The 72,089-nt window shown below is 44.2% G+C and overlaps 1 pseudogene; it reads left to right on the top strand.

Moving 5' to 3' along the window:
- The first annotated feature begins 22,281 nt into the window (after positions 1 to 22,281).
- Positions 22,282 to 55,959, top strand: LOC103270423 (annotated as a pseudogene).
- Positions 55,960 to 72,089: the final 16,130 nt, after the last annotated feature.

The raw sequence follows: 72,089 nt of genomic DNA, 5'->3' as shown, positions 1-72,089 counted from the left end.
AGCATGCTGCGTACAACTCCCAAAGCAATCCTTACTCAGGTTGGAAAAGTTAAAACAGCATATATTTTCTGCCTATAGACTAATGACCTGATTCAAATGGATTCAAAGCAAAGCAAGGCCACTTCTAAGTGTTCTCTGAAAGCATGTGCATAATGACACTAAATGTGTTGAAGGGCCCTCATTATGAGCCTCAGAGCACTCTGTGTACACAGCCAAGTGTGGAGAAAAGGACGTTCATGTGACAGATCCCAGGGGCATTGGTGTGGCTGTCCACAACCAGTTGGATGTATTGTCCTCTTCCAGGCCTCTGCCTCCTCTTTGTTGTCCCAGTCATTGGAGAACAACCATCAGTGAATAGAAAGTGTCACATTGGCCCAAAGGCCACTAGTACTGAGTTCATCAGCCTGAACTGGTAAATGAGACTGAATTCTGCTTCTGGGAGGGTTTAGAAGGTGCAGATTATCAAAGAGGCATACTCTCCTTTCTGAAAATTTTCTGAAATTTAGCTGCCCAGTCCTGTGCCTCTCAAAGGAAATGTTCTTACCCTCAAAAAAAAAATTCTATAAAAATAAATGTACCAGCTGGACACGGTGTCACGAGCCTGTAATCCCAGCACTTTGGGAGTCCGAGGAGAAAGGATTGCCTGAGCTCAAGGATTCAAGACAACTGTGCAATTTGGCAAGACCTTGTCTCTACAATAAATGAAAAAATTAACTGGGCGTGGTAGTGTGTGCCTATAGTTCTGGCCGCTTGGAAGGCTGAGGCAGAAGGATCACCTGAGCCCAGCAGATCGACGCTGGGATGGCTGTGAGCCTGCCAAGGCACTCCAGGCTGGGCGACGGAGTGAGACTCTGACTCAAAAATAAAAATAAAATAAATGTAAAGTGCACCTGCATAGAGCTGCTAAATATTCCCGGCTCTTTTTTCCCCATGGTCAAGGTGGGAGACCTTAGAACAGCAAAGAAAGTTAGGTAACCCCCCTCACTCATCACCCCAGCTTTGGGGATGTACAAAATTGTTCTTTCCCTGCCTCTGAGCTCCTCATCATCAGGATATCAAGGGAAACTAGATCAAACCATCCCAATGACAAATATATCTTGATAAGCCCAAAATGAAGGAAGGATGAGTCTCATTTTCAAGGGGAAGGATAGAGAATAAACTAAGAAGATGAAAGAACTTCAGGAATAAATAAAAAGGGAGTAAGGGCTGGGCACAGCAGCTCATGCCTGTAATTCCAGGCCAAAGGATTGGGAAGCCAAGGCCGGAGGATTGCTTGGAGCCAGGACTTCAAGACAAGCCTGGACAACATAGTAAGAGTCTCATCTTTATAAAAAGTAAAAATATTAGCTAGGCATGGTGGCATGTACCTGTAGTCCCAGCTACTCGAGAGGCTGAAGCAGAAAGATAACTTGAGCTCTGGAGTTTGAGGCAGTAGTGAGCTATGATCATGCCACTGCGCTCCAGCCTGGGTGACAGAGCGAGACCCTGTCTCAAGGAGAGAGAAGGAGGGAGGTGGGAGGGAGGAACAGAGAGAGAAAGGAAGGGAGGGAGAAATGAAGATGCTAAAATCATGATGACCACAGTTTCCATACCAAATATATATGCCCCTAGCCTGAGACACAAAATAGTTTAAATCAAATCTATCCCCTAAATTCTGGAACTTGTCTTTGTCTCAGCCCAACAGCTGAGTCTGTGGTGTAACAATTGTTCACTCTTGTGAGATTGTCTACATTGAAGATGATGGGAGCCAATTATTTTCCATCAGTAAGAAAAGGTAGAGAAATGTCTCCAGCTGAAGCTGCAAGGATCCTTTGTTACAGTTCTGAGAGAGTGGAAAAAATGGCACCTCGTGGAGAATTTGAGTTTTTTCTGTTCTTGACATCCCTCTCCCATCCCAAATAGAGTCCATAAGGCAGCGGCAAACACAGCAGGCTTGAAAGTTTGTCCTTGCGCAATTCGAAGTTGACTCTGGCTCTTTCTTCTGAATTCCAAGGTATTAAACTAAAAAGACTCCCCAAAATCACACTTCTTTTAGAAAGCCCATCGTCTAGAAGAGCAGCGCCCCCCAGTGGAAAGTAGGATAACTTAGGATGCCCACGACCAAGGCTGTAAAGAGGCGGCCTGGAGTCTGATTCTCTTGAATGTTTAAGGATACACAAATGTCTCCTCAGTTTCAAATAGTGGCCATAAGGCTGCCATCAACTTGTAGAGATAAACACTTTAGTTTCAGAGAAAAGTGAAAGGGCCTAGCTCCCCAAACGTTAGGGTCCAATACGTCTTCTGACTTCCATGCTCCTCTCTGATTCAAAGATTCCTAAGCACTTCCAATTGTAGAAAGCCTAATAGTTTACAAAGTTTCAACACATACAGTGCTTGACTTCAACCTGCCAGCAGCCCTATGGGGTATACTAGCCCTGCTTCACATATGAATAAACAGGTTCACACATGTTGGAGCTGGGACTTGAGTTGGAGTTTCCCAGTCTTTACCCAGTGCGTGTTGCATGGCTTTGGCTTGGAAGTTTGGAGTTGGAAAAGAAGCCTACATATCATGCAAGTACACCATTTTAGAGATGAGGACACTAAGGTCCAAAGGTAATTCTGTTAGCTTAGCTACATGGCTTGCCCTGAGCTCAGCAGAGAGAGATGCCTTTCTCAGCACTCAGCAGGCCAGGGTCTCACCAGCTCAGGGATGGAGAAACTGCCATCCCACGGAAGGCCTTTGAGAGTTGACTGAGGGTGGGTCAGGTGGAGACAGGCAGGGAATGCTCCAACTTATTTCCTGTGCTTTTTTTTTTTTTTTTTTTGCCCCATCTGCTCTGCTTCCTACAGAGATAAGCCCTCCAGGCAGTGTGAGCCTCCAGCACAAGAAATTGCCCCAGAGTTAGACTCCTGGCTCTAAGCTTCGGGACATGGGAGAGCTGAGGGATGTCTTGGATATAACAGCAACTCACCTCTTTCATGTGCGTCTTCAATTCCATGCCAAAAGCTACCGCAGAAAACCACGTCCTTCGGGAATGTGATACCCTCTCATATTTCCCCCTCTCCAAACACCACTGAAGCTCAAAGGAGGGCTGATTTGCCAACTCATCCACATGTCTGCTCCATCAGAGATTGCCCTCCCCCAACCCAAGCTCCTTTCTAGCCGAAGGCTCTGGGCGGTGGGTACGGAGGTAGCTGTGTTAGGGACCCCTCAGAGGGCCCAGAAAGCCTACTAAGGTCCCCAAAAGGCCGAGGGGCACCTTCCTCTCTCAGCCCTGAGAAAATATTCCTCACTTGGGCCAATTTTAGGAAAATGTATTTTAAGGGAATTCTAGGCTAACTTACACGCTCTACAAGGAAACACATTTTGGAAAAGGACCCAATCCTGAACCTAATCCAAACTGATCCCCTTCCTCTCATGGTTTGCTCACAGGTCACCTTTCTATCACACAATCCCCATCTCTCCCAAAGATGGAAGGAGTGCTGGTGGATGCAATGAAAACCAGCATCATCCCAAAGTGAATGTACACACAGCAAGTCCAGGTGCCCAGTTCCTCAGGGAACATTTGGCCCAGGGTCCCAGAGGAGGAAGCTGCTGCAAAGTAGCAGGAAACCAGCACCGAAACTAGAGGAGGACCCCAGCCCAGTATTACCTCCTACCCTCCTGAGTGAAAGATCTTCCCACTAGGGAATTCGCATGGGCAGAAATCAGAGGCTGCAAACAAGGAAATTCTTGTATCTCTGTTTAGTTCCTTTGTTGCCAAGTTATACCAGGAAAACACTCCCTGTGGGAAGATAGCCCCTCGGAGGTTCAGTTTAACAAGCATCCATGGCACCTACTATTCCGGGATGCTCAGAGGAACAGAGTACTGCCTTCCCAGTCCCATGAGGATGCCTGTGACCTGGGTCTCATAGAGGGCCATGAGTACTCTAGGAAAGGCAATGGGTATCAGAGTCAAAGGAGGAGGGGCTTAAACCCCAGGCTGAGGACTTTCCAGTGATTTCTCTTGACCCACGAACACCATCCACACCTCAGTAGATATGTAGGCTGCACCTAGCGGCCTCTCTTCATTCCCATTAGCCAGCCTTCAGAAATATCCATTTCTTATTTAATCAACAATAATAAGGAATTTATTATTTAAGATTTGTAGGGCACACTTACTATGTCCCAGGCACTGCTGTAGGTACAAAGGACACAGGAGTGAGCAAAGCAAAGCCCACTGCCTTCAGGAGCTGGCATTCTAGTTAGGGGCTGGGGAGTGACAAGAAAAAATATTCATAAGTAAAATATATGGTGTGTTAGTGATGAGTGTTCTGAAGGAACATCTAGTGGGAAATGGGCATGTCAATTGATGAGGAGTTTAAAATAGGGTAGTCAGAAAGGGTAGCATTGAAACACAGACTCAGAAGAAGGTGGCTGGATGTGATGGCTCCTACATGTAATCCCAGCACTCTGGGAGGCTGAGGTAGGAGGGTTGCTTGAGCCCAGGAGTTCAAGACGAGCCTGGGTAACATAGCAAGACCCTTGTCTCAAGGAAAGGAAAGGAAGAGTGAGATGCAAATCCCTAGAAAAGGAGCTTACCAAGAGGAAGTGAGCCATGCAAAGGCCCTAAGTCTGGACAGCCCCACGTGATCAAGGAACTGCCGGGGCCCAGTGAGGCTGCTGTGGAACAGGCTCTGTCTTTAAGACCCAGCTGGCAAGGGGCTCATGTGAATGCCTTTCTGAGTTCCAGTCGGCACTGACCACAGGTTGTCATTAAAAGTGAGGCTAGCCGGGCTCGTTGGCTCAGCCTGTAATCCCGCGCCTTTGGGAGGCTGAGGTGAGTGGATTGCCTGAGCCCACGGCTTCGAGACCCGCCTGGGCAGCGAGACCTCATCTCTACAATAAATCAAAAAAAATCAGCCGGGCGTGGTAGCACACGCCTGTAATTCCGGCTACTTGGAAGGCTGAGGCGGAAGGATCGCCGGAGCCCAGCAGGTCGAGGCTGCAGTGGCTGGGAGTGGCCACTGCACTCCAGCCTGGGCGACAGAGTGAGCCTCCAACTCAAAAAAAAAAAAGGGTGTCAGGAAGCCGGGCTCAGTGGCTCAGCCTGTAATCCCGCGCCTTTGGGAGGCTGAGGTGAGTGGATTGCCTGAGTCCGCGGGTTCAAGACCCCCCTGGGCAACTTGGCGATACCTCATCTCTACAATAAATCAAAAATCAGCCGGGCGTGGTAGCATGCGCCTGTAGTTCCAGCAACTTGGAAGGCTGAGGCCGAAGGGTCGCCGGAGCCCAGTAGGTCGAGGCTGCGGTGGCCGGGAGCGGCCACTGCACTCCAGTCTGGGCGACAGAGTGAGACTCCAACTCAAAAAAAAAAAAAAAAATCAAAAAGTGAGGCTATTCTAGCCGGGTAGCCAATTTTCCCTTCAATCCAGTAGTTCCTCAGCCTTTGATGGAGGTGAGTTCAGAACTCTTACTGGAAAAAGAGATGAAGAAAGGGAAAAAATAAAAAGAAACAATTGTAGGACACTTCGAGTAGTGGAGAGACCATGGGTGTTTAGACAGAACTATGTGCTGTGACCTGTCCTGCTATTCCTTCCTCTATACAAGCTGTGTCCCGTACAGATGCCCCTTTCCACCTGTCCCGAGCTTAGACTGCAGAGCTCGGTGATTTCATCTGTTCACACACATAACTATTCTACAGTGCATTCCTTGAGGTCAGGTGCATACTATATCCCCAGGGCCTCAGAATAGATGTTCATTGAGTGAATGGAGATGAGATTCCAGCCTAGAACCTGACTGTCAAGGCAATTATTGTAGTCACGTGGGGGAAGCATCTACAGTGGAGCAGAACAGTTCCTTGCTGGAGTTCCTTTCCTGGCCCACTGTGAGCTGACAGACAAACCTGGCATCAAGCCCCCAAAACAGTCCGACTGTCTCGTTCCCCGCAGGCCTGAAGCTTGAGAAGAGTGGAGCAGGCCTTCCAGAGCTGGAATCAAGTGGACACAGCCCAGCTCCTTGTCTTCATGAGGACCTTGCAGGAATCATGGGCTGGGCCTCTCCTGGAGAGGGGGTGGGGGGATCCCATTGCTTGAACTAAGTGTCTGCCCGTAGGATGAACCCAAGCAGGAATCTACATCAATGCCATTTTTAGGGACCCATAGGAAATGTCCATTGGCTTTGGCTGCTTATCTTTTCCTAAGAGAGAATTCAGATGTGGCATTTGCTACTTCTAGAGTCCAGGGGTTTACTCTCAAATGCCCCTATCAGTAAATGCTGTTTTGCAGGAGCCAACTACCAGGGTAAGTCATACTTCCGTGAGAGGAAGGCAGCAGTGCCGGTGCAGGCACAGTCACCCCAAGTGCCCACAGAAGCTGCTCCAATGTGGTACCTGTGCTCCACATCTCATGGACTTGCAACGTTGGCTTCTGTCTCTCAGTATTACACAGAAACCACCCCACCAGCAACCACGCAGGGTGCCAGAAAGGCAGATGTATTTGTCTGGGGCATCAGGGGGTGGGAAAACAAATCTTTTGTAGAGCAAATGTGGAAAATGCTTCTTTATTTGTTAAACATTTCAAATCATGTTTTCTGTAAAATGCTCTCAGACAAGAGAAGCTTCATGCAAAATTTTGGAGGTTGAGATGATTCAAGCACAAGAATGAAATTAAGGAGTTTCTGTGGACACAGCCCTTCAACTAGGAGGGACAACCTTATCCTATGAGAGAGGGCACTCGGGAACTAGGATTATGGGTAAGAAGGGGACCTGTTTGTTACAGAATACTTTTTTCTGCATTTAAATTGTTTTTATGAATGTGTAATGTCTTTTCAAAAAGTTTTAAATTCATCATATGAATATATCTAGACTTTCCACTCTTTATATTCATATTATTTCCATGCATTTCCTCTTCAAGAAGCCAGAAATCTACACTTTCTGAGCTTACCAAGTGCCAGCTGCTTTAACCCTCAGTTCATCTTCATGACAACTCTACCAAGGGTTGGGATGACTGTCAGTTTTGCAGGTAAGGAAACTGAGGCTCACCGATATCACCTCACCCCAGAGTGTGCTGTCAGTAAGTGGCAGGATTATACCTGAAATCCAGGCCATCTGACTACAAAGCCTGTGTTGACCCATGCTCTTGACTCCTGTATAAATCCTGAATAAAAGGGATCTGGATGAGATTAGGAAGTTGGTAGCAGAGAAAGGATGCTGTGCTTAATACCTGCTGACAGGCATGAAGATGAAATCAAACCATCTCATCCCTTCTCTGGGTTGGAAATTACATTTCCCCCTTCCCATCTGCCACTTCACCTCTGAGATGTTTGCTTCCTCCAGAGCCTCAGTAATACCTAATTCTGCATCGTCTACCAAACTGTGTGGTCAATGCAGCAATGAGCTCTTCTTACCTCCTGGGAGATTCTAGTGTGGACATATATCATAATTCAAGCTTATATCTATAACCCCCCCCACACACACACACACACAAGTTTTGTGCACACTTTTAAATCTGTGAAATCAACACTCTTACACCAGATTATCAGCACTAAGACCTAGAGACCAGAATGAGCCCTTGGTCCGAGCATAGGTAGGAACAGAAGGAGTGAGCTGGATCCACATGAAGCCCTATGTACCCAAGACTGTATTCCTGTGTGTATGGACCTAATGACACACTCGTGACCTCCTTTTAGGAGCCCCAGACAACTTGACTGCCAGCTTTCCCACCCCCACCAAAAAAGTACCTCTCCCTACCCACAGTGAGTATTGCCATGCTTTCCTTTGGCTCAAGGCTTTGATCCTATTAGGCTGCACTTATCCTGGAAGTGGCGTCTTTCCCATCTCCTCTCGGGTTACTGTGTGTGGTTCTGTCATCTGTATACTACACAACTCTAAGGTGCCATTGACATCATCATCGCCAGTGTTTTGTATGTTTTGTGATGATTCTCTGGCAGATGGCAGTCAAAGGTCCACACCACTTTCTCCTGACTGCCCTGCTGCCTTGACTTAGAGAAGAAATGCAGGCACCATGAACTTTGCCCCCTTCTCTTCTCTCCTCCAGGGCTTCTGCTCCCCGAGATCTTCAATCTGCCTCCAACCCATGACCTCTTTCTTCATCTTGGCGAGCACCAGTGTTGACGCCTTTCTAGGAGACCGTGCCAGAGGGCTCTAGCCCAGGACTTCTCAATCAATCACAGTGAGGAAAAGAGATTAGGGGGTGTGGGAATGCATCAGTATCATGGGAGTAGAGAGAGGAGGAGTTTCTAAAATACTCAGAGCTGGAGTCCCTCACTTGAATTTCCTACTACCCCTTAGGAGGAGAGGAACCAGGCCCGTGTATTTTGAAAACCTCCCCTAGCCCCCAATCCCACTTCTATTGGAAAGCATCCCTCTGGCCTGTGTGGAAGCAGAGTAGACACAAGCCCAAAAAGCTTCAAGGCACCAAAGGTCTCATCTCACCTTACCACAAGACTCAGAATTCTCACATTGCTCACACCTTTGGGTTAAGGCATCAAATGTAAACATTATGCTGGAAATGGGGATAATATTAACTGGCTTTTGTTTATCTCATTGTTGGTAATATTTACCAGCTCTGTGAGCAGACCATTTTGACCAGTGACCTCATCCAGTGTTCATAGTGCGTGCTTTCCTTGTCCTCATCTTTCCCATACAAAAGGGAAGACGTACAATGATGCCTCCCATTGCTCCAGCTGTTCCTTCTGATTTGATAGCCCCAAATCCCAGCATGGTTCACTTCCTCACCTCCAAGTCTTTGGTCAAATGTCACCTTCTCCACGAAGCCCACTCTGATCATTCTCACTAAAAGCATAGCCTCCACTCTTGATCCTTGGTACTCAACTCTGCTTTCCCACCCTCTCCCACTTACAGACAATTTGTTTATTAATTGTCCTGTATCTCTGTCACCATCCCTGTCCCCCTCCCCATAGAATGGGAGCTTCATAATGAAGTCTTTTCTGTTTTATTCACTCAGTATTCCAAGTGCCTAGAACAGTGCCTGAGACCCACAGAGGGTACTCAATAGATGACAGGTGAATGAATGATGAAACGGCTAAGTGTTTACCCAAGAGGGTACAGCTGTAAGCACTTGACAGAGAACCAGGCCTGAGCTCTCATTCACGCTAGGCTACGATTTTGTTGAGACCTCCTCTCCTCCTCAGTTAAAACAGAAATTTGCTCCAGTAGCCTCAAATAAGAGGGAGTTGACAATAAGAAGTCGTATGAATGGGGACCAAAACTGGACCTGGGAATTTGTCAGGGACCAAGTTAGCCGTGGAGACCGCCTACTTCACCTCTCCCATAGGCCGCTTGGTTTTCTCTTTCATAGCATCTCTTTCTCCCATCAAGCATCTACTCTGCTCTCTCTCTGCCAGTTGTCTGCCCCTTTACCATTTCAGCCTGCCCATGGACTGTGCAGTCTTTCTGGTTCCTCTCCTTTGGTCTTCTCATGACCTTTCAGTATCAGCTCCTACTTATCACTGCTGCCCCGCTCTGTATATCCCCTTTGATTGGCTGGAAGAAGCCTGCCTGGTTGGTCAATGTTTGTCAGTGACAGAGGGCTAGCCAAGAGTGGCTGTCCTTGGGCCAGGCACACTCCCCACCACCTCAATCCCAGAGCAGTCAGGGCACTGGGGCCACAGAGCAGGAAGCTCAGGCAGGCAGACAGCAGCAGGGGCTGTTGGTGGGACTCAAACAATAATTTTTACAGTTTATTGAATTAGCTCTTCCAGAGATGACGATCAGGAGGCAAGAGGATGCAAATGTTTTGATAGAGAAGGAGGGTTGGTCAAAGGTCTGGACACTGCCTGAGAAGTCTGCAGAACTGTGGGCAGCTTGGGGCATTGGGTACCCAGTAGTTCTAAGGCATGGCCAGGAAATGGGCAAAGCTGGTTCTAAAGAAGACTGGAGAAGTAAGAAATTCTTAACCCCTTTGCAGTTTTACCTTAAGCCAGGCTTGTTCTAACACTTATCCTTTGACTTTCTTTGGCTTCCTGGATTCTGGTGACTTTTCTTTTCTTTTCTTTTCTTTTTTTTATCTTACAGCAGCCAGTGTCCCCAGGTGACGTCTCACTCAAGTCCTAACAATGCCTAACCCTGTTTGGCTTCTGAGATCAGGGCCATTGTGAGAGGCAGGGCTGAAGAGGCATGGCCAAAGACTGCAGGCCCTGGTGATATCTTGTTTAAAAAAAAAAATCCGGGAGCAAAGATTCCAGGTAGACTAATAGAATTCAGACACTAAAGGGGAAAATAGATGTAAAACAGTCTGTGTCTCTTGGTGTCCCCACCTCCTCTCCAGAGTCACTCTTCCTTCCCAGGGACTGTCTAATTTTTGAAAGACTCTGGATCAACCTCTGGAACAACCCAAGACTTCTATTTAACCCCTGCTAATGCCAGGACTCTCTTCTTGCCTTGAACTGCCACCCATTAAGGAAACCTGGCCCAGAGACATTGCCTACAAACCTGCAGATAAAAGGGTCTTTTCACTTGATGGTGACCTGGGGCATTGGGATTAAGGCATTAAATGGACAATGTCCCCTGCTTCTCCCTGAATGCCCCTGAGTGGACAGAGAGCTTAACCTGAGGGAATGGAGATAACTGTGCATGTCCAGGGACAGCAAGCACTGTATCCTCCGTTCACCAGGCTAGACAAGCCTTCCCAGAAATAACCAAGCTGTGATTGATCCTCCCCTCGCCACACAAATGTACTGGCTCCAAGTCCTACCAGGTGAATCTCAGTAATGCAAGACTCCTAAGCCTCAACCCTTTGCATCAGAGTCCAAGAGCCTCACACAGTCTCCTTTCAACAACCACAGTCCTCTGGTTGTCGAGGCAATCCTATCCTCCCAGACTGAATGCCTTTAATTGCTTCTGCCATGCCTCTAGTGTCCCTTGGCTGTTCTCGTCACCACTAGATGTGGCGTAGTCCTCTTCAGATGATGGCCAGCGTTATCAACACTGACATGGCCAAGACTCTGAAGGGCTATTTCTTCACCAGCTACAACTCCCGCTGTAGGGTTCCCAAAATGCTTTGTGTGCTCCCTCCCTGCCCATCCCACCTCCCTCCTCTTCTTCTTTTCTCTTCCCTCCTCCTTCCCTTCCCTTCCTTTCCCTTTCCTTGCCTTCTCTCCCCCCTTTTCCCTTCCCCCCTCCATCCCCTCTCCTCCTCTCCTCTCCTCTCTCCTCTTCTCTCTCTCTTTCTGTTCTTACCTTTTACAACATGACCCAAGACCTAAGTCAAAGACATTTGTAGCGTCCCCACATGTGCCACCCCAAAATGATCCTACCCTCCAACAATCACCCAGAGTCCCCGGACAGACCAAGGACACCTCAACTCCCTGCTGCCTCAGGCGAATTCCCAGCCCACTGAGGTCATCCTATGGAAAGCCGAAGTCACCTCTTAGTCAAGACACATACATCCAGAGTCTTGGAATCTTCTGTTCCCAATGTCCTTTTTTATCCATGTGCCATTTTCTTAGGTTTATTTAAAAATTGATTTTTAATAAAGAAAGGCATGAGGTTACTCCTCCTCCCCCCACTCATTCCTATATCAGTGCAGACAGCATAAACCCCAGCAACCCTTTGGGTTCTAACCATGCACAAGGGCTTCAGCAGTTGCCCAGGCCTACAGCCTCCCTAGGTAGATACAAAGCCTCCCTCTGCTACCTCCTTCACTAGGGACCCTCTGTAACATCTCTTTCTTGAGGCTTCTGCCTTTGTTTCACCCAGGAGCCCCTCAGGGCAGCGGAAGCTTCTGTTTTGATAGGGCACATGCTTCCTGGTCACTGCTCTGCTACAGGCTTTGAAAGATAATTATTTACAGCTCCTGCTTTCTATTCCTGACATCTCAAAAGCAATAAAATGGAGGGCACACTTGCAGCTGTTCCAGATACTCTCCTGGCTGCAAACAATGGCTTCTGGTGACTGGTCCCACCCTCTCAGTGACCCTGCCCCATCTCTGTAATTCCACTTCCTGTTCCAAAGGGATCTGAGGCCACCCCTTGGAACATCTGGACCAGTGTGATGTATTTCTGTGCCAGCAAGCTGGCAAGGGCAAGCCCTGTGACCCTCCAGGTGGAGGGCCCATGTGCGTGGATTAAACCAGGAACCCGCTAGCACTCAGGACAGGGAATCCATCAATAAAACATCAAAGGCTGGTGCCATTAGAGGAGGCAAAGCAGGATATTTTATTCATGACTGTATTTTGAAGGGGCTTGCTCATGACTCACAAATTATTCATGAGCTTCTTCTATTTTTAAATGTAAATTACAAGGGTGTTTAAAGGGGCGGAAGTCCTACTCCCTCCCTTTGGTACCACTCTGCTATATTGGGGAAAGTCTGCCCATTTCAGGTAAAGTCCTGGCCACAGCACAGTCCCACTGCTGTGACTGATGGCCTCTACAGACCAATTGGAAGGCAAGCTGAGCACCCACCCCCAGGCTTGTCTTTCTGCGGCCAGCAGTGCCTGGTCCAGCAGAACCAGCGGCTGTCCCTACAACAGGGACCTCCGAAGTCATCTTCTGCAGCATCGATGAAAGGACAATCTGTAGTGCTGCTTCTAAATCTCCTAGGGTACCTGTTCAAGGTGCAGGTTCCTGAGTTTCTTTCTGATTTTCTAAACTAGAACTTCTGGGGTGAAGTCCAGGAATCTTCATTTTATTCTATTTATTGTTTGTTTGTTTGTTTATTGAGTCAAAGTCTCACTCTGTCGCCCAGACTGGAGTGCAATGGCACGCTCATGGCTACCACAGCCTCAAACTCCTAGACTCAGGTGAATCCTTCTACCTTAGCCTTCCAAGTAGCTAGAATTATTGTTGTGCATCACCACGCCCAATTTATTTTTTGATTTATTATAGAATCGAGGTCTTGCCAAGTTGCCCAGGCTGGTCTCAAACCCCTGGGCAATTCTCTCACCTCTGCCTCCTAAAATACTGGGATTACAGGTGTGAGCCACCGTGCTCAGGTGAAATCTTCATTTTAAGTAATTCCTCAGAATGATTCTTACTTAGAGTGCTATACATATATGACTTTACATATTTACTTATATGTAAAAAATATAAGTAAATGAACCTATTATTATATATATTTTAGAGATGAGGTCTCTCTGTGTTGCCCAGCCTGTTCTCAAACTCAGGCTCAAGTGATTCTCCCAACGTGGCCTCCCAAAGTGCAGAGATTACAGGTGTGAGGCACCGTGCCCAGCCCCAGAGTGCAGTTTAAAGAGCTAGAGCTAGTCCAGTGGTTTTCAGGCTTCGTTGTATAGCAGCATTACCTAGATGACTTGCTAAAACACAGATTACTGAACCCCACCCCAGAGTTTCTGATCCAATAGGTCTAGGACGGGGTCTGAGGATCTGCGTTTCCAGCAAGTTCCCAGGTGATGCCAATGTCGCTGGACTAGGAACCACATTTGGAGAACCACTGACTTAGTTCATCGCCCTCCTGAAGATTCTTACAGCCTGGGTTTGACGAAAGCCACACATCTGAGTAAGGGTAGAGTCCAGTGAGAGTTCAGGTCTCCCAGCCCCAGGTCTATAGGCCCCTAGTGACCATTGCTCTCATTATATTCTAGAAGTCTTTCCCACTTTGCAACCTGTTCCCAGGGCTCTCTGGCCTGACAGAATATGATCAGAGCAGTGACATCAGTTAAATATCATGACAGCTTGAAGACCAATTTGCAAATCCCTTCTCTTCTAATCCTCATCTCAGAATTTTCCACATATATTTCAGAGGCACCTGCTTTATAGAGTATCCTGCCCACATTTCTTCATCTCTCCAACAAACACCAATTAAACACCTACCATGTACCCCTCAGGAATGTGAATATACAGAGCTCCTGCCTTCAAACAGCTGTCAGTTCAGAGGGACAAGCACAAGCAGATAATCTGAACATATCGCGGTGGCAGTTCTGGGCAATAATGGTGTCTGTGGGAGCCCTGAGGGCCCAGATTCTGGCCTAGGTGAGGGGATGGGAAGAGCCCCTAAGAGAGGCCACCCTAGAGCTGCGTCTTGAAGGATGTAAGGAGCCAGCCTGTGGAGAGGAACAAGGGGGAGGGAAGATAAGCCTAAGCAAAGGAGCAAAGACAGAAAAAGCACTGGGACGTGACAGGCCCAGGAGCAGGGGTGGTGGGTTTCTGCAGGTCTTTGGTCTGTGGCGGCAGCATCTCTGAAATGTTAGAGTGACCCATCTCACCCTTGGGGAAGATGTGGTATGAAGTGAGGAGGTGGGAATTGGAAGCGAGGCACTTCTTCAGCTTTTGTGAAAAGGGCGAGAAAAGAGAAGAGATTGGAGCTGTAAGCCTATGATACATCATGAACTTGACTTTGAACAACAGTTTCCAGAAGAGCAGAACGCCTGTGGGGAGTGAGTGAGGACTGCAGTGGCAGATGGGGGACATTAGCGGATGCCATGGAGATACCCTGCAGCTGGCCTTGAGGAAGCCAGGACCCACTGACTGGCCTGCAGGAGAGTCCTAAAGACTTATTTGCACAATGGGCTTCTTCTACCCTCATCTTCCTATGTCCAAATTAAAACCACTCCTTAGACATAGCTTAAACATGCCCTGTCTCAAGAAGAGATTGCTCTCCCATTTAAAAGCAAATTTTCCCTCCTATTCAAGGAAATTCTATAGTATTTGATCAGTGTCTCTCTTATACCACATACAACTATCTTTTTTTTTTTTTTTAATCGGAGTCTCACACTTGTTGCCCAGACTGGAGTGCCGTGGCATACTCATGGCCACTGCAGCCGCGACCTGCTGGGCTCAGGTGATCCTTCCGCCTCAGCCTTCCAAGTTGCTGGAACTACAGATGCACGCCACCATGCCTGGCTAGTTTTTGTGATTTATTGTAGAGATGAGGTCTCACCAGGTTGCCCAGGCTGGTCTCAAACGCCCAGGCTCAGGCAATCTTCTTGCCTTGGCCTCCCAAAGTGCTGGGATTGCAGGTTAAGCCACCGTGTTCAGTCCACATACAACTTTCCTATGTGCTTGTCCTTTTCTCAACTAGACCAGGGCTCCTGCAGGCAGAGGCTGTGTCTCATTCATAGCATAGCCTATGGCACATAGCATATGGCACATAGCATGTGGCATCATGCTTAGCACACAGTAGAGCATCAAGAGATATTGAATAGATGAAGGAATTAATTGAGTAAATAATTGAATGAAATTATTTCCCACAGTGGCCTCATTCCCAGGGAGCAGACTAGCTGCCATGTGGCTGGAATGACTCCCCAAGAGCTTACTCTTGATGACTGGGTGTTCCTCGCAGACAACCAGCCCTGGTAAGGGACAGGGCCCTCAATGAATCTCCCACATGCTGAAAGCCTGCATGAGTGATTCAGAGCTAACAAGCCTGAGCCCCTGGTGCCCAACCAACAGAGAAGGGTCTACGGAACTCCAGATCTATCAGCAGCTGACAGATCACTCTGCACATGTTCTACAGATAATTAGTTTGTGTGCACTGGGGACTGCAGGCACTTTGGGAAAATAATTATAACAGGTTAAAAGCTCAACCAAAGCAAAATCAAAATGAAATCATCTGGACTGCTAAGGTCAGGAAAGAGATGCCCTGGCCTTTGAAATCCCGTCTAAGTAATTAGGAAAGATAGGTTGGGGTGCGAAGAGAGAGGGATGAGAGAAGGGGAGCAAGAGTCAGATTCCTGCCCTTGATTAAGAACCAGGAATTGTGGGTAGGTGTGGGCCCAGTCTGCCAGATGACAGCCCATCTGTCTCCTCCCACAGTCAGGGTGGTGGATGTTGACGTTCTTCCTTGACTACGCACGCACACGCACACATACTCACTCCAACACTCTCCTCTTCACAGCTGACCTGGACGGATGATTTCAGAAAAAAAGATTGCAATTACAACACACTGCTGTGAAACTCTTGGGAATGGAGGACCACTCCAATTATCCACTCACAAAATCAGGCAGTTCTCAGTTCAGCAGCCATCGTGTGCCCAGGTCTGTGCCAGGATCCGAAGGAGTGGATAAAGCCAATAAGGCACATCCCAGCCATCAATGGTTTGTCCCTTGGTCAGGAAAGAAAATGGAAGAACATGAAACAGTTACAGAAACTGTGTGGCAAGCTGTGAGTCACCATGAGCAGGGGCTGCCCATGGGATGAGGGCACCAGAGCATTCATCCAACCCAGTGCAAGCAACAAGGGTGTGCAGTGTGCACAGAAGGCTTGGAAACATCCATAGGCTGACTGAAGGAAAATCTGCTTTTTATTATCACTGTTGTCACAGCTGTAAACAAGTTCTACGACTCAAGATTCCTCCCCACGGGAACACAGGCCCAACCATACCTCCCACCTACGCCACTGCTGTTGAGATTAATATTGCCAAAAAGGAGAAGGTTGCCTAGATTAGGGTAGGGAAAATGTCCCAAATAAGGGTCTGAGGTTAAGCGTTGGCATATGGGGAGGATTTGAAAAGCAAGAAGTAAGTGAAGGGATTCCAGTCAAGATTCCACGCGCCAGCAACTCCTGGTTGACTATTCAGCAATGAGTCTGGGAGAAGAAGCCTCCTGACTGTGGTTCTGGAGCCCCTGTGGGATTCCAACAGAGAAGGGAGAAACGTACCCCTTCCAGCAGACCCTGGGAGTGCCTGAGGCACAGGACAGGAAACTTGCAAGATACTGGGAAGAGAAGCAGGGAGCAGTGGAGTGGAGCGCTTAGCTGGGATTTCAGGGCACTGAAATGAAAAGAGAAAGCACTTTCAAGAAATAGAAAATGGAAGAGTATGTTTCCTGGAATCCATAGAGCAAGCAGGGACAGTTCTTTCTCTCGAGGCTCGGAAACTGAGTCACATCTCAGCAGGGGGACCTGAGAGGCAGCTCCAAGCCACTGGAGGACCGTCAGAGGGAGAGGCATGAGTCTTGCTGTGTAGCCTCAGAGGTAGCATTAGGCTCTGTGGGTGTAAATCGTAGGATGGCAGATTCCAGTAGCCTGCCGTTTTCTCGCCATTAGACATGTCCTGCAGTAGCGAGCAGAGTGTACGGTCTGAGAGATGATGAGTGCCCAGTCACTGCACCTGGTCAAAAAGTCGCTGAACAGCCACTTATTGGAGCATGGGAGGGTGCTTTCGGGGCCTTCTAGCACTGGATGTGAGTCTCAGGAGACACCTGCCAAGTCCTCTTTACATCTGGATCTGTGATTCCAAGTCCCATCCTTGACCGTGGGACTTGAATCATACTATCCGCTACCCAGACTCACCCAAGCCAAGTGTGGAAATGTAAATGACAACTCTCAGGGGACACATCCGCCCCATTAGCCTACCAGATCCCAGCCAGCTGTCACTAACAGGAGGCCAGAGAGCCAAGTGCTTTCTGTTTATCTGTCGTCGGGGTTAGTAAAAAGAACACAGTCATGGAAAGAGGAGACCTAGGTTGTGCCCGTCAGCCTGTCGTCAGCTAGCCTTGGCACCTTGGGCGGATCTCTTCACTGGTCTTTGCTTTCCTTATCTACCAAAGGTTGTGCAGAGCAGCCCTCAGACTCTCCCCGGCTCAAATCAATCCTTTCACTCTCATCATACTTTATTGAGAAAATAAAAGCGATCAGATAAGAATCGTCTTCATCTTCCCATCAGTTGCCTCCAATCCACGCACCCTACCTCCTCCTTTGTTAAGATGGAGAAGTATCTGCACCCCTCTCTAGAATCAGCTTCGCTCCTTGTGCCCTGGACCCCATGCTTACTAGAGCACTTTGGTCCTGAAATATCCTCTCACTTTCTGCATCAATGGCTTCGTCCTTCCTGCCAGGTCCTTCCCGTCAGCAAATGCACATGCCAAAGTATCCACAAAATACATTGTGTGAACCTTATTCATGTTCTGATTTTAAGAAATCTACTCCATACAAACATTTATGAGACAGGAAAAAAAACACTCTAAATATTTGATAATATTTTTAAATTTAATTTTTATCTGCAATAAAGCTATTGTAACAATGTTTTGTAAGTGCTTCCTTTAAAATAATCTAGGAGGCAGGAGCAGTGAGTGGAGTTACAGATGAAGCAAGATTATATATGCATTGATAATTGTTGGCATTTAGGGGATGGGTACATGGGAGTTCATTATACTATTTTTTCTACCTTTGTAAATGTTTGAAATTTTCCAGAATAAATGTTATAGACAACAAATAAGAGATAGGTTTCACACTACATCATGGTAGGACTCTTTCATGGTACCAGATGCCTTGGCAGGGAGGAGAAGTAGATGTGCTCTGTGGAAAAGAAGCTGGTCCAACAGGCGGAGAAACAGAGGTGATGTGCCCTGGGATCCCACCCTGTAGCCTTGAGATGGCAGGATCCCCAGATTCCAGCAGAGGGAGCTGTCAGGTCTTACACAGAGAGATGTCCCCTCCAGGAGGCCTCCAGTAGCCTGTCCACCTCTCAACCCACCTGGTGCCCTGGATAACTCCCATCTAGCCCGTGCTTTGCTGCTTCCTTACAGAACCTCACACACACCTTAACTCACTGCACCCTCTCCATCCTTTTAAGATTATTTATTATTCTCCTACATTTTGCCGAAGAGGAAATGGAAACTCAAAGTGGAAAAGGGACTTTTCCAAGGTTGTTCAGTTGCTAAGAGGCAGAACTGGGACTTGAACCCAAGTCTTTCTCGACAAAAGCCATACTCTTTCCCTGTCTCCTCACTAACTGTAAACTCCAGGAAAGTAGAGACTACATTTTTTTAAATCTTTGAATCCCAGGTACACAAGTAATTCTGGGAACATAATACAAGCTCAGTGAAAGTCTGCAGGACAAATGAATGGGTGTAGGCTGTGCCTGTGTTCATTGTAGATCCAAACATTTACTACAGCCTGTGTTATAGGCATAGTGAGCACGCTTGCTATCTCCCCTAGAGGACTGCAAACCCCCCAGTGGCCAGGAGGAGCTTCCATGATTCTGTGGTCTTCAGAAGACCTGGGCCAAAAGACCTGGGTAAAAAGGCTGGGAAAAGGGATAAATTTCTTGGGCATAGTAGTGGTAGTGTTCCTATGGGAAGATGACTAGTTCATTTCTTATTTTCTCTCTCAATGGAAGACTATAGTTTTATCGTCATAGACTAAGCAGAACCATGATTTATTACTCCCACGTTGATCTCTTAAACTATTGACATATGCCACTTTTCTGATTTTTATAAATTATTTCCTGTCACTGAAAAATCAAGTTGGGATGCTGACAACCTCACCCCTTTTCCATTTCTCCATATGTCCCTCTCCCTTCAGGTCAGACTCTGGGAAGGTTAGGATCATTCTCCATGGAATAAGAATCCTCCAAGCCCATCAATGAGTTGGCAGAGCCTCAATGGGCTTCCAAATCCACTGAGAACTCCAAGCACCACAGTCCCGGCAAATTGGAAGACTTAGCACTCGCAGGCGCACGCTGAACAGAATCGATTGGTTAGCAGGAGGTGGGGAGGGATGGGGGAATGCAGTTTAATTTCCTTCTGGCTCCCTGCCAGCTGGATATGACAGCAGCTGCTAATATATTTCGAACAGCCAGTTTCATGCAACACTTGTAGTGTAAAAGCTGGGTTTTTGTCAAACCCTAGGAAGCTGAAATGGTGAATTGTGGAAGCCTAGGGCTGGCATGGTCTGGATGGGCATGTTCACAGGCCTTGACCCTGGCGGTTCCAGCTGGGAGTGGCTCCTTGCCAGCCCTGGCCTGAGGTCCTCCCACCTGCAGTGAGGTGTCAGAGTGTCTGCCAGGAGCAGCATGTCACCGAAGCCGCCATGCATTCTGAGTCAGACCGGAAAATTCCTAGGGATTTCAGGGACAGAAGACATCAGGAGGGCTCAGACGCAAATCAGGCACAGAGCAATCAGGGTTTTTCACAAACGATGGCAAGCCTGCGTGCCTCTGACCCATTCCTGGCACATCCGTGGTATCTGTCCATGATGAAGAGTGGGCCAGTCAGGGTTTGTTTGATTTGACTGAGACAATGACAAAACCAGGTGGGCTGTCATCTAACCACAGCAATCTAAGACTGTCTTCCTCCTTGGAAGGGAGGAGAGGTAGATGTGCTCTATGGAAAAGAAGTCTTATCCCCCAAAAAGCTGGTCCAACAGTCAGAGAAATAGAGGTGGTGTGCCCCGGGATCCCACCCTGTAGCCTTGAGATGGCAGAATCCCCAGATTCCAGCAGAGGGAGCTGTCAGGTCTTATACAGAGAGATGTCCCCTCCAGGAGGCCTCCAGTAGCCTGTCCACCTCTCAACCCACCTGGTGCCCTGGATAACTCCCATCTAGCCCGTGCTTTGCTGCTTCCTTACAGAACCTCACACACACCTTAGCTCACTGCACCCTCTCCATCCTTCCATCCCTGCATTCTCCCTCCGCTAAGGAACTAGGAGAATGCACCCCTGGGCTCTCACAACACCACTATGGAAGGAATCTCTGGGAAAATGGAGTCAGGGTAAACGGAAAATCCCTCGAATTAGCTTCCAGCTCAGCCCCTTGGGGAAACTGTGCCAGAGAGAATGGATTAAAAGTGATGCAAGTGGAGATTTCCAGCTCTTGAGGCACCGAGAGCCTACATTCTTCTGGGGAGAGGGTTCACTGCATTCAGCAGATTCTCCTAAGGAAATATGTCCCATAAAACACTAAAAATGACTGGCCCAGAGGTGGAAAGTGGTTGTTTTACAAACAGGCCCAGTAGTCTGTCTGGCGGGCCTACCCAAGTACAGATTGATGCCGTTGACCTTAGATATGGAAGATAAACAAATTAGGAGTTCCCAGATTTTCACTGCCTTTGTAATTCATCAAAATTATTAAGCCTGATCTTCTCCCAAGCTTCCAGGTATTTTTTTCCTCAGTCTGTGTATTACAGAGACTGGTGGCTTTGTATTTGCATTGCAAATAGCTCTTTTGTGTTGACATTTCATTTGGTCTTGAAGGACCTATAATATTTTTCCACAGTTTGGGTGGGGTTAATGGCTCCCATCCAGAAACTAGTAGATATTCATGTACTCAAAATATAACAGATACCCAATAACTATAATCTGAATGAATGAATGAATTTGAAGATAAATTTCCAACTGCACAATAGCAACACACATTTAGTCACCTCTAAACAATTATAAAGTTTAAAAGGTTTGCTTTTTTTTAAGATGAAGTACTTTTATTCATCATTTATTCATTCATTCAACAGTTGTTTGCTCAATACCTCATTTAATTCCTGACTGAAAACTCTGTGACAATAGGAATCCTGGCACTATGTCATATTCAACTTTGCATCTCCAATACCTCCTGGTACATAAGAAATTCTCAATAAATGTTTGTTGGGTGAAGACAGGAATTCTGGATGTCATTTTTTTTTCAGAGACGTGCCAAGAATTTGATGTATGTACCCACTTCTGAAATAAGAGTAAAACACTAGCAAAGAGGTAGCTTTGGTGGTCCTTTGGATAGTCAAAGCAAGTAGATTTGAAAAGTTGTAGCAACCCACTTACATATTAATTCAACACCTATTTGTTAAACACCAGTCACTAAATAGAGAAGATATAGAGGTGAGCCTGATGATGAGTTATTTCAAGAAAGCCTTATTGATTGCTGGAGGAGGTGAGGGGAGAATAACCAGACTAACTGAGGGAAGAGGTGAGGGGATGAAAGGAGAATGGAGTTTCTCTGATCTCCTTGAGCTCATACACGACAATAATCATTTCCTGAAAACCTGGGTGAGTCACAAGACATTAAGATTAACATCTTTGTCCTAAAAGTCTGTCTTTCAGCTACTGGCCCTGCCCTTCTCGGTTAGGTGGCTGACTCATCTGTCAAGCTACTGGCCCATCTTTGTCTATGTGCTTGTGACTGAACCACCCATTCATCCAATCACCAGAGATACAAGAAAAAGACCCCATCACCATGAGGTCAGCTCCTGTGAATGCTTGCCTGCCTCCTGCCCCCCCCCCCCACCCCAAAGAAGCTTTAAAAGCCTTCAACCTCAAGCATTCACTGCCACACATTCATTAAGCCTCTGGTCCCCTCTCCAGTCTTGAAGAGGTGGTTCCACCCTCTCTCTCTCTCTCTAATCTGCTTTCTGAGTAAACTTTCTTTTCTAATCTAATTTCTGTGCAATGCTTTGTATCTTACCCATGGCACTGGCCCACTGACCTATCAGGGACGATCCTGACTGAGGGAGGCGGTGAGGGGAGATTAACCAGCCTGACAGAGAGAGGAGGTAAGGGGAGATTTACCAGCCTGACTGAGGGAGGAAGTAAAGGGAGATTAACCAGTCTGACTGAGGAAGGAAGTGAAGGGAGATTAACTAGCCTGACTAAGAGAGGAGATAAGGAGAGACTAACCAGCATGACTGAGGTAGGAGATGAGGAGAGATTAACCAACCTGAATGTGGGAGAAGGTGAGGAGAGATTGATCAGCCAGACTGAGGGAGGAGTTGAAGGGAGATTAACCAACCTGACTGAGGGAGGAAATGAGGGGAATTTAACCAGCCTGACTAAGGGAGGAAGCGAGGGGAGATTAACCAACCTGACTGAGAGAGGAGGTAAAGGGAGATTAACCAGCCTGACGGAGAGAGGAGGTGACAGGAGATTAACCAGCCTGACTAAGAGAAGAAGGCGGTAAGCGGAGCCTGGCCAAGTCCAACTGATCTGAACTAGTTTCCCAAAGGGGTGATATTCAATTTAGATTAAAGGATGAGATGACTGAGAGCCAGGCAAATGGGGCAGGGCCAGAGGTGTCATAGAATACATCCAGGAAAACCCAAGATCAGACCTGAGATATGCTTTGTCCATAGCTGTTCAGATAACTAAGAAACCTGGGAGTCAAATATCAACTCCCATCCTTGGGTCCTTGAAGGCCTAGGAGTGATTTGAAAGGAGAAGATAAGCATCTTAATCTGTCTTCACCTCTATCTGCCTTTCATTATCAAAAAATGTATACACATTTTAAGAAAGGAAAAATATGTATCAGAATTGTACTCAATATATACCAGTAACAAAAAATGAATACAAGTCACATTTGACTTCTGCAATTACAAGAGGTACTCAAAGTGGTTACAGTAGCATCCAGATACTTCTGATTATGGCAAACTACTCCAAGATTTGTTGCTGTACGAGCTCTCCCAAATCTTCCCTGGTGCACATTACACACACTACCATGCATCTCAAACTTATCACCAATATGTGCAGTTGTTAGACGTGTTGAAGGCTCTGTTGCATACTCATGCCTCCATTGTCATGGTAGTTCCACAACATTCTCGAATTTCAAACGCCGCTTCAAATGGTCTTGTGGTCCTTGAATGACAACCATGCTTCCACCATTTTCACTGCCCTGCCTGTTGCATGGTGATGCTACTAGCATTCACTTGATTAATTTCATTTTTTGAGCCACCATCCTACTACACATTGCTACCGTAATTCAACTTCAAAAAGTAATACTTAGATAACATCTCTTAAAATGTGTATACATTTTTTGGCTGCGAGGAAGTCTGGGCTGTAAGTGTACCCACCATCCCCACCTGTGCACATTATACCCATCCCTTCCTTTCTCAACACTAAAATATATAGTGGACCCTGAGCCGGAGCTTGGCGGGAGTATTTTTCTTTGAACAGGAAAAAGCAAGTGTGAGGCCTCAAGGTAAGGGCCTGTGTGCTCTGTCAGAGAAACTGAAAGAAGTTCAGTAAGAGGAGGGGGGAGGCGGGGCGGAGAAGAGGCAGGTCAAACCCGCAAAGTCCTCTGGTCGTGTAAGCAATTTGTTTCAAATCCTAAGAACAAGTGGATATGGAGGGCAAAGATGAAGAAGTAGATGAATTCAGGAAATATTTAGATGGACTCCAAAGATTCTCACGATTCTTAGAGCATTTACTTTCTTATTTAATTCACCTAGCCTACTTCTTAGACTGTTTTCATTATTATCTCTACTTTCACCAAAGAAGAAACAGAGACATTGATTGGAGCAAATTTCCCAAGACCACCAACTTGCCGACAGCAGTGCTGAGATTCAGCCTCGAGCACTGAGGCTTCAATCCTTCTGTCCTTCCCTCTTAATCATCATGTCATACCTCTTGGAATTCTGTCTGGGGCAACAGGGAGAATGGTGGTGCCATTTACTGAGGTGGAAAATGTAGGAGGATTTGGGAATTTGGGTGAAAAGAACATTCCAAGTTCAGTTTTCAGCATGCTTGTGGGACGCCCAAAAGAAAATGAGCAGCGAGCCGTCTGGAGCCCGGGAGGTAGATGTGGTGGGGAGCAGAGAAGACACACAGATTTGAAAGTCATCAGCAAATAAGCAGCAATCACACTTCACAGGCCTCCTCCTTGGGAATGATGCAGTGTGTTCCAAGTGAAGAGGAAGTGGGAAGATGGCAGCAGTAATGAGCCCAGCTGGGCCAGGGCCCTGAGCTTCAGCTCTGCTCCTAGGTCACGCCCAACAGACACTCCAAGGCCGTGACGTCAGGCCCGGCGTTCTGCAGCACCAGCCTGCCGGGGCAGCCTTTGGCACGGCTGCATGGCTGTGCCACGGGAGCTGCCTTAACACTGATGAACTCCTCCTTTAAAAAGTCATGTTTCTACGTTGCCTGCCAAAATGGTAACAGACAGATAATGTACTGTGTCATTAACACATCCCCGTCTATTTAAAAACCTCCAGAGAAGCAAGCAGATGAGCCTTGGAGTTAGCTCAGTGGTGGGAATTATTGCTTGGCTAATTATAAACAGTGTTCTCAGAACTCCAAAAGACACTAAGAGGGGTACAGGCCCTGTCTTCCTTGCAGATCTAAGGGTGACTGTTGAAAAATACCAACACAACACTCAAGACACAGGAAGTTAAGAGGGGACATGACACCCTGGCACAATTGTGAAAGCAGGCACAGAGCCCCCATCAATGGGGCAGTGTGTCAGGCAGTCTCCCAGTGATTCTCATCTCCTGTGGGGTCCCCTCCCCCTGTGAATCAGCATCAGCCCCATATGGCCAATAGACCATGGCAAAAGTGTGTGGATTTCCAGGACAGGTCACAAATGGCATTGCCCCATCCCCTCTCTCGGATCACTCACTCTAGGGAAATTCAGACACCACCATTGTGAGGCCACTCAAGCAGCTCTGTGGAATGGCCCATATGGCAGAAATTGAGATCCCTGGCCAACAGCCAGCACCAACTTGCCAGTCATGAGAGTGAGACACCTTAATGCTAAATGTCCCAACCTCAGTCAAGCCACGGCTGACATCTGAATTCAACTAAGACACCCCCAAACCAGAGCCACCCAGCCAAGCTGCGCCCAAATTCCTGACCAATGGCAACTGCTAGAGCTAATAAATGATTAGTGGACCAGGTGCAGTGACTGACACCTATAATCCCAGCATTCTGGGAGGCCAAGGTGAGAGGATTGCTTGAACACAGAACCAGCCTGGGCAACATAGCGAGACCTTCTCTCTACCAAAAATTTTTAAAAATTAACATGGCACGTGCCTGTAGTCCCAGCTACTTGGGAGGCTGAAGTGGAAGGATTGCCTGAATGGAGGAAGTCAAGGCTGCGGTGAGTCAGGATTGTGCCACTGCACTCCAGCCTGGACAACAGAGTGAGACGTCAACTCAAAAAAATAAAACAAGCCAGGCTCAGTGACTCAGCCTGTAATCCCACGTTTTGGGAGGCTGAGGTGAGTAAATTGCCTGAGCCCGTGGGTTCGAGACCCGCCTGGGCAACTTGGCGAGACCTCATCTCTACAATAAATCAAAAAAATTAGCCGGGCGTGGTAGCGCGTGCCTGTAATTCCAGTTACTTGGAAGGCTGAGGCGGAAGGATCGCTGGAGCCCAGCAGGTCGAGGCTGCGGTGGCCGGGAGCGGCCACTGCACTCCACTCTGGGTGACAGAGTGAGACTCCAACTCAAAATAAAAATAAAAATAAAAATAAAACAGTCTTTAAACAATAAATAAATAGAGCATAAACTATTATTGTTTTTTCTAGCTATAAGGTTTTGTGATTTGTTACATTAATATAGTTAATTAAAAGACCAGGTCCTGAGTATGAAAAGAAATAATATTAACTGAGCCCCTGTGACACCCTGGGGACTTGCATACATTATCTCATTTATTGGGCCCACTTTACAGATGAGTAAACCAAGGCACTAAATATATAAGATTGAAATGAGGTGTGTGGCAGCCATTCCAAAGCTAGGAAATGCAGGCGCAGGGTTTGATCCACACGTGCCTACCTTCAAAGCCCCAGCTGTTTCCACCCCAGTCCTCTGTCTTCCTGGAAATAAGAAGCCTAAGACTCTGGTCTTAGATCTGCTATGAAATGGCTCAATGACCTGGAGGAACAATTCAGTCTCCCTTGGCTCATTTTCTCTCATATTCCTTGATCCTGTGGTTCCATCTCACTGCCAACAACATCTACATTCCTAGCCCTAACCCTAACTCTAACCTTTACCTAATTCTAACCCTAACCCTAACCCTAACCCTAACCCCAACCCTAACCCCAACCCCTCCTTCAACTTCTTCCTTTGAGGACAGACTGTCCTCAAAGACTTCCCTCTGGCTCTGGCTGTTCTCTACCTATCATGAGGAGTTGGCTTCGAATGTAGCAAAAGTGTCTTAGGTTAGCCTTAAGAAATCCCTGAAAGTTCTGGAAAACTTAAGTTACCAAGAAAACCTAAAAAAACTTTTCTCCCTGGAGACTTTTCAAAATAACATTACTAACAATCTGTCTAGGAACTTTTAGCCCAGCTGAGGAAATTGGAAAGAAGTGAAACTACGTCTCAAAGCAACAGGATGGTGAACTTCTAGTAATTTCTATCTTGTGGTCAGGCGCAATGGCTTATGCCTATAACCCCAGCACTTCGGGAGGCCAAGGAGAGAGCATTGCTTGAGCCCAGGAGTTCAAGACCAGTCTGGACAACACAGCAAGACCTCATCTCTGCAAAAATCAAAAAATATACTGAGCGTGGTGGCATGCACTTGTAGTTCCAGCTACTTGGGAAGCTGAAACAAAATTATCTTCTGAGCCCAGGAGGTCAAAGCTGCAGTGTGCTTTAAGTGTGCCACTGTACTCCAGCCTGGGCAAAATCGAGTGAGACTCTGAATAAAAAAAAAAAAAAAATTCTATCTCATACATAGTAAATGTCTCAAGGAGAATTTGTGGAAAAAAATACATGAATGATAGACTTTTTTATGTCAAGTGCAAATGGGAAGTGTGGCAGCAAGAAAATTACTCAACCATTCTGAGCCTCAGTTTCCTTATCTGTAAATAGTAAATTAACTCAAAAGATTGTAATAAATATAAAATACAATAATGCATTTAAAACCTTTACAGAATGTCTGGAAGATAGAATGTGCTTAATAAAAATGTCATTATTCAGCCTGTAATCCCAGCACTTTGGGAGGTCGAGGCGAGTAGAGCCTGCAGGTTCAAGGCCAGACTGGGCAACTTGGCGAGACTTCATCTCTACAATAAATAAAAAATTAGCCAGGCGTGGTAGCACGCACCTGTAGTTCCAGCTCCTTGGAAGGCTGAGGTGGAAGGATCACTGGAGTCCAGCAGGTCAATGCTGGGGTAGCCATGAGCATGCCACTGCACTCTAACTTGGGCACAGAGTGAGTCTCGAACTAAAAAAAAAAGTCATTATTCTGTTAAAGAAAAATGACCATAATTGTTCAATAGAGATGAAGGAATTTCATTATCATCAACAGTTGGAGTGCAGCTTCTTTTGGGTTCTAAGAACCCTTGAAAAGCATTGGCATCTGTGGAAAGGGAGTGAATTTTGGAAGGAGAAAGCCAGATGGGAGAATCAACAATCCCTCCTGCCACCCTCCAGCATGTGGGCAGCACCTCTCTGCTGAGGCTGTCCAGGTACAACCCCCACTTTTGCCATGTCCACTCCCAAAATCAATTCTGTGACCTCATCACCCAGCTCATGTAAGTGCCACCCACCCCAATTTGCCGTCTCCTGGCCCAAGATTGGTAAATTTATCAGCTTTACCAGACAGATTAGGAACCTGACGCTGATCAGTGGCCACTTCAGCCAGAGACTACAGTAGGTGACCAAAATCAGGACTGTTACATAGGGACTTTCATTCCCACCCACTGCATAGCATAGCAGCCACCTGCATCTATCTCCCAAGGGAACTCCAAGAAACGGCTACTCGGCTGCTCAACCTCCTCCCTCCTGCCCATCTCCAGATTAGACCCTCTCAGAAGCCTAGTCCCTGTGATCCAGTACACACAAAGAAATTTCCAGAGGTGTTGGACCCAGTATTGATCTCTAGGAGGTGGACCCATAGGCAGCACTGATTCCATTCTGCCTCTGAGGATATCATAAATGTTTTCTTATCACTCACCCAGCTCAGGAGTGAGTGTGGAGAAAGAGTGCAGCCCTAGTGTGACTGTCATCAAGTCCATGGAGTCCAAAGAGCATCTGTCAGGCTTCATCAGGGACTGTTGATGGGTTAACTCAGTTAAAGCCTCTCATTTCATTAGGGTCAGGAGACCATAATAATATCTGGAAGCCCATAAGTAAAGGATCATAATAGTTAAATAAGTGAGGAGGGCCCCAGAGCACTCAATGGTACAATTAGGTTAGGCTCAGGGAGAAAATATGATCATTGACAAAAAGATGGCCCATGTTTTTCATTAGTACTCACTAACATTGCCAGTGGAGATGGTTTGTTTTCCATTCCTCTCATTTGACTCTAAAGAATATCCTATTTCCTTCATTATCCTGCCATCAAAAACACCATGAACCTCACCGAGGTTAACCCTCAAAAAACAACAGCAAAGAAGCAGTCTCACTTTAACCATAAATCTCATACCCAATTGAGAGATAAAGAAGTCACCTCAGAGCTGACATGACCAGCTATGTAGTCAAGTCAGTCCTTTCCGACCCATTTTTTCCTTTACTATGAGCGCCCACATTCGCTCATTTCATTTGTCCTCCCAACAGCACTTATCCACATTTTTTCAGGTGTAGAAATGAGACTTAGAGATGCTCGGTTTAACAGGTATTGAACATCTACTACCTGCTGGACAATGTGCAGGTGGGGAGGAGGTGTCACCAGATGACTTGCCCAAGGTCACAGATTCAGTATGTCAGGGCTGGGACTTGAAATTCTCTCTTCTACCTGTTAATCTGGGTCTGACTGTGGCCTTGAAGTTGGGTCAACAGTCAGCCCCTCTGACTGTGGGAAAGACACAGGGTGTTTCGTCCCATACCTAGGTTCGCATCTGCTATCCTATGACTCAGATTATATATTTTGAAAAGATCCATCTTAAACCATTTAAATGAAATCAGTTTTAAAATAAGAGATTTATTCTTTTTTTTCTCACAAGACAGATGAGGATCCTGTAAAGATAAATGAGAATGTTCTGAAAGAAGTTGAAAAAAGTCCCATCATGTGAGCATCAGGACTTTGCTGTGTTCTGCTTAACTATCTTTCTGTTGTAAATGGTTTTCAGTGCCTGTACTTCTCTGATCCAGGAACCAATATTTCTTTATAAAGAATAATTTAATACAAAAAAAAACTATGTCTTGTCACCAATCATTCTGTTATATACATGGAATTATCTTCTGTGGGTTTGTCTTGCTTATCAGACCATAAGTTCCTCAGGGCAGTGTTTGTGCCTAGCACAGTGCCTAACAAACACTTGAAGTTCAATCAATGTTTGTTAAATGGAAATGATCTCTATAAAGCATCTGTGTACTTTAGATGTGCTTTGATTATAGAACAGTATTCGGAAATCAGGTTTTCTACACGTGAGAAAATGTTCCAGTTAACTTGCAGCTACTTTATGCATCAAATCATCTCAAACAAAACTTTCCCTGATGGCCTTAGGTGGTATGCCCTCCCCTCCTCTCTGCTCCTACTCATTTTATTTTTACCCTTTTTATAACACTGGATTACAATGATTGGTTTACACTGGAGACCCCCATACATAGACTTAACTTATGTGCTGACAGATTTGACTGTGTAAATGTCTCTCCCACTAAACTGTGGATCTCCTGTGTCTTTCGTGTCAACTCCTCTATCAGGAAACCTGGCACAGGGAAGGAAGAAAGAAAGGGAGGGAGGGAGAGAGGGATGGAGGAAGGTGAATGGGAAGAGGGAGGGAGGGAGAGAGGGAGGAGAGAGAGGAAGAAAGTGAGGGAAGACGTCATCTGGAAATACTAGAGAACTAACAGGATAGCGAAGACTCACCAAGCCAACCTCTAGGGGAAGATTGAAAATATAGAGAAGTGAGACTAACATCTTTCCTTTGGGGATATTTGCTAATTTCGGAAGTTTTGAAAGCCTCCAGGCAGTAGAGGACAAAATGTATAGGGAGGGCATGATCATCTCCTTGTATTTTGGTCTGGAGCCCTGAAGTGCTGTGCGGGTGAACCAGGGTGACCAGTCCTTGCGATGATCAGCTCAGCTCCAATCTTCTCAACCTCTGAAACTGGATTAGCGTGTCCCTGATTGTTCAGGCCCCCAGTTCCTCAAAGAAGCAAATGAAAATTCTCACTGGAGGCAGAAACAAAACTGAAGTCAAAATAAAGGCATTTTAGACAAAACTGAGAGCATTTGTTCACAAGCAGACCCACATTAAAGGAAACCTGGCTGGGCAGGGTAGCTCATGTTTGTAATCTCAGCACTTTGGGAAGTTGAGGCAGAAGGATCACTTGAGGCCAAGAGTTCGAGACCAGCTTTGGCAATGCAGTGAGACTTCATTCCTAAGGAAAAAAAATTGAAATTAGTTGGGCGTGGTGGCGCTCATCTGTAGTCCCAGCTACTCAGGAAGCTGAGGCAAGAAGTTCGCTTGAGCCCAGGAGTTTGCGGCTGCAGTGAGCAATGATCATGCCACTGTACTTTAACCTGGGTGACAGAGCAAGACACTATCTCAAAAATAAACAAACAAAAAACTAAAAGTGAGTGTTTCAAGTAGAAGAAAAACTATGCCAGATGAAATGTCATAGATGTAGAAAGAAATGAAGATAAATGAAAGGGAGAAGTATGTGTGTAACATTGGTTATATAAACCAGTAAAAAATATGTGTTTTGGAGTTTAAAATACATGACAACAGTGGCATGTAAGTCAGAAGGGGACAGAGGAATTTAAGTGTCTTAGATCTCTGCATTTTCTGGGAAGTGGATAAAAGCACCAATGAATGATGAACCATAGCAAATCCAAGCTGTTATCTCTTAGGTAATCAGTAACAGAATAACAAAACTGTATAACTTCAAAGCTAATAAAGAAAGGAGGGAAATAAATTGTAAAAATAAGTTTAAAAGAGAGAAAAGAAGGAAAAAAGGCACAGAGTAAAATGAGAGATTTAAACCCAGATGAATCGACAAGTATTCAATGTAAGTAGGCGCAATGCTCCAATTAAAAGAAAAATCATCCACCTAGATATAAAAACAAAACACAGCCATGTGCTCCTTATGAAAGATACATGTGGAACAGGAAACAAATGTTGACAGTAAAATAATAGATGAAATACGCCATATAAATGCTAACTCGAAGAAAGTTGATACGTTCTATCACAGAGCTGAAGGCGAAAGCATTACTAGAGATTAAGCAGATACTTCATTATGATGAAAGGCTTAATTTACCAGGAAGACGTAACACTTTAAAATTTTTATAGACTTAATAATTTAGACTCAAAATAAATAAAGCAAAATCTGACTGAACTACCTAAAGGATAAACAAATCTATAAAAACAGTGGGATATTTAAGCACACCTTTCTCAGAAATTGATAAAAAAAAAATCAAGCAAGCAAAAATCAGTAAAAGATAAGAGAAAAATCAAATAACATGTAACAAACCCATCCTAATTGACATATTTAGAGCACCATACCTGGCAACTGCAAATTACACATTCTTTGCAAGAACACTCAAAACACTCTTAAAAAATTAACCATATGCTGCACCGTAAAGCAAGCCTCAACAAATTTCAAAGGGTAGAAATCAAACTGAGGAGCTTTAACCACAATGCAATTAAGACAGAAATCAGTAACAAAAGGATTGCTAGAAGCCCCATCTGTTTAGAAATTAGGAAATACACCATCTAAATACCTAATGAAGAAATCACACTGTAAATTAGAATATGGTTTAAATAATAGAAAAAAATGATGCATATCAAAACTAACTTCTGGGATCCAGCTAAACCACTTGTGTGGTAGAAAAGAAGCTAAAAAGCAATACATTCTCCATCCTACTATATGACTGGAACTTTTTCCCTTAGCAGGCCTGTCCCAATTCAATCACCTGAGCTGGACTCCAGGCCTGTGGAATAGGCTTGGCCACTCTCCTGGGATGAATCTGCCATATCCTGGATTCCCTTTTTTTCTTCTTTCTTAGTTGAGTTCTTCGCCTTGATGTGGTACCTTCTCAAGCAACTTCCTGAGAAAAAGTTCATGGGAGATAAAATTCCCTAGTCTTTACATGTCTAAAATCAACTCACTCTTACATTGGACAATTCATCTGTCTAGGTATAGAACTTTAGCTTACAATTCTTTTCCCCTGAAAATCTTGAAGACATTCTTAACAGGCTACCAACATCCATCCAATGCTACTCCCGCTAAGTCTGCTGCTAGGATCTGGACAGTTTCTCTGTGGACCTTCTACTTTGGTTTGTTTTCTTTTTGGGAAGACTTCAGGAATTTTTTTTATTGTTGTTATTGTTTGTTTCGATTTGATTTTGAGTCAGGGTCTCACTCTGTTTCCCAGGTTGAAGTGCAGTGGCACGATCGTGGCTCACCACAGCCTCAGTCTTCTGGGCCCAGGTGAATCTTCCACCTCTCCTGGGACTACAGGCACACACCACCAACACCCAGCTAATATTTTGATTTTCTATAGAGATGAGGTCTCACTATGTTGCCCAGGCTAGTCTCTAACTCTTGGGCTCAGGCAATTCTCCTGACTCGGCCCCCCAAGGTGCTGGTATTACCGATGTGACTCCATGCCTGGCCAGGAGTTTCATCTTTGGATGATGAGCTTCACGATGATGTGTTAATATTAGAGTCATTTTGGGTTCATTACGTTAGGAATATGGTGAGCTCTTTTAATATGGAAACTCTACCTTTTGACTTTGGGAATTTTCTTTCATTTTTTTACTTTTGGATAATTTCCTCTCCTCAATTGTATTTGTTCTTTGTAGAATTTTTATTATTCAGATGCTGAACTTCCTGTATTCATCTGTCACGAAGTTAATTTAATTTTCTTGTTTTTTGTCTTTGTTTGTCTGTTTGCACACATTGAGGGAAAAACAATGCCTTAATCCCAGTGTTTCATGTGGGGATCAAGGGAGAGGTTGACTGTTCCAGGCAGAGTCCAACTAATGCCTCTGCTTATTGCCCCACATACCACTCCACCCCCCACAAAGCCTGATGTCTTCGGTTCCTAGGTCTCCTTTCAAATTGAAGTTCAACTTGACATAACATTTAAGTTTACTCTTTAGTTGTAGACCCCTCCTTTCCTCTACTTCACCAGGTACCACCATTCCACTTGTTTTCCAGCTTTAAGAAATGTGTTGAAATTTCTCATTCACTTCATTGTGGAAAGAGTATAATCTTTTGTGATTTTTAGCATTATTTTAAAGGATCTCTCAGAGAGAGGAGACACATCTATGTACACGGTCTTCCATCTTTACTTGGAACTCAGTTTGTATTTCTTCACCCATTTGCCCACTACAGGGCAGTAAGCAAGAGCAGCAATGTGGGTTTTTCCTCCCTAACTTTAGTGCATCGCCCACACATAGCTAATCGCCCTTCCCCAGATGTTTGCTGAGTGGAAGATAATTGCCTGGTGCATATTATGCATGCTCAGCCAAGTCCTTGAGAAGATCTGCAAGGATATGACTGTAATAACCAGAGTCTCCAAACCGAAGTCCGGAAAACATTTCCAACAAATTTTAGTGCATCTGTGAGGACCACATAAGTCAACATTTTAAATGTGGATGATCCCAAGAAATCTGGAATTAACACACTATTTTGTGGAATCTCCAGCACCTAGTACAGCATGCTTTACATACAAGAAGCACTTTGGTGTTACTTTTTTAAAAAATAATAAATCAAGTTAAAAGGAATGTCATTTATCTTAAACCTGAGAACATCAGGCATTTTCTAAGTGGTAAGCAAGAGCTGCTTTTTCTGTCACAGTGAATAACTGCTGAGTATTGTCCCAGGTGTTGCTGCTTGCAGTTGTTAGTTAGTTTGTTTTTTTGTTTGCTTGAGTTGATAAACTCTCAAGATGTTAGTCAATGAATTGGGGGTTTTCCCAACTCATCTCATCAATGATTTAGGATTCAGCTAATAGGTAATGAAAAGGTTGAATTCACAGAAGATTGATTGTCTAGGTATTTATAAGGAAGCAGCCATTCAACTCCCAGAAAGAATGACCGCTTATTCTTCTCCCTTTGTCTGATCTGGCTGGCAACCTGGCGGGCACAGAGAGCAGCCCAGATTGAAAGGTCAGGCTGGCAGTGTGTACTTCCCTCTGGAGGAAGGGAGTGCTCACATCTTTGAACAGCCTGAGATAGCAAAACGCAGTATAAATACAAATAAAGTCATATGGGTGAGACTCTGAGTCTGCTGCTTGCCTGCCGTGTTACTTTGGTCCAGTGCTCCATGGTACAGTGAGCAAAGCAAGTCATCCAGCCCTGCTACCTTCCAACTATGTGATTTTCAGGAAGTTTCTTGATGTCTCTGAGCTTCACTTTCCTTATGCATAAGATTATTAAAGGAAATTAAATTGCAGAATGAGTGTTAAAGAGCATATCCACTGATCAGCACATCATGACTCAACAAATGCTAGTTCTAGCTTTCATTTTATGTCTCAGGAAAGACAACCACGGTGCCTCACTGTGAAGCTACTCCCATGATAGATCGTATTCTCATGGGTCATCGTATTCACATGGTGTCCCCATTTCAGGGCACCCCTCCCAATATTCTGTCTTATATTCTTCTTTTTTTCCTCCTCTCTTTTCTTCTAGCCCTCTCCTTTCCCATCAAGTCTCGTGGAACAAAACATGCTCTCAAGAAGGGGACAAAGCAGACAAAGTGTAGAGTCCAGAGTGGGGGAGAAAAGGGGAAAGGAGAGAAGAAGGTAATCACACTGCCACTTTGTCCCTACAGTTGGGGGCTAGTTTTTTTCTCAGTCTCTTCTACGTCCATTATTTCAAGGGCAACGTAGGTTGATGGTTTCTAATTCTCTATCTCCAGCTTTCTGCTCTGAACTCCAGAGCGATATATCCAACAGTCAGTCAATGCCCCCACCTCCATGTCCATAAACTTTTCAAGCTCAACCCTTCCAAACTGAGCTCTGCTCTCCCCACCTGCCCTTTTTGTCTAACAACCCACTTGTCCCCCAGGGTGGCCCATTTCAGGTAGTGACACTACTTTTCACCCAACTTCCCAAACCAGAAGCCTTGGAGACATCCTTGGCATTTCCCCTCCATCAGCTCCCACCTACATCCATCATCAGACCCTCCCAAGTCTACCTTTTCTAGACTCCTCCTATTCATGTGTCAGAGTTTCAGAATCTGTTCTCCAAATCTCGTTTTTTCTCTCTGATCTCTGTCACCATATATTTCTGATCTGTGCTCTAAGTTACTTATTTCACTTGAACTTCTAGGTCAACATGATTATTCTTTGCTGAATTTTTATATTTAAAATCGTGGCTATTGTTTGCTTTGTTTTTGTTCAATTTTCTGCTTCCAGGAGGTCTTCCTCAATGCTGCACGACTCTCCATAACTACTTATATAATTTTTTAAAATAAGACCAGTGTCTATCTCCTCCAGCAGTTGTATTCAGAGGAGTTTCCCCTCTGGGTATTCTTGTCATTACCCTCTGTGGCTGTTGGGAAGCCCTAGGTACATGAATTTTCCTTTGTGAGCTCTTGATTCTGTTCTTTCTTGGAACACAGGTCAGGCTATCAAGAATGGCAATGAACTTGCCAGCACTGGAAAGCACAGCATCTTCCAACTCTAGGCACCAGCCCATATGTCAGGTTCCCTGTCCCTGATGAAACCCCTGAAAGAAGTCTCTCCCCTATCCATCTCCTCAGCAACAAAGAGGGACAGAGGAACCCAATCCATGCTGTAGTCCTACCCCAGCTCCTTGGGAGTAGGGTAGTCAGTAAGTGTTTCTAGGAGCATGTTGGGCTGGCATTGACCTTTTTTGTTTGTTTGTTTTGTTTTGTTTTGTTTTGAGTTGGAGTCTCTGTCACCCAGACTGGAATGCAGTGGCCGCTCCCGGCCACCGTAGCCTCTACTTGCTGGGCTCTGGCGATCCTTCCGCCTCAGCCTTCCAAATAGCTGGAACTACAGGCGCGCGCTACCACCCCCGGCTAGTTTTTGACTTATTGTAGAGATGAGGTCTCGCCAAGTTGCCCAGGCGGGTCTCAAACCCGCAGGCTCAGGCGGTCCACTCACCTCAGCCTCCCAAAGTGCTGGGATTACAGGCTGAGCCACCGACCTTCTATGGGTAGATCGCCACAGCTCAGTCTCCTTAGAATCAATAATTTTTTTCCTCAGGATTTTCCACTGTATCCAGGTTCCTATCTTGCCCAGAAGGCTACACACTACTCACAGAACCCTACAGAGCACAGACCTTCAGCTGGTAATTGGATTGGAACTAGGGCAGAAAGGCCATTGGACATGTACTCCAGCCTACCTATCATCCCAGATTTCCGTCTTCCTTTCTTCCATCTAGGGTCATCTACCTGGATAGGCATCACCATCTCTTGTGTAAACTACTGCAATATCCTCCTAAACGTTTCTAGTTCTGTCTTCAGAGTGTTTTGTGAGGTTCTACTAAGAAAATATTTCCCATATATGTTCTCTAAACTACAAAGGAGTATAAAAATTGAACTATCCTACTAAGTGATATGATTTTCAGGAAGTGATAAACTTCACACATGACTTCTGCCTGCATGTGACTGATACCTATAATTGCCATCATGACAGTTTCTGCCTTGACTGAAGCATTATAACTCCAGGAAGCCACTGTTAATATGCACATGACACAGGAGAAGGAAGGGAAGAGAACAAAGCAAGAAGTCATTGCAATTCACTGCCATGGAGGTATCTCACAGAGTTATTGCTTGGATTAGCTAATTCTGAGGGCCTAGGAGACAGGAGTGGTCACATTCTATAACTGAGAAATTAGAGGGAAGGGTCCAAGGTGATCTACACCAGAGGGATACCCAGGCAAGCACAGTGTTAGCATTCCTTGGCATGGAGAGGCAGCAGGAAGGCTGTACCCTATGTCCTTGAGTAGTGCTGGTCTTCCTCCTAATTGTATGTTGGGAGGTGTTTCTTCCCTTCAGCCAATTCTCTTCATCCACATGGGGCAAAATATTTCATGTATAAGGGAGAAAAATTGGAAAAAAGCATTCTAGCTCCCTGCTTTGCCCAACCAAGAATGCAGTCTAATATTTTACTCTTAGATTTCATCTAGGATGACATTAATTAGAAGACATTATTATTTTATTTTATTTTATTTTTTGTGTTGGAGTCTTACTCTGTCGCCCAGACTGGAGTGCAGTGGCCGCTCCCGGCCACCGCTGCCTCGACCTGCTGGGCTCCAGCGATCCTTTCGCCTCAGCCTTCCGAGTAGCCGGAATTACAGGCATGCGCTACCATGCCAGGCTGACTTTTGATTTATTGTAGAGATGAGGTCTCGCTGCCCAGGCAGGTCTCGAACCCGCGGGCTCAGGCAATCCACTCACCTCAGCCTCCCAAAGGCGTGGGATTACAGGCTGAGCCACCGAGCCTGGCTGACATTATAATTTTATTTAATACTAAGAAAAAAAGTTTTTTCCCATTAAGACCATGACCTGCCATAGGTGATAAGATGAATCTCAATATCAGAGATGATAAGTGTGAAAAAAATGTGCATCTTAAAACCTGTTAAATACAACATCTATACATTGATTGGGTGAGTACGCCCAGTCTGCTGCCACTGTCTGACACAATACTGTTCATCTGCTAGGGTGGGGATTTCAATATGGAATTCTCCATATACTCAGAGTAGAAAACAGTTACTTGCTTCCAAGGACTTTTTGATAATGATCATGGTGATAGTAATCCAGACCTTCAGTTTCTCTTAGAGCAAAATGGGGGAGGGAAATACAATACATAACAGATATACAAGATTTGTTTTAAGGATCCAAAAGGCTTTATTCCAAGTCAGAAGAACCAAATTTGGTTCTGACCACTGTTTCTCAAATTGTGGCTCAGAGCCCATCTGTAGTCCTGAAGAGCCCTCTGAGAGTCCCTGAGTGCAGTAAGCATCCAAGACCCCCTGTGAAATCCTGCAGTGGATCCACTGCAGTCCACAGGCCCTAGAAATCTCCTCATCCATCACCCCAAGGGAGGAGCTTCCTTGTCCCCAGGGTTCCCATGTACCACAGAGACATTTCGTTCAACTGCTCTTCATTGAACAATGAATATGTATCCAGCAACAGGTAATATCAGAGGTGAAAAGGAAGTTGGCTACTCAGTCCCAGCCCTACTGCTCACAGAAACCCCAAAGCAGAGACTGAGTTCTCAGCACATTGTGAGGTCTGGATGCTCCCTGGACAAATCCACAGGATTCTGGGTCAACAGGTGGAGGAGGTGAGGTTGCATCATGACTTCGGTGAGTTCACCTACAACTCAGGGTCTAGCCCCGGGTCTCATAGGGTCAGAAACATGACTTGCCGCACACTGAGAACAGATCCATCCCTCGGGGTCAGGCTCATGCTAAACAGGATCCATGTGCAAAATCAGAATGTAAGTTAATTCACTTACAAGAGGAAATTATAACCATTCCATGGACTTCAATACCCCAGGCCTTTCACCTCTCCACAAGTCTGGATGAGAAACTAAACCCCAGCTGGTGTTATTTGTGGAGACTGGAGGCAGGAAAAGAAGAGGATGGTGGAGGGAGCAAATGTGCAAGGACAGCAGGCTAAGGGCGCCCGGGGGCACCTGGCTCCATGGCAGCGTCTTACCCATGTGACTGTAAATGCTAGACATCTAGTGGTTACACCTCTTCCTCACCTTTCCACTTTTTGACATGGCCTTGATAATGGGATCAAAATAATCAAAATTCCATGACTAAGTCACCTCTCTCCTGAATACTACTTGAGGGACACCATTCTAAGATTTGCTTTTTATTGTGATTCTACAGCTGGCCAGCCCCCTTCTTTCTTTAGATGTGGTCCTCATTTCCACCAGGTCTTACTCCGGCCTGAGAGCTCTTCCATCTCTATAAGCCACATCCATCCACCATTCAGTCAACAATTACTAGTTGAGAAACTACTGTGTGCCAGGGTTCAAGGCACTATGCGATAGGATGGGGGCAGGATTGTGAGCAAGTGTGGTGATATGTGTTACAATAGACGAAACACGGAATGAGCCAGGAGCACTGTTAGTCTGCTGCAGGTTTCCTAACAAAACACTACACACTTCTCACAGTTTTGGAGGCTAGAAGTCTAAGGTCGAGACACCAGCAGGGTTGGTTTCTGGCGGGACTGCTTTTTCTGGGTTGCAGATGATACCTTCTCTTTATGTCCTCATATGACCCTTTCTCTGCATGCGTGGAAAGAGAAAGGGCTCTGGGGTTTCTTCTTCTTCTAAGGACACAAGAGTCCTACAGGATTAGGGCCTCACCCTTGTGGCCTCATCTAACCTTACTGACCTCTGCAAAGGCCCTGACTCCAACTTCTGTCACACTGGAGGTTAGGGATTCAACACGTGAATTGAGGAAGACACAATTCAGTTCATAACAGGCACACAGGAGAGGATCTGGAACAGACTTCAGGGAAGAGGCACATTAGCAAGCTGTTCTGAAAGTTGCCAGTAGAGGATTGGAGGTCCCAGAAGGAAGTGAAATAAGCAGATTGGGCTGGTCATGCACTTGTCACTAGGCCTCAGTTGATCCCAAGGGAGCTGTGAAGCTGAGTTAGCTCTTCAGAGTGCTCTCCTATCTAAACAAGCAGTCTCTGATCCCACATGCTCCCCGGCAACATGATCTCTCTCTCCCCTTAGCAGGCCCTGTTTATCCCACCTAGTTGTGCTGGATGTAGCTCTTGTGATTAGCTAGGAGAGCAGACAAAGATAGATTAAACTCTTTTTTAAAAAAAAAAGAAAAAGGAAAAAAGAAACAAATTCTCATTCTATTGCTAAAGCTGGAATGCAGTGGCACAATCATTGCTCACTGCAGCTTTGAACTCCTGAGCTCAAGCAAGCCTCCAGTCTCAGCCTCCCTAGTAGCTGGAACTACAGGCACACTGTCCAATGCCTGGCTAATTTTTTTTAAGACATGAGGTATTACTATGTTGCCTGGGCCAATCCTAACCTCCTGGACTCAAGCAATTCTCCCACTTTGGCCTCCCAAAATGCTGAGACTATAGACATGAGCCACTGTACCTGGCCCAGAAGTAGATTCTGAGGGAATAACCTCCAACCTGTGAGACACCTACCCCAATAGAGGCCTCCGTGTGATCTTCAGAATCTGTTAGCAAATGGGAGTGGCCACATCTGCAGGCCTGGCAGCTTTAGGGAAATCTGTGTCTATTCAGATATCCCCATCCCAAGTCTCAGGGTCTCACTCCTTCTCTATTAGGACCCTGATTTCAGCATGGAACACCTGCCAGGACCAGAACCCACCCTTCTCTGAAGGAGTTCTTTCTATGGTGTTGTCCTGGGCCTGATGCTTCATTCTTCCTGGTTATGCCGCCAGAGAGTAAGGTTTCCCTGAGTGCTGCCAATGAAGCCCTCCAGCTTTCAACTTGTGCCTGGTCTTGGTGATTAATCCCATTCTGATTCTATCATCATCTCTCTCCAGTGAATCAGTGGCATTCAGAGGCTGCCACCCAATTCCATAGTCCTCTTAGCTACCACTTCCCTCAAATCTCACCAGTGGCCAAGATCCTGCATGGGCCAGTGCTCTTCCTCCACAGGCATCCTGTCTCCATCTTAACAATCATGGTATTGATAGAAATAATAGACTGTAGGGACATCAATAAAGGGGGAGAGAGACCAGAAATTGCCTATGAGGTACAATGTTCACTATCTGGGGAAAGGGATCCTGACGCCCGATTCCCACCACTGCATAATGTGTCCATGGAACAAACATACACTTGTATTCCCTTATTCTAAAATAAAAACAAATAATAATAGTAATGATTGCACTGCTACACACACCAGAGGATCTTCCTCCACCCACCACCAGCTTGAGGCTCTCATTGACAGGTGACTGCTAAGTAGGATCTCCAAGTTTCCATCTTAGAGGCCCCCTCCCAGGTCACTCTTGGTACCAAGCACCTTAGCTTGGGTCTCTGGGAAGCAGATTGATGGACCGTTGTGTACAGAAAATGGAATGAAGAGCTTTCCAGAAGATACGCCAATAAGGAGGTGAGAGAGGCAGGACAAGGCTGGGAGAAGTGAGTCCCCAAGGAGACAGCAACCAAGGCTCCCGCCAATCCTATAGGGAGCTATGGAGCCAATGGCCCTTCAGAGACCCCAACTGAGGCAAGGAGACAGCCTTTGTATCCCCAAGTCAGCCAGTCATTGGTTCTGGGCCACCTCTGGGAAGGGACAGGACCTTAGGGAGGCAGTTCCCTTTAGCCCAGAGCAGATCTCAGTGAGAACTTTAGCAGGTGTCCACATTTTTCAGCAGCTGGGAATGAATGCACTGACCCTAGAGAGGGGATCGGGCAGAGCCCCACAGCATCCACTGCACAGAGGCATGGGACTCTGTCAAGAGAAGGGGTCAGGGAGTCAAAAGGGAAGTGGGAGTATCTCAACAGAGGAGGGACCATGCCCAGATAGGACCAGCAAATGGAAAGATTTCTAGTGAGACTGGAAGGAAGCAGCTGCAAGATCCAGGGCTTGGTCCGCGAGTGGGGAGCCTGGTGTGCATGGTGGTCTGGCATATGGTTTCCAACGATTAGCCTTTCAGAGGGCATTCTCGTGTGTCTCATTTCTAGGTTTTGGTGGCAGTGAGTCCCTATGTCCCCCACATATTGACAAGGGTCCCTTTTGAGAAATTAGGCTTATGGACAAAAGAAGAAGTTAAATCTGGGCCAAGAAGAAGGAAGAGGAGGAGGAGGAAAAGAAGGAAGAAGGAGAAAGAGAAGTAGAAGAAGAAGAGGAGGAGGGAAGGAGAAAGAGGAGGGGAGGAGGAGGAAGAGGAAGAGAGGGGAAGAGGAAGAGAAGAAGAGGAGGAGGGGAGGAAGAAAGAGAAGGGAAAGAAGGAAAAGGAGAAGAGGAGGAGGAGGAGGAAGAAGATGAAGAGGGCTCATCTTCTGGCAGCATAGGAATGAAATGCCCCAAGATCATGCCAGATAACGCACTCCATCCGCCTTGTGCTATTTTCTGTGGAAGAGATTGCACCTATTTCTCTGTCCCAGTGCATCGAGTTACAGCCAGAACCAAGAAGGGAACTTACCCTGACTCCCCAGGAGTCATGTGCTATGTGAAGACAGCTGAGAACAGATGACGGCTGAAAAGCAAGGGTGAGGGTGGTCTGGAAGAAGCTGGACAGGAAGCTGGGAGAACACCAGTTCGAGGTCAGGCTCTGTGGGACTTTGGGAAGATCCCTGTGCCTCTTTGGGCTCCAGAAAGTAGAACTAGATACACTCTCCTGAGTTCAGTGGAACCTAGACTCTAAATTTATTAGTAGATATTTTATAGCATTTGCTGAAAGCAGTACATCACCCTTTGATGCCAAAATCAGTCCTGGGTCTTCTGTTTTGCGGGTGAGGTTTGTGATAGTGAGGTGTGAAGCAGTATGAAGCCCACCAGTCTAGGCTCCCTCTAGGTGGTTCACTGACTTTCCACTGTGGCATCGCACCCCTCAAAAAGAGGGCTTGGCTTGTCATGGTGGCTCACACCTGTAATCCCAGCACTTTAGGAGGCTAAACTGGAGGATAGCTTAAGGCAGGACTTCAAGACCAGTGTAGGCAACATAGCAAGACCCCATCTCTAATTTACAAAAAAGAAGAAGAAGAAGAAGGAGGCTGAATCCACTCGCTCCTCCTCACCTGCAGTTCTCACACACACAAGCGAGATGGTCTTTCTAATCCCACCCTGACTCTGACTGCCTCCTTGGTACCTTTTTCTCCCTCTTCTCCTCACTTCATCCCTCCCTTACAGTGCACATGACTTGGGTCACAGAAGCTCTACATTTTAAGCCTTGGCAGACATGTGGCAAGGCTTTGTCTATGCCATGGGTTAGAGAAACTAATACTGAATTATAGATTTAGCTTTGTTTTCAAAGCTAAATCTATTATTTATAACTAAGAAGAAACCTATTAATTCCCTGTCCTCAATTTGCCATAGAGTACTTCTGTGTCTTAAACGGGTTGATGCTCTGAATAGATGTGAGTTTAAGATCAGCTTACTGCACTAGACACCGATGTACATTAGCAGATTATACGTATTATTTATTTAACCAATGTATTTCTTTAGTGCGTTCAGCTAACAATGTATTAAAACATAACAGCCATTTAGCAGGTGTGCACCTATATCAAATATTTATTCCCAGTAGTGGATTTGCTTTACAAAAAGCCCACTGCCTCCCACAGTGACCACGTAATTGTGGCCCAGCAGCAGCAACAGCAACTGGCAGTGTCTCTTGGTCAAGACACCCAAGGGGCTCCCACGTGGAGGAGGCGTCCTTCGGTGTCAGCAACCATCTTCCTCCATCAATAGGCATGTGGTGGGCATCTGTTCTGCACCCAGGCTGTGCTGGGGTGGGAGATGCAGCAGGTGGTGGAAAGAATACGTGCTTCTGGAATCCCCACATCTATTCGCAGTCCTGCTGTTGTCTCTTGCAAGCTGCATGAACTCTGGCAAAGCTCTTCACTTCTTTAAGCTTTTGTCTCCTCATCTGAAGAATGAGGCTCCTTATAGTGCCATCAGGAGGCTCAGCTACCATAGTAAAGTGAATGTATTTGGCAAAACTGATCCCCACGGGACTGGTATTGTTGTAAGACATGAGACAGGCTGAGCACAATGGCTCATACCTGTAATCCCAGCATTTTGGAAAGCTGAGGAGGGAGGATCACTTGAGGCCAGAAACTTGATACCAGCCTAGACAACACGGTAAGACCTCATCTTTATAAAAAAATCAAAAAAGTAGCCAGGCAAGGTGGCACACACCTATAGTCCCAGCTACTCAGGAGACATTAAGGATCACCTGAATCCAGGAGGTTGAGGTTGTGGTGAGCTGTGGTCTGTGCAGCTACACTCCAGCCTGAGTAACAGAGTAAGACCCTGATTCAAAAAAAAAAAAAAGACATGAGACGACCTACTCTTTTACTCTTTCTATTTTTTTATTTTTAGTTATGTCACAAGTTTCTCCATGAAAGAACAGAGATCAATCTTATTTCAGTGCCTAGTATAGTACCTGGCACATCTCTGGCATGATCATTATTATGTAAATGAATCTCTTCATTATTAGTGATCATTTAATTTTATTTTTAATTATTAGTAAGTTTTAGATTAAATAACTACAATAATACAAATGATAAGTGTTAATAGACCACTCTATGACATAAAGACAAATGAAATATCACACTGTACATTATTCTTTCAATAAATATGTACATCAAGCTCCTGCTAAGCACTAAGACCTGATTTAGGTGCTGAGGACAAAATGAGACCAAGACACATGAGATTCCTGTTCTCATAGCAGGGTCCTACAGAATGGGAAAGGCAAGCAGTAAATAAACACATAGACATCAAGAAAATCCCAAAGAGCTGTCACAGAGGGAGGTTGCAGCTACTTTAGAGTGACTTCTCAGAGGAGATGATATTTGATCTGGGATTAAAATTTTAAACAGGAGCTCGAACCCTGAGGAGTCAGAGTGCACCAGGTAGAAGGAACAAGGACAAATGGACTTAGACAGAGCGAGCCAATAAGTTCAAGATGCAGACAATACCTCCATGTGGCTGCGGGGAAGCAGAAAAGAGAATGAATGGGATGGGATAAGGCCAGAGTCTGTGCCATGCTGCGCCATATAACCGACTTGGGACATTAATTTAAGCAGAGTGGAAACCAAGCAGAGACTTATAAACAGAGAAAATATGATCCACTTTACATTTTGAGAATTTCAGTCTGGCTCATGTGCAGGCAAAGATTTGTAGGGGAAATAGACTATTTCGGTAAACCAGAGTCTTTGTTTGGGTTCCCCCAGCAGTAAACCCTGAGTTACAGACCCAAGTACATTTAGTGTATTTAGGGAATACAGGGAACATCTTGGTGGAAGCATTGGGTTGTGTATTGGAAAGGTGAGCAGCAAAGAATGTATTACTAACCTAGCCACCATGATGAGTGATCGGAGCTTAGTCCTGCAGAGAAACTTAGAAAAACTGTTCAGAAACTCACCTCAAGCCGGGTGCAGTGGCTCACACCTGTAATCCCAGGACTTTAGGAGATAGAGACAAGAAGATTGCCTGAACCCAAGGGCTCAACACCAGCCTGGGCAACTTAGTGAGACCTTATCTCTACAATAAATTATAAAATTAAAAATGATGGCACACACTTGTGGTTCCAGCTACTTAGAAGGCTGAGAGGAAAGGGTCACCTGAGCCCAGCAGGTCAAGGCTGTGGTAGCCGTGAGTATACCACTGCACTCCAACCTGGGTGACATAGTAAGACTTTGATTTAAAAAATTAAACAAACAAACAGAAAAACCACACACCTCAGACTATTTCCACCTGAAAGACAAGGAGCAGGGGTATTTATATACTGACTCCCAAAAGTCACTGGTTGAGGCTGCTGTCGGAGGCAGTATCTGCTAATTCCCCAACCCTTCCAGCCCATAGCAGGCAGGGCAGGGTGACCTTTCAAGAGTGGAGGGAAGCCCTCAGTCACTGAGATTCAAGTTGGCCAGAACAACATGGGAAGGTCTGAGGGACATGAGTTGGCACGGACATCGCCTGCCATGTCAGGTCAGACATAACAATGACTTGAAATAAGAGACAGTGGTGGAGGTGATGAGAAGTAGATGGATTTGAGCTGACAAGACTCACTGCGTGCATGTGCAGAATGATAGAGAAATCAAAGACAGCTCCAGGACCAGCGCTTGAGCTACAGGGTAGGTGGTGGGACCATCTTATAAAATGAGATAGACTAGAGGAGGAATCAAATCTTGATTCCAGCATTGGGGGCAAGGAATCAAAAGATTTGCTTTGAGATGTCTATTAAGACATCAAAATTGAAGCATCAAGTACACAATTGGATTTATAAATTGAACTCATAGAAGTTTCAGTTTTGCAAGATGAATAAGTTCTAGAGATCTGCTTGCAAAATTACACCTACAATCAGTGATACTCTACTGTACACTTAAAAATATGTCAATGGGCTGGGTATAACGGCTCACACCTGTAATCCCTTCACTTTGGGAGGCCAAAGCGGGTAGACTACTTGAGCCCTAGGAGTCTGAGACCAACCTGAGCAACATAAGGAAACTTCATCTCTACAAAAAAAATTAAGATAAAAAAATTAGCCAGGCATGGTGACACGTGCCTGTAACCCCAGCTACTTGGGAGGCTGAGGTAGAAGGATTGCCTGAGCACAGGAGGTTGAGGCTGCCATAAGCCATGATCATCATGATCATGCCATACTGTATTCCAGCCTGGGCGACAGAGTAAGACCCCAACTCAAAAAAACAAAAAATATGTCAAGGAGGTAATTATCATGTTAAGTGTTCTTAACACACCAAAATTAAAATATTTTAATGACATTTTCTTTTAAATTTCAAGCTCATAGAAAATGTTACTGTACTCAGCCTCCCATCCCTAGTCCAACCAGAAAAACATGGCTTATAACTACTTTCTGAGTTGGTTTCCTTGGAAGATCCTTTTGAAATGATGATTCTGCTTCCTTAGAAGTATTTGAAGAATACTTACAATTCAAAATAAATTGACAGCTGAAATTTGAGACCTAAAATTTCCTGAACATGCCAGGTCTTGTACTCAGACATTTTCTTACTTAAGCCTCCAATAACCCCTTCGATAATAGTAACACAGATTTCGTTATCACCACTTTATTGCTTGGAAAACTGACTCAGAGAGGTTAGGTGACTTACCCAATGCCACAGAACTAAAGAGAGGAGAGAGGACAACTCTAGTTCCCAAGCCCCAGAGACTCACTCCTCCATACAATGTGGCCTAGCTCAGTAATCAAAAACTGATTAGCACTGCAGCTTGGGTCTGAGAATTTGGTCCGGAAGGATTCTGGCATCACTTTTCAATCATTAGAGACGCTGCCTAGAAGAAACGAGAAAGGAGGTGGCAAATCAGCATGTCTCAGGCTGTGTCTGAAAAACAGCATTCTCCAAATAAAGAACCCATGATTGGCTGGGCACAGTGGCTCATGCCTGTATTCCAGCACTTTAGGAGACTGAAGGAGGGAAGATCGTTTGAGCCCAAGAGTTGGAGACCAGCCTGGACAACATGGCAAGACCTTGTCTCTACCAAAAATCAAAAATTAGTCAAGTGTGGTGGCAGGTGCCTGTAGTTCCAGCTATTCTGGAGGCTGAGGCAGAAGGATCGCCCGAGCCCAGAAGGCCAAGGCTACAACGAGTTGTGATTGTGCCACTGCACTCCAACCTGGGTAAGAGGGAGACTCCAAGTCAAAACAAGAAACAAAAAAAACCCACAATCTTCAACCTGAGAAAAGACTACACATACATATCCCTCTCTTGGAGAGTCACAATGCACACTGAGAATTAACAATGCTGTTAACAAACAAAAACAAAGTTAAAAACAAACAAAACCTGTCTGATTTGATTTAATCTAGCATTTCCCAAGCCTCTTCTGCCACTGGACTTTGATTTTATGAAAGCCCTGTTAGCATCCCAGAATAAGTGCTCTGAGAACAAGTTTGAAGATTTCATATATAACTAAGTCAGTGTTTTCAAACTGTTGCCTTAGCTTTTGATTGACTCCATGCTTTTGAATGTTTTTCATATACTCTCTTAAACTCAAGTTGTCCCACTCTGGTGATGAAATTTATAACTCTTTCATCCTACTAATGTTCGTCGACTTGTGCCAGGCACTGTACTAGGTCTGAGGACTCAACAGTGAAGAGTCATCTCTTGACTCCATGGCTACTGGTGTTGGCCCCCCAGAAGAAGAGGCCACCTGTTTGTCACTACACCATTCTCAGAGCTCTCTTTCTTATAAGAATCCACCTGGCCGAGTGTGGTGGCTCATGCCTGTAATCCTAGTACTTTGGGAGGTCAAGGTGGGATACCTTCTTGAGCCCAAGAGTTTGAGACCAGGCTGGGTGACATTGCAAGACCCCATCTCTATAAAAAAATCAAAAAATTAGCTGAGCATGGCGGCACGCACCTATAGTCCCAGTTACTCAGGGGGCTATAGCAGGAGGATCGCCTGACCCCAGGAAGCTGAGGTTGGGGTGAACCATGATGGTGTCACTACACTCCATCCTGAGCGACAGAGTGAGACACCCCCACACACTCAAAAAGCAAAACAAGCAGAAAGAATCCACTCAAGGCTTTTATAAAAGCAGACAAGAAAAACGATCATTTTTCTACAATGAATCCTAAGGCCAGCTGAGAAATAGCTCTGAGAATAAGGCTAGCTATATATTTTGTGGAGCCAGTGCAAAATAAAATGTCAAGCTCCTTATTTGAAAAGTTAGAGGAGAGAAAGCATGGCACTAAAGGTTTTAAAATACAAATCTTTTCCTTTAAAAATATTGTATTACTTATAAAACATCATAGGGATGATGATGATATTTATAGAGCAAAAAAAAATTTACAAACTGTAAAAATATCAAACGTCACCTTGGGAGACCTAGGTGAGAGAATTGCCTGAGCCCAGGGGTTTGAGACTAGCCTGAGCAACTTGGTGAGAGCTTGTCTCTACAATATATCAAAAAATTAGCTGGATGTGGTGGCATGCACCTGTAGTTCCGGCTACTTGGAAGGCTGGGGTGGAAGATCCGCCTGAGCCCAGGAAGTCGACTCTGGGGTGACCGTGAGCATGCCACTGCAACTCCAGCCTGGGCAACAGAGTGAGACTCTGACTCAAAAAAAAAAAAAATCAGACATTGGTTTCATAATTTTACATAATACAACAAATGATAACATTTCGTTAATGTGATATCTTGATGGACTATAAGAATTTTCTGGAGGTACTATTTCACATTAATGGAGACTAAGACAGCATGACAACTACATGTAATATGTAATCTTAGACTGGATATTGAACTGGAAGGGAAAAAATGCAACAAAGGACCTTATTGCAATAATTGATAAAGTTGGAAATATGTATAAATAAAAAGTATTTTGTGAATGTTAAAAAAAAGAATTTTCTGGCTTGTTTTTTTGGAAATTCATTGCTTAGGTTATCAAAATATATAGCAACTTCATTTACAATGGATATAATTGAAAGCAACAGCTCCCTCTTGACAAATGAATAATTGCTACTGATTTTTGGTAACTTCTGATTTTGAAAAAGGATTTATGCTGATACAATTGTGAGTGAAACTGTTAAGAATATTTTATAGGATATTACAACAGTGGAATAAATTTATCTTCTTTTTTAGAGATGGGAGTCTCACTATGTTGCCCAGGCTGCTCTCAAGCTCATGTCTCAAGTGATCCTTCTGCCTTAAGCTCCCAAAATACTGGAATTTCAGGCATGGGTCACTGCATCTGGTCAAATTTCTGATAAATTATTTCAAAATATAAATTTCAGTATAGTTAAAGCTGATGATTTCTTGCAAAACAATGTTTCTAAAAAGATTTAACTCTTCATACAATTCAGTATTCAAATTCAGTCTAAATTTAACTTTAAATGGAAATTCATATAATCACATTTTAATGTTTCCTATTCAATTTCCTGTAACTTGTAGAGAATGTATAAGAAACTGAAAGTGGCTTCATAATTTGCATATCATTCAAAACATCTGTATATAGTTCTACAGCTGTATCTTCAGTTACAAGGAAAAAATTATTTTTAAATTGTCTTTCTCACTTATAATTGGTTCATCTAGAGTATCATATGAAAATAGTGTTCTTTTCTATTTGATATGATCATTAGATTTATTTATTTACTTATTTATTTATATTTTATAGAGATGAGGTCTTGCTATGTTGCCCAGGCTGTTCTAGAACTCCTGGGCTCAAATAATCCCCCCTCCTCAGCCTGCCAAAGTTCTGGGATTACAGGTATGAGCCACAGTACCTGCTCATCTTTAAATTTTTTAATCTATATTTATTTATTTTTGAGTCAGGATCTCACTCTGTTGCCCAGGCTGGAGTGCAGTGGCATGATCACAGCTTACTGCAGTGTAGAGCTCCTGGACTGAGATGATCCTTTTGCCTCAGTCTCCCAAAGAGCTGGGGCTACAGATACGTGCCACCAATGTCTAGCTAATTTTTTGATATTTTGTAGAGACGAGGTCTCACTATGTTGCCCAGGCTGGTCTCAAACTCCTGAACTCAAGCAATACTCCCACCTTGGCCTCCCAAAGTGCTGAGATTACAGGTGTGAGTCACTGTGCCCTGCTGATCTTTAAATTTTTTCTATTTTTAAACCTGTGACATTTGTTTTGCAATATTGTAGCAGTTTTCAACTGCAGAAATTCTCAATTCTTTGAAGAATTATAATAACTCTCCTGCATGCCTTACTGCAACACCCATGTGTACACTTTCATTTTGTAATAATTTACTGACAACGTTTACTCCGTACGCACCTACAGGTGTTATACTGGTGCTCAGGTTGGAGAGTGAATATCAGCACAGATGTTGCAGGCACAGGCCAGGGATGAACAGGCCGGCTAACCTCCTATCACAGAGTCCTCTCCCTACTGCTGCTGCTGATGCTATTACTGCCACTATCATTACCAATCTGGGCGTAGCAACTGACCTACCAACCCCTCGTGGCCCTGCAGCACCCTGGACAGCTCCGAGCATGCAGGTGGGGTGGCCAGGCCACCTGCTCAGCATGCACACTGCCCACTGCCTGCTTAGTTGAGAGGGTCTGGGCCTACCCTTGCACACGGGCCACCTGGCATCTCTCCTCTGCTCACAGGCATGGGCCATCATACCACCTGGCTTTCTTACAAAACATGAGTTCAAAATAAAATGATTTAAAATTCCAAGATGATGACAGCAGAGTATTATGCCAGGCACCTGATTCTTTCTGGGAGTAGGATCCTGTACAATTGCATGGGTCTCCTTCCCATAAAGCCAGCCTTGCCTGGGAGGTATCAGCATTAACACTATTCTTCAGGTGGGTCAGGAAGCCTATGGCACCCTTCAGCACAATTTTGCAGACCCACTATGTGAACCTGTCCTGAGGAACTGCACTGGCAAAATTGGCTTGGCCTGGGGCTTTTCCATCACATCCACTTCTGCCTGCATCAAACCAAGGATTTTGATGGACCAAAGCTTAGTCCATCTTCCTCTGACTTCTAATTCTTCCCCTGTCCAACAGAGTGCCACCTTCACCTCTGAAATCCTCCACTGATGGGTCCATCTAATCCTGAGATTTTGTCTCCCTTGCAGGTTCTGTTCACTTTGCTTTGCTGGGTTCCAACTTGTATTTTGTTTGTTTGTTTTGGAATCGGGGTCTCACTCTGTCACCCAGGCTGAAGTGTAGAGGAACCAATCATAGTTCACCTGGTCTCAGGCAATCCTTCTACTTCAGCCTCCTAAGAAGCTGGGACAACAGGCACATACCACCACACCTGGCTAATTTTTGATCTTTTTTTTTTTTTTAGGTCTCACTATGTTGCCTAGGTTGGTCTTGAACTCCTGGGCTCAAGCAATCCTCCCACTTCAGCCTCCCAAAGTACTGGGATTATAGTCATGAGCCACTGTGCCCGGCCCGACTTGGTTTTTCTAATGGGAGTAAGATTGGGTTTAGAAATAAGCAAAAGAAATCATAATTGTGACAAGAATTAACCAGGAGCAATGACTAATGAAGGTGACAGTAGATCAAGTGACTAAGCATTCAGTGGGCCAAGTAGCTATTATGAGATAAATTTCAGATAAGGTAAGGAGAAAAGCACCCTGCTTCTCTGGTCTTTTCCCACAAGAGCTCTCTCTGCTCTCCAATCCTTTTAAAATGTTAAATTTTAATTAAGAAGAGCCATCATCTTTCTCCTCCCTAAGACAACCCATTGTAATATACCAAGAAAAGATGGAAACCAACATTCTTAAGCACAGTATACCAAGCACAGTGCTGGATGCTATACAAAATCTCATTAACTTTTCGTCACAATCCTGTGTATCCTCTGACCTCCCTTGTAGAAAGGCAGAGACTGGGGCATTCAGTAGGCCTGGTTCACAGGCACTCAGGTGGCTGGCTGTGCTCTCAGTCTGTTGATGTGGTATCCTAGTAGGGTATCTGGACGGAACCAAGGTGACAGGCTGAAGTACGGGCTCCAAATTCCGCTAGCCAAGACAAAGAGCTATATCCAGGCAAAGGGTGAGTGACCCAGGGGGCTCTGTACATGAGAATGTTTGAAGGGTTGGAAAGAACAACAGCTGGAGGGCTCCCAAAGTTGGAGGTTTAGGGCTGGATTTATGTGGTGGCCCAGCTGACTGGTGGGTAGACTGGCACCAGTCAAGGGAGCCACGGGCTTTCATCACCATTTTATAAGTGAGGAAACAAAGACCCATAAAGATTAAGGAGGTTGCCCAAGGTCATACGCGCTCTGACAATTAAGTTCGCAAACTCATCCTAGAAAAAGTACTACATATGTCATTGCTGAATATCACTGCAGTCCCCTTCAAAGTACTCCTCCTTGGAAAGCTATGCACTGACACCAGCACCTAGTCCACCTGTCAAAGCAATTCTGGAACTCTTTTTCTGGAATGACCATCAGAGCCATTGTCGTAGTACCCTTGATGTCCTGAACATCATCAAATGTCTTCCTTTCAATATTTCCTTTATCTCCAAGAGAAGAAAAAAGCAAGTGGGGACCAGATCAGGTGAGTAGGGCAGGTGTTTCAATACAGTTATTTGTATAGCATTGCCAATATAAACACATGGTGGCAAGTTCACAAACTTAATTGTCAGAACTCGACAAATAACGATGATAACTCTAGTTGCCATTCCAGAAAATGAGTTCCAAAATTGCTTTGATAGGTGAACTAGGCCCTGGCATTGGTCTATAACTTCCCAAGGAGAGTACTTGGAAGGTGACCATAGTGACAATTCGGCAATGAAGCATGTAACACCTTTTCTAGGATGATTCGGAAACCTAATTGTCAGACTTCATACAAACTGAGCCTAAATTCCAACCTGGACCCAGCACATGAATTTCCCACCATCAACTGGATATGACATTAGAGCAAAGGATTTACTTTGTTAGCTTTTGCCCTGATATGTGTGTACGTGAAAATATAATCCTCTACCTTGATCTCAGCAATTGCTCTCCATTCAACCAAGCTCACCTGACCAATCCAGGATCCCTGACACTCAAAGCTAAGAAAAAGAATTCTAGTTCAAATTACACAACTTACAAAATGAATAGAAATACACCAAGTCTCTGTCTCTGGATGCCAACACACCTTGTCAGTCTAGTTCTTGCAAATCAGTTTTCAGATGACTGTCTCTGCTGTAGGCTTAGACTCTCTTTTTCAACAAAATTCTACTTTGAAATGAAACTGAACAGTGATTCCTTTGTCTAGGCTGTGTTTGTCTTCTGAAAGCCATGAATACCATTGATTTAAAAGACAGAGATCCTTGAGGAAATGAAGAACTAGGAACAACCAAGACTTACCAATAATAAAAATAAATCAGTTCAAATTTCAAAAATTATCACATTTCACATTTATGGAGGACCTCCATGTGTCAAGAGGTGCCTGAGGGAGGTAGCTAGTGAAGGAGGCGACTGGTATATAGAGCTACAATGAAACGCTGTTGGTGTGATAATGAAAGATGACGTCTTCCAGGGGACTTGTCTTCTGGCTCTGACTCTTTCCTTCCATATGCAGAGGTGTCACTCCTGGCATCTCTCACCCATCATTGCTCTTACCCAGGAGAAAGTCATGGCGGTGAAAAAGTCTGATTGGTGGATTTGGGGGAATAAACTGGTCCTCCTCGTCTCAGCTACTCCTTTGATCGCTACTAGTAGGGAGTTCACCTACAGGGAACAGAGTTCTGCTCTTCCCCCTGGGAACCCTGCCTTCGTCCATGCTGTCTGAGGCTGAACAGGAAAGTCTGTCTTGTTAAAGGGCCTAGCTGGCTGTCACACTGAGCTAAGCCCTGCAAGTTAGCCCTTTTCAGTCATAGAGGCAACAGTTTGGCCCTCACATGCTTACTCTTTTGTCTTCTATTTCAATTCGTTCAGAAAGCAGATTGAGAAGATGGATGTTATTCACGGGTGTCCTCAGAGACCAGCCCTTGGCCATTTACTGAGACACTTTGGAAATGGGCACTCAGTGCTTCTTCCCCGAGATATTATGCGAGTCACATTTCTTCTCACACACAGGTTCATTCTGAGGAACAGCATCAACCTCGCAGCCTGGCTTATTTGTCTCATCCACTAACCTGCTTCCTCTTCACAAAAAGAGATCATGGGGCTCCCTTGTTTTGCTTTGCCTGTTTTTAACGGACTCACGCCAGTTCCAAGAGGACACTATTTTCTCTGCTAAGCCACCTTCTACTTACCGCTCTGGAACGTTGTCAGATGTCAACATCAAGTCGTGTGCCCCAGTTCTTTTCCCTTTGGGGAGGATGGGGAGGCACACAGCAGTGTTATCCAGCGTTCCCCATCGCTCTGCAGAGTTTGGGGCAGTATTCTTGAGTTCCAGCTCCCTCAAAAGTAATTTATCTGGTCTGAACTCATTTAAAGATGCTCCATCCTGTAAGTTTCCTTAGAACAGATTCCAATTCCCTCTTCATCATGTTTGTTCTACTCTCTTCAGTTTCAAGGTCATTCTGTTTGATAGAGCATACAAAGGCAAGATAACACTGCCGTCTCTGTCACCCAGTAACATTATCCCACCTGCCCCAAGCAGTGGGCCTTTCATTCAACCCTTGTTTTCTCCTGGCTTTAAAATTAGCTTCAAAAAAAAAGGTTTTTGTTTGTAACAATGTTTACAGGCTCCTGCTCATTGTGGGCTTCACCCATTCGGAGACTATTTTTGGCCATCTGCACCTTTCTTGTTTCCCTGGTTATTTGGCCATCTCTTCATCTCTTGTGCATGGCTTTTAAACATCCCACCCCTGTTTATGGTTATTACTCCCCTGGGTATCCTCTTGCCACACCCCACACTTTGGCTTTCTCATCCAGGTTCTTCATGTTGATAAATTCTCAGCAGTCTTTCTAACATGTTACTTGGTATTAAAATGTTGTCATTTCCTTCTTTATCCTCCATAGCCTGCACATGACTAGATCCACGTCTGAAGTCATAAGTACTATTTCCATCACACTTCCCTGTTTCTCCCTCCTTTAAATAGCTGGACACTTTGAAGCACTATTCTCCCATAATCAGATTCTTTGTCCTCTGCAGTTAACAGTTGATAGTCTGGTACAATGGCCCTGCGCAGTCCGGGAGGCAGGTATTAGTCCAGACATGAGGAGGTGGAGCTGCCCATAAATGGGCAGTCCTGGATGCTCCCGCCGTCCAAAATCCAGCAGCTTTATGAACTACTGGCGGCCCATGGTACCCTGGAGCTTCAAGCTGAGATACTGCCGCACCAGCCTCCCATGACCGAGGGCCAGAGTGAAGAGAGAAATCAGATAAGGAATAGGAGGCCAAAGAAGAGGAAGAGAAAAAACTGACTACACGTGCCCATGGAATTTGACTTTGATAATAAGCCAGTGACACCAAAGGATGCCCTGACTGACCAGAGATGCACCCCAGGAAGCTTAGCCCGGAGCCAGAAATGGGAGGTCCACCTGGACAAGGTCCTGTTGGATATGAAGTGACACAAGAAGCTGAAGGAGATCTTTCATACTAGGAGGGACCTCTTCAGCCTGGACTCAGAGGACCCCAGACCCACCAGCCTCCCACTCTGGTCCTCAGGGAGCAGTCTCGTTCCCCAGCAGTGGAAGTACTGACTGTGTTACTATTCCCACTAAGGTGCAGCATCTGTACCTGTTGGGGCCGGGCCCTTCTTTCCTAACCCAGAATACTGGGAAACTTGGGAGAAAAACAGAAATTCTAAGCTCCCAACATAGAAACTTGCAGAAAAGTGGGAGCGCGTGTATGTGTGTTTGTTTTCTGTTGAACTTCATTCAGATACCTGGAATGAATTTTCTGAATCTAAAATAGAGGGTGCAGAGTCAAAAAAAAAAAAGTTGATAGTCTGTCATTTTTCTCCTTATCCCTGAATTCCAGTTTAAAGCCACCTCAGTCTTGTGTGCAATTGTTCCTGTTACATACAGTTTTCCCCACCTCCTGAGCATACTCACTTGCTGCACGAGTGGTGGGCGTCCAGGCTGACAGGGAATGAGTGCTGTGTCAGGTATCCATGTGAACAACACTTGCAAAATCCCTTCACCTCTCCAAAAACGTCAGCTTTATCGTCCACAATGTAGTTAACTACCTACTTCCTACCACTTGTCGTTTTGTAACAATTAAATCAGGAGAAATCTATAGCAGTCTATGCAAATGCTCCCACGAGTCCATCTGTCTTTCTCCGTCATCTGCCCTGAGGAGTGAGCCTGTCAGTCCTCGTTTCATTCAACTGCATATGTTTCTAAAGCACACCATACTCTCTGACATTATCTACACAACCAGAATCTCATGCTCTCATGCAGATCTGGGGGGTTCCAGGCCTGCTCTGTTTTATTATACTGGGAAAGGGAAAGATAGTCAGGAAGATGGGGCTGCCCCAGGACCTCGACTTTTTCTGAGAGCTTCAAGATCTAGTGTCAATTGCTTCTGCGGGAAGCCCCACTGATCCTCGTCATGGAAGAAAAAGGAAATCATGTCCTTCCTGTCCTTTGACTTCTATCTTCCTGGGGAGAGATGGGCAGCTATTCAGAGAGAGGACACCTAGCCTGGTACTAGAAGTTTCCAGGAATGTTCTGTGCTCACATCCTAAAAGATACTGTAATAATGTAGGGAGAGAGGCATTTCAAAGGCAAACATGGCACCTACATAGAAAATCTGGAAGGATGCACAGCTTCTTAATGTTTCACTCTTTCATTCTTCATGTTTCTGTACTATTTAACATGTACTTAATTTTTTAATAAATTTTAGCCATGTTTAAGGACAAGAATGTATATTTTGGTGTTTATCATGGCTGACTATGAGCCCTTCTGGAGAGAAGAAAGTCAGTCCTGACCCCATGCATTGGTGGTTGACATTAGGACAGACAGTTCACAAGCTCTCCTGTGATAGCTGGGCTGAGATTTCTGCAGAACCATTTACTGAACACTTAGTGTATGAAGGACCTTATTGTTACAGGCTACCAAACAAGATGTCATGGCTTGGTTGTTGAACAGAATTTTATTTTCTCACAGTACTGAAGGCCAGAAGTCCAAGATCAAGGTTCTGGCTGATTTAAACTCCTGGAGATTTGCCTAGTAAGAGTCAATAAAAAACTAGCACAATGCCTCTCCCATGGATAAGGACCAAGCCGTGTGCTTCTTTGGTGTAGTAGAGAAGTTCAGAGTAGTTAAGGGAGAGAGCTTTAAATTCAGAAATAAGTGGGTTCAGCTCCCAACAGTGAGTCTTCCTAGCAAAATGACCAGAGTATGTTGTTTAACATCTGCAAGTTTCAGCTTCCTCATCAGTAAATTGGGCATAACATTTCCTACTCCATAAACTTGTTGTGAAGATTAAATAAAAATATGTGTGTAAAGTGCTTAGAGCATAGTATTTATATTTGCACATACATGCATACAAATACACACACACAAATACTCAATAAACTGCTACCTACTATGATTCCTCACAATGTCTAGCTGGAAGCACAACACAGAATAGGTGTTTAATTCATATTATGTTTCTTTGATTTATTGTTGTGTTTCCAGTGCCCAGAAACCCAGTAGTGAGTATGGCAAATGCCCCTCACCAACTGTGTACTCTAGTAAGAGTTGGCCAACATTGATGGGTCTAGAATAGGAAAGTAGGAGGGATAAGTTGGAAAAAAGTTCTCACTAGTCGTTGATGCATCCTAAAATGAGGAAGGACAAAGAGAAATATCAAAACAGTCAACCTCTTATTCCCACAAAAAAGAAATTACTGGTTCAGAAACAGGACTAATAAGATGCTCAAAAGAGGGACTGTTATATAAGCCACCTGGGTAAATAATCCCACCACATTTCAGTTTTTTAGATTACTAGAGGCCTTGGGGTCTTAACTAGACCAGCATTTCCCCAGCAAAATGGTCATGACATATAACTTGGGGGATTCACAGGGTGCCTTTAGTTTGCACAGATTGAAAGTGAGGTTCAGTGAAACCCAATGCACTGTTTCTTCCCCAGGAAGAGACCACATTGGGGGCTTGTATTTTATTATTTCTTCCAATTTATGAAGCAAACCTTGTCCTTAAAATCAGTGAGAGTGAGGAATGGCTCCACAGAGAAATATGTTGTTTGAATCCAACTGTTAAAATGTGGCAATTTGTGAGTAATTAGTTGATTTGCTCCAGAGGATAGATGAAATGTCCAAGGATTAAGGTCCAGGTTCCACCATTTGTTATTGAGTTCAAATTTCCTTTTTCAAGTTCTAGATAATTTAGTCTACATTTTTACTAAAGCATTGCCTGGTCCTAGGAGCCCTCTCTTATTATTTGACACCTAGGAACATTCTAAAGAAAAAGCAGTAATAGCAAATAGTCACACCCTTCATTCTCCCCTGACTCTCTTCCTTAACTCCCAAGTATTTAGTCAAATAATAACTACTAGCATGTATTGAGAATTTACCATGTGCCAGGAGTTGTTCTAAGTAATTTACAAGTACTTTCATTAATCTTCATAATGACCCTGTGAGATAAGTGTTATGAATAACCACATTTAACAGATGAGGAAATTGAGGCACAGGAAATTAAGTTGCCCAAAATTATAGAATTAAAAGATCCAGAATCTGAACACAAGCTAACTCAAATCCACACCATTATTCCACATGCCTCGGGACATGATCTGTGCTGCAACATCTCTGTGACTTTGCCCATACTTTGCCCTCAGTCTAGAATTCCCTTCTTGCCCTGATACATCCTTGAAAATGCTGCTACTCAATCTTCAAGACCATGAAATATTTCCCTGACTCCACTGGGAGGGTTCAAACTGGGTTCTCCTCTGCTCCCACAGCTTGTTACCCATAACAGTCATGTTTCTCCCACACCACTGTGGTTGTACTTCATGTGTCTATCTCTACTAGACCAGGTGAGACTGGGACTCCTCAGAGGTAGCTCTATGCAGTCTTTGTAATGCCAAAACGAAGCACACATAAGTTTAGCAGATTGTTGTCATTCAAAACGTTGTTAAAATTAAATTAAAAAGCAGATTTTGGCAGTAAACTGTTTGAATTCAGCAAACTTAGTAACCTGCTTTAGTTTAATATCTGCACCTCAGAAGAAACAATTGTTAGGCCCGGCATGGTGGCTCATGTCTATAATTCCAGCACTCTGGAAGGCCGAGGTAAAAGGACTGCTTGAGCCCAGGGATTCAAGACCAGCCTGGGTAACATAGCAAGACCTCCTCTCTACAAAAAAATCAAAAGATTAAGCAGGCATGGTGGCGTGCACCTGTAGGCTAATCAAGAGGCTGAGGCAGAAGGATTGCCTGAACCTAGGAAGTCAACGCTGCAGTGACTTGTGATCGTTCCACTGCACTCCAGCCTGGGCAGCAGAGTGAGACTGACTAAATAAATAAGAAAATAAAACAACAGTCATCCTTTTTTGTGCTGCAGATTTGCCAAAGATGAAATAGAATCCTGTCCTGTCAACTTCTCCTGGGAAGTGTTTCCTTCTCTCCTCTACCACCTTCCTTCCCAGTTCTTGCCTGAACAATTGCTGTGACCCCCTCTTAAGCCCCCAGTCTCTTGTCTCACCCATTCCAATGTATCCCTCTCAGCATGACAGAATGACCTACCTAAACAGATCCAACCATGTCATTCTCTATCACCTTTTCAACGTCCTCACCGCCCCCTCAACTTCCATACCCCCTAGGTTAGCCATCATAGTCTGTTGTGGGTGGTGCAATCTTATTTGCCTAGTGGCAGCTATGCATTTTTAAATATTTAAATAATATCACATTTCAACATCAGAATACATGTTTGGGGAAAGATGCTGAAATCATCTTGCAGGCTCAAAGTGGAGAAATTTAAAACTCATTGGTTTTCCGTGCTGACCAAGTTCCATTTGGCTGGAAGCAAACAAATCAATTGCATCATTTTTCACTTAATTAGCCTTGAAGCTGCTGGCCTGGATATTTTCACTGCCAAGCCAGCACCAGCCATGCCTCCTTCATTTCCCTCCTCATTAGTCAGTAGAGGGTGTCCCTCCTGCACAGTTAACTCTGAGTCCTTGTCACTCTCCTGGGCTTCTCCCTTCACTCACATCTGTATGGAAAGCTTTTCTCATTCTGCTTGGTGGAGGAGGTGTCTGTCTTCCCACTGGGCTCTGAGTTCTAAAGAGGTAAAGACAAGACTCACTTACCACTTGTCCTCAGGCTCTGGCATAGAACCGATACCTAACTAATTTCCAATCAATAATGTCACATCTGGTCAGGCTCGGTGGCTCAGCCTGTAATACCAGCACTGTGGGAGACCGAGGCAAGTGGATTGCCTGAGCCCGCAGGTTCAAGACCAGCCCAGGCAACTTGGCAAGACCTCTTCTCTACAATAAATCAAAAAAAATTAGTCAGGCTATAGGCTGAGGCAGAAGGATCGCCAGAGCCCAGCAGGTCGACACTGGGGTGGCCGTGAGTGTGCCACTGCATTCCAACCTGGACGATGGAGTTAGACTCCAACTAAAAAAAATAAATAACATCCTGGAGTAAAATTCCCAAAGGCTATGTTTAAGCATTTTATTTAAACTTTTTGTTTTACTCCAGTAACTGAATGGGATCCTACTATCCAGCAGTGCAGGGCACCTTCGCCAGCTTTTCCCTTTAGGGAGGTATGCACCATTCTTCATGTGTCCTGCAGTCAGAAGTTAAAACTAAATCCTGGTTTCTGACTGATAGCCTCCTCCCAGTCCATGTGGATCTGCCTTGGGTTGTTAACAAAGAAGCAATCAGCCTAATATCTTGCTAGTCTTGGAGGCATTCAGAGAGTTAGAAGATGATTATGATGCATGTGGTGAAGAACAGGAGTGCTATTAATATTTTTCAGGTCAGTGATATTTGGATAGTCCTAAACAGAGGGCAACTCACAGCCCCTCTTTGAGCCTAATCTGCTTATGAGCCAATGGTTGCCAACAGTCACTCCACGTGTGTCCCTCGCTAAAGCCAACCTCTCCATTTAAACACTGGACCCCACTCCCTCTCTCTTAGGGAAGGACATCATTCTAGCAATTTATCTTATTCTCTCCTGCATCATTATATTTTTCTCTTTACTGGATCATTTCCATCCTTATACATAACCACTGTAATATTGCCCATATTTAACACATGCAAAGATTCTCCCTTGACTCCAAGTCCCCTTCCAATTCTGTGCTTATCACATAGCAAAACTTAGGAAGGGTTTTCTACACTCGATGTCTGCACTTTCTCTCATCCTTTTCTTTACACAGCATTCTAATTGGGCCTATGTCTCCAACATTCCTCCAACTCTCCGGATCAGTTACTAATGACCTCTATGCTGTCAAAACCAATGCCTCCCTTCAGTCTTATCTCTCTCAACCCATCAGCAGCATTAAATATAGTTGATTACCTTCTCCTTCTTTATTCACTCAGTTTTTTGGATAGCATGCTCTCAGTTTTCCTTCTACCTCATGAGTCATTCCTTCTCAATCTCGTTTGCTATTTCTTCCTCATCTCCCATGTGTGTACGTTGCATAGCCTCAGGGGTCAGTCCTAAGCCCTCTTATCTACCTTACCTACTTGCATTCCCTCAGTGCTTTCATGCAGTCCTATGGTTTTAAATACTGTATAGTGCTGATGACTCCCAAATATATATGTTTCTTTCTTCAGTGCATCCCCTAATATTCAGACTAATCCAGCCAGTTAACTACTAGACATCTCCTCTTGAATGTCCAATTAGCACCTTAAGCTTTATATAACTATTGGTAACTTTCTTAAGCCAATTTGGTCTTTGTTTCTTTTCATAAAGAGTGAGGCTTTAAGACAAAAGACGGTAAGCCAAGTATACTCCCATAAACTCATTACAAACTATGTTTCATCATCACTGGAGTTGAGCACCATGTTGTTCAGGGATCATTTGAGGCACATGCCTGGCTTTAACTTATTCATAACAACATTCAAACCATAACTCCCAGCTCCTTGGTCTACACTCAGTGAAATATGCATGAGTAGGAAGGGAGAAAACTGTATTCTAGACTCACTTATCAGTAAATGCTTGAGTGACTTCTGGTTCCCTAGAACAAGTCCTCAGTTCCCTAGTCTATAAAATGGAAATGATATGACAGATCTGGCAACAGGGCAGACTGAACTAATTCTACACAGAAATGCCAGATAAAATTTAAAAAAAAACATTTAGACATATGACCAAGCTGGAACAAAAGTGAAGTTCCTAAGTAGAAAAAACAAAGAAGAAATTCAGATCCAAAACAATTCACTCCAAATAGGCCCACAGGCAAGGACAGCAAGGGCCTGTGCCTAGATGTGGGCTCAAGGGGCTGGAAAACGAAAACGTAAGGCCATCTCAGAGACAGAAGATGGCTTTGTGATCAGCTAAGAACTGCAAAATCTGACAACCCTGATGGGTTTCTGTGTTCATGAAGAAAGAACTAGGAAAAACCCATTTCACCCCATACCTCTAGAGAAGTCACTAGAAAGCTTGCTCTCTGTCTCCAACTCAATGATGAGGAAAAAGAGTTGTCTAGATATTAAAACCTGAACCATATGAGTCTGTAAGACTCACAGTACTGTGCATCAGTTAGGCCACTTGGCTACAGGCATCAAAAACTTCATCAAATGGGATTTAAAATTAGTAAATGTATCATCTCTATTAACTAGATCTCTGGAAAAGGGTAGGTACCAGATCGCTGTGATCAGCAGCTCAGTAATGTCATATTGCTTTAATTGCTTGCTCAAATTTTTTATGATCTTACCCTCTTTGTATGGGTTTGAATTGTCCATTTCTTTTTGTAATTATGTTAATTTTTGCTTTCTGTAGTTTAAGCCTATATTGTTATATGAATACAGGTTCAGGATTACTATATTTTCTGGTAAATTGCTTTATTATTTTGTAATAATGCTCATGTCCTCCAATAATGCCTTTTGTTTTAATGTCTACTTTGATCAATATTAATTGCTATTCCATCTTTCATTTGGTTGTTGTTTACCTGGTATATATTTTTCTATCTTTTTTCTTTTAAACCTTTGGTATCATTATATTTATAACATCTATCTTATAAAAAGCTTATAGCTCCATTTTTCAACAAATGAGTTTAATTGGTATATGAGTGCAATTATTGCTATATTTGATTATTGTTGCATTTATTATATTTGTCTGCTTTTACAGTTTTATATTACATTTTATGTACCATGGGATTTTTGTTCCACTTTGATTTGATTTTCTTCTTTGGTCAATTTTATCTTGTATTTATTTAAGAATGGAAAATGAACAACTCATGTTATGAGGCTAATATAGGACTAATACAACCTCATCATCTAAATTCAACATAGAGAATACATGAAAAAACTACAAATGTAGGTCCACAAAAAAAGTTTAAACAAATGGAATCAAGGAATGTGTAAAGAAAATATGAGCACACCTTGGCGATATCGCAGGCTTGGTTCCAGACCACCACAATAAAGCAAATACCACAATAAAATGAATCACACAAATCTTCTAGTTTCCCAATGCATATAAAAGTTATGTTTACACTATATTATAGTTTATTAAATGTGCAATAGAATTATGTTTTTAAAAACAATGTATGTACATGCCTTAATTTAAAAATATTTTGTCACTATAAAATACTAATAATCATATGCACCTTCAGCAAGTCACACTTTTTTTTGTGGTGGAAGGTCTTGCTTCCATGTTGCTTCCATGTTGGTTGGTCTTCTACCCAGACCATGAAAATTTCTCTATGTCAGCAACAAGACTGTTCTACTTTTTTTATCAGTCATGTGTTCGCTGACATAGAACTTTTCATTTCCTTCATGAACTTGTCCTTTGCATGCAGAACTTGACTAATTGTTTGGAACAAGAAGTCTCACTTTCAGCCTATCTCAGCTTTTGACATGCTGTCTTCACTAAGTTTAATCATTTCTAGCTTTTAACTTAAAATAAGAGACAAGCAACTCTTTGTTTCACTTGACACTTAGGGGCCATTTTAGAGTTATTAACTGGTCTAATTTCAGTTGTGAATCAGGAAATAGAGAGGCTCAAGAGGAGGGAGAGAAACAGGGAAATAGCCAGTCAATGGAGCAGTCAGAATACACACAAAATTTATCAATTAAATCCACCGTTTTCTATGGGCATGGGTTCATAGTGCCCCCAAACATTTATAACAGTAACATCAAAGATCACAGGTCACAGATCACCACACAGATGTAATAAAAGTGAAAAAGTGTGAAATATCATGAGAATTACGAAAATGTGACACACAGACACAAAGTGGGCACTTCTTATTGGAAAAATGATGCCAATAGAGTTGCTCAACATGGAGTTGCCACAAATCTTGAATTTGTGAAAAAGGCAATATCTTTGAAGTACAATAAAGTACAAATATGTTTATATATATTACTATAATCAAATTAAATTTATCTGGAGACACAAGAATTATTTGACATTTAGAAAGTATAATTACATAATTTATCATAGTAACAGATTCAAGGATGATATCTGCTGTAGTCTGAACACTTCCACCAAAAGTCATGTGTTGGAAACTCAATCCCCAACACAATAGTGTGATTAGGTCAAGAGGGCTCTGTCCTCATAAATGGACTAATGTGAGTATCACAGGAGTGGGTTAGTTATCTCAAGAGTGGGCTTTCTATAAAACAAATTTGACTCCTTCTTGCTTGCTTGTTCTCAAGCTCTCTTGCCCTTCTGCCTTCCTCCATAGGGTGATACAGCATGAAGGTCCTCACTAGATGCCAGTGCCATACTTTTGGACTGCCCAGATTCCAGAACTGTGAACCAAGTAAATTTCTATTATAAATTGCCCAATCTGTGGTATGTTGTTATAACAACATATAAAAAAAATAAGACAATAAAAATATTACCACAAGTGAGGTTGTAGCTATAACAAATATTTGAAAATATGGAATCAAATTTGGACCTGGTATGGGTAGAGGATGGAAGAATTTGAAAACACAGGCTAAAAAACCCTAGGGAGTCAAGAATGGTGCATAAAGGGAAATTCTGAAGAGGGCTCAAAAGAAGACAAGAACTGTAGGGAAACTAAAACTTCTTACAGATTATTTAAGTGGTTATGAGGAGAATGTTTATAGAAATATGGACAGTAAAAGTCATTATGACAAAGTCTCAGATGGAAATGAGAAATATTTTATTGGAAACTGAAATAAAGTCCATCCTTGTTACAAAGTTGCAAATAATTTGGTTGAATTGTGTCCATGCCCTAGGGCTTTATGGAAGGCTGAATTCAAGGACAATGAGATAGGATACCTGGTAGAAGAAATTTCCAAGCCAAATATTGAAGGACCTGCATGGTTTCTTTTAACCACATACAGCAAGATGCAAGAGAAAAGAAATGACTTAAAGGAAGAATGTATGTACGTATGTGCATATGTATTGTGAGCTGGAGTCTTACTCAGTTGCCTAGGTGGAATCCAATAGCACAATGCCTCAGCTGGTATTACAGGTGTGCACAACCATGCCCAGCTAACTTTTTTATTTTTTTAGAGAAACAAGGTCTCATTATGTTGTCCAGACTGGTCTCAAACTCCGATGTTCAAGCAATCCTCCCATCTTGGCCTCCCAAATGCTGGGATTACAGGTGTGAGCCACTGCACCTAGCAAAGACAGAATTTATCATTAAAAAAGAAGCAGATGGGAGATTTTTTAAATGTTCAGCCTAACCATGTAAAGAATGAAAAAGTATGTTTGAGAGAGCAAACCAAGGGTGTGGCCAAGCAACGTTTAACAAGGAGATTAATATGAACAGAAGGATCATCAAGACAATGGGAGAATGGATCCAAAAGCATTTCAGAGAGCTTAGGCTGTCTGTCCCATCCAGGATCAGGGTTCGAGGAAAATAGAGTAGTTTCAGAAGATGGGCTCAGAGCACTATCCACAGTCTTCTGTTCAGAGTCAACTTGAATCCCTTCTTCCTACATTCTAGCCAGCACTCTTTGGTCATTCCAGCAGTGGCTCAAGTGGGCCCAGGTGTGGTTAGACCCACCAATCTGGAAGGTACAAGCTATAAACTTTTGTACTTTTGGTGCTCATTCTACAAATGTGCTAATGGACGAGCTGTGGGGACACGTCTTCCTCCATATAGATTTCAAAGGATGTCATGGGCAGCCTGGAGGTCCAGGCAGAGATTTGTTGCAGGTGCATAGCCACTGCAGTGAGTATCTTTCAGGACAATGCCAAAGAGAAATGTGTCGCCAGAGTCACCACAAGAATCCCCACTAAAGTAATGCCTAGAGTAACTGTGAGAATGGAACCATTCCCGAGACCCCAGAACTGTAGAGCTACCAGCTTGCATCACCAACCTGGAAGAACTACAGGCAAGACACCTCAACTTATGAGGGCTCATAGGTGGACTGAGCCCAGCAAAATTATATGGGCAGGTTGCCTGAAGCCTTGGGGGCCAAATCCCCACCCCAGTACTCAGGACATGGAGCCAAAGGGGATTATTCTGGAGCTTTAAGATTTCATGTTATTTTTCCTTTTGGGTTTTGGACTAACTTGGAACAGGTTACTTCTTTCATCTTCCCCATTTCTCCCTTTAGAATGCAAATGCCTATTTTAGGCCTGTCTCCATCGTTTTGGAAGCACATAATTCTTTAATTTTACAGGCTCATAGCTGGAGACGAATTTGCCTTGGGACAAATTATGCCTTGACTCTCACCCATATCTAATTTAGATGAGATTCTGGATTTTGAATTTGTGCCAGAAACAAGAGTAACCTTGACAGCAGTTGATTGTGAGAAATGTGGCGAGTGTTGAATTGAATGGGAGAGAAGGCAGTAAAGAGAGGGTATGTAAGATATATGTATAAGGGTTGGGTATGAAATGGGACAGAGAAATGATGAAGTGAAGTCAATACAGGGTTTTTTTGTTTTTTTAAGATTCGGAGTAATCAATTATCCCTTTGTAGTGCAGGGATGATCCAAAAGAGACAGGAGGTTGATAGCGCCAGAGAGAAAACAAGTCATCAAAGTGCCATCCTTGAGAGAATGTGAAGGAATGAGAACCCCAAAATAATGGAAAGATTGGCTTTTATGAAAAAAGGAACACATCCTCTATTGTTAACAAGGGGAAGAAAATGTATTTACCTTATCAGATTTAGTGGCAGGAAGATGAAGGAGTTCATATCCGACAGCTTCTAATTTGTCATCACAGCATGAAATATTATGATCAGTTAGTGGGGGGGGGAAGGAGCTATAAGTAGTTGGGAGGGCATGAAATAGTCTTGCTTTTCCTCCACCCATAACACTCTACTTCTTTCCTTTGTGGTTGTTACAACAGTCTTTAATTATTTTGTTTATTTTTCCATTTACTCATTTATTATCTGCCTGCTCTATTAAAGTGTAGGCTCCATGAGGGGACGAAATCAGGTCCACTTTGTTCACAGTTAGAGCCAAAGCTTAGCAGCGTGCCCAGCACTTATAAAATCCTGAAAAAAATATTAGCTGAAAATTGAATGAATAAATGTATTAGTGTAAATATACCAGTAATTAATAGGGATTTTAAAACTCCTGAATGGAGATTATACTGCTGAGATCATTGTTGAGTCACCTGCTAGAGACTCTGCCTCTCTCAGCCCACTTCATCCTCAACGCCCATTCCACTCGGCTTGGAGGACACAGCCAAGACCCTCTTGAGATCCACCCACCCTCAGCACTAACACAGAGCCCCACACTCAGCCTGACACCAGGCATTGAACCACCTTCACCTCCTACTCTGATTGGCTGGCACCCAAAAGTGGCAGAACCTTGAGGAAAATTCTCAGAACCTCTGACATTACCACAAAATGATTTTTTCCCTTTCTCTTAGGAAGCAGATGAAATTGAAGATGGTCATAACTGTCTGTTGTTCATGAGTAAAATAAACTACCATCGAGTGCCTCTTTCCCTGAAGAGAGGCTTCTGAAAAAGAAGAAAATGTAACAAAGACAGAATCTCTTCTGAGCTTCTTTATTTAGAAGTCAGACTGGCTTGATCTTGATGTTTCTACCAGCATCTCAATTAAGGCAAGAGAGTTATAATCTGATGTCATGACAGGACCATGATTTCTGTCCCAAGGAAGATAATTAGAGGGGTCACAACACCCCTTCCCACCCATCCTGTCTCCATCCTACTATCAGTGTTGACTGTACTCACAAAACTTGACTGTGAGCTATGAGCAAATCTGTCTGGATCTGCCCTTAAAAGCCCGGGACTGTTTAGACACTTGAGAAAATTTCACCTTTAGCAAGCCTAGAAGAAGCCCAGATGATACCAGACTATAACCTGATGCTGGGTTGGAAAAGGAAAGCATAAAGAAGCAATGAGAATCTTCTAACCATCTCTTGGCTTCCTGAAACATCTATCTTACTGAAGTTAAAAGAATTAAATAAGACTTGGTCCTGGGAAGGAAGTCATCTTATTTTTGACAGGTTCTAAAACAGTAACACACAAGAACACAAATATGTTCACACCCACAGTCACAGCCCCCAGCTCCAACCAGGTGAGGAACAAGCTAGTATTTAGCAGTCTTGACTAATGCACATTATCTATCAACAGGAATGAACGAAGACCATTCACATACATGTGGGGTGGGAAGGACTGCGTCTCACATGTCCTGTGGACTCCATTCACCTCATCTCAGTGCCTAAAATGTCCATTCCACACTCTCCACCAAAGGCTGCTTATCCTTCAAGTCTTACTCCTTCCATGAACCCCTCTCCAAATTCTCCAAAACTTCTCAGAGCTTCTATGTTACTGATCCCAGTGATTGAGTATACTATGTAAGTGTTATTTAAGTGTTTAGTGCTATTTAAGTGGTTCAGATTTTTTTATCTCAATCGCCTAACAAGAACAGGATAACTCACATATTGCATTCCCATGGGCACTCTGTGAATATTTAGTAATAATTAAATGAATATTTTTCTAGTAATTATGTGATCAAATGGGTGTATATGTAGGTGGACAATTATATAATAACAACAGAAATAATGATTACTACTATATGTGAGCATTCACTGCAGAACAGTTACTATGTAAGCACTTTGTATTATCTGATTTAAATTTCTAAACAACTCTATGAACTAGGTGCTATTTTTATTCCCACTTTACAGGTGGGGAAATTGAGCCTTAACCCAAATTTATTGGTTGACTATTAACCCATAAACTGATTTCAGAGATGTGTGTGTATGTGTATACATGCAACTTATAAAATTTTACATAGAGCATGATAGGCCTTACTAAAACTCTCCAGACAGATTCATAGGATGCTATTCTGGAAGAACTTTGGAGCTCATGTAGTCCAACCCTCTTGTCTTACAGATGAAGGAAACAAATATCAGGGATATTAATGACTTGTTCAAGACTACACAGCTAGTAGCAGAGACTAAACTAGAGTAGTGAGTCCCTTGCTCCAGGGGTATGTAGCTTCTAACACTCACGGTTCTACCAAAAAATGCTATCTTTTCTCCTCATCTAAGCAAGTGAAACATCTCTGAGATATTTATCTAGTAGACTTGGTTCAGAGGTTATTAACACACACCATCTGGAGTGAGCTAAGCAGTGCTAGAACCCCAGTCCCAGACTGCATCGCCCCCTCCCCTTGCCCTACACAGAGCTTCTCTGTAGTGAAACAAAACTACTAGAATGCTTTCAGGACTGCCACAAAGCAGATGGTAACACAGAATATGACATAGGCAGGTCAAGGAAGGCCTTCGACTTGAAGGAAACCAAATTCGCCTCCACAAGAGACGGAGGGTATGTGTACCCCTGCATCCATCTGGCCCTGCATGACAGCCTCTGCCTGCTCTGGGTGGGAAGCCAGAGAAGCAGTTAATTGCATTGGGGCCCTCTAATTCAGTCACAATGTAATCAAACTTGGGGCTGCCAGGAGCAATGCCATTTTCAAAAGACACTTTGATCTCCCAAGTTGTCAGTGCCAAAGTTGACCACATCAATCCTTCCGGAGCCAGAGGCTACCGGACTCATGTACCCATTAGACCAAAGACAGGAAAAAGGCCAGTACTCCAGACACACCAAACTCGATTGGAACACTCCCACGTGCTTCATGCAATGGGGAAATTGAGCTTACACCCCTCAGGGAGAGCATGACAAGAAGAGCAAACAGTTCTCTTCTGCTTCCCAGAAATAAGTATTTCACTTTATTTCTAACTGCTAATACTGATGGTCATGTATACCATGAGTGACAAAATGCTTCCTGATAAAAAGGCCAAAACAACTCAGAGGAGAGTGTCTTTCTTTCTTCAAAGTTAACTCAAATACAATAATTGACCTCTCAGGCTTCAATCTATCCTCTCTCCAATCTATCCTTCAAAAAGTAAATTAATTTGTCATGTAACAAATTCTGCTTAAGCATCCAATCTGTGGACCATTGAAGAACAAAGATAACTAAGACCTGATCCCTGGGGATAAACATGGAGCAGACTATTTCCTTGAAATATGATCAGTAATGTGTATAAGAAGCAGGAAGCCCAGAGGGTCACGTCACTGTCCTGTCTGAAAGCTTATAAACCCATCTCCTCCTCCTTAATTGTGGCAATCAGTGGCTCTCTTCACCAGTATTCCTCTCCTGTTCTCCCCAGGTCTCTGGTGGAACTGTCTTTCCCTCGCCATCCCTCGACCATGTGACTGACCTTGACCAATAAAACGTGAGAAGTACTGAGTGACTTTTGAGTGGAGCCTTTGAGTACTAATGTGCAGATGTCCATGTCTCCCCACTCCAATCATGGTAAGTACAACATTTAAGAAGGGAAATCAGCACCAGCCCAGAGTGAGGCCTCCTGCAGACCTGGGATGGACTTATGGCATGAGCTTCTTCACTTAGGTCTCTGCAATTTTAGACTCTTTTGTTCTTGCACCATAATGTGGCCCACCCAAACTCCTTAGGCTGGCACTCAGGCCTCCTCATAGATTAGAGCACCTACTCTTCTAGGCTTTTCTTTCATAATACATGAATTCTACACTCCAGCCAAATAGGTCTGTTCACCATGTCCCAACCATATCCCAACCATATCCAGCACCATCTAACAAGCAGGCCTTTTCTCATGCTAGTATCTGTGCCAAAAATGCCGTCTTCCCATCTAAATCTTACCAAACTTGCAAAATCAAGACCAACCTGGCAACATAGCGAGAATTCTCTACAAAAAAAAATCAAAAAATAAGTCAGGCATGGGAGTGTGCACCTGTAGTCCCAGTTATTCGGGAGGCTGAGGAGGAAGGATCACCTGAGCCCAGGAAGTTGAGGCAGTGAGCTGTGATTGTGCCATTGCACTCCAGTCTGGGTAACAGAGTGAGACCCTGACTCAAAAAAGTGAAAAGGAAAGAAAATTTAAAAAGAGAACAGGGTTTTGGGTCTCACTTTGTGACCCACACTCCATGCAACCCACACTTGGAGTGCCTTACACATAGCAGTCCAAGACTCTACTTTGCCCAGGTTGGAACATTTCCTAAAGAAACTTTCACAAATCATTTTGTCTTATTTCTATATGGAAAATATGGTGAGCTTTCTCAGTCACATTATTAATCCGGCCACTGATAAACTCAACCTTCAACTCAAATTTTTCATCTCTAATTTCTGTTTTCTGGCCCACTTTCTTAACTTTCATTACTTTCTCTTCACCTACATCCTCAACACTAGCTATTGGCTTTCTTTCAGCGGTCATTTTCACCAAGAAACTAAGCTGTTATCAAGCATTATGTCTTCTGGAAACCCAGGCATGGTGGCT

Source organism: Carlito syrichta, unplaced genomic scaffold (genome assembly GCF_000164805.1).
Source record: "Carlito syrichta isolate Samal-C Ts95f unplaced genomic scaffold, Tarsius_syrichta-2.0.1 Scaffold309827, whole genome shotgun sequence".
Taxonomy (NCBI): Eukaryota; Metazoa; Chordata; class Mammalia; order Primates; family Tarsiidae; genus Carlito; species Carlito syrichta.
Note: the sequence above shows the minus strand (reverse complement) of the source record. Positions and strands in the feature narration are given on the sequence as shown.